This window comes from Oncorhynchus kisutch, linkage group LG25, assembly GCF_002021735.2.
Source record: "Oncorhynchus kisutch isolate 150728-3 linkage group LG25, Okis_V2, whole genome shotgun sequence".
In the NCBI taxonomy this organism is placed as follows: domain Eukaryota; kingdom Metazoa; phylum Chordata; class Actinopteri; order Salmoniformes; family Salmonidae; genus Oncorhynchus; species Oncorhynchus kisutch.
Genome location: NC_034198.2, coordinates 5,761,633 through 5,824,765, shown reverse-complemented (window position 1 = coordinate 5,824,765; position 63,133 = coordinate 5,761,633). Strand labels below are relative to the sequence as shown.

General features: G+C 43.6%; 2 protein-coding genes and 2 long non-coding RNA genes across 7 annotated transcripts; 2 read left to right on the top strand and 2 right to left on the bottom strand.

Moving 5' to 3' along the window:
- Positions 1 to 3,255: 3,255 nt before the first annotated feature.
- Positions 3,256 to 18,740, top strand: LOC109875685 (epidermal growth factor receptor kinase substrate 8-like protein 1). Of its 3 annotated transcripts, none has more exons than XM_031804614.1 (16): positions 3,256 to 3,388; positions 8,018 to 8,154; positions 8,484 to 8,548; positions 8,653 to 8,782; positions 8,976 to 9,064; positions 9,140 to 9,214; positions 13,204 to 13,352; positions 14,178 to 14,262; positions 14,376 to 14,435; positions 14,596 to 14,648; positions 14,760 to 14,859; positions 15,726 to 15,851; positions 15,968 to 16,121; positions 16,341 to 16,506; positions 17,072 to 17,204; positions 18,096 to 18,740. In XM_031804614.1, exons 2-16 carry the CDS (start codon positions 8,064 to 8,066, stop codon positions 18,180 to 18,182), a joined length of 1,563 nt encoding a protein of 520 aa, XP_031660474.1. In that variant the 5' UTR covers positions 3,256 to 3,388; positions 8,018 to 8,063; the 3' UTR covers positions 18,183 to 18,740. The 3 variants fall into 3 exon arrangements, with proteins under 3 accessions (XP_031660474.1, XP_031660473.1, XP_031660472.1); XM_031804613.1 differs by having other exon boundaries at positions 14,757 to 14,859; XM_031804612.1 differs by having other exon boundaries at positions 14,751 to 14,859.
- A 5,023-nt stretch (positions 18,741 to 23,763) lies between these two features.
- Positions 23,764 to 48,069, bottom strand: LOC109875694 (putative RNA-binding protein Luc7-like 1). The gene is made up of 10 exons (XM_020468116.2): positions 47,854 to 48,069; positions 45,269 to 45,363; positions 27,490 to 27,588; positions 27,230 to 27,340; positions 26,964 to 27,107; positions 26,156 to 26,332; positions 25,788 to 25,876; positions 25,604 to 25,645; positions 25,336 to 25,500; positions 23,764 to 25,195 (listed from the first exon to the last, which is right to left on the bottom strand). The coding sequence occupies exons 1-10, from the start codon at positions 47,912 to 47,914 to the stop codon at positions 25,048 to 25,050; spliced, it is 1,131 nt and encodes a 376-aa protein (XP_020323705.1). The 5' UTR covers positions 47,915 to 48,069; the 3' UTR covers positions 23,764 to 25,047.
- Positions 48,070 to 48,546: 477 nt separating this feature from the next.
- Positions 48,547 to 58,313, top strand: LOC116357417 (uncharacterized). The gene is made up of 4 exons (XR_004205393.1): positions 48,547 to 48,859; positions 54,469 to 55,088; positions 57,843 to 57,911; positions 58,003 to 58,313. It is a non-coding gene; the product is annotated as an uncharacterized LOC116357417 (long non-coding RNA).
- Positions 54,616 to 60,510, bottom strand: LOC116357418 (uncharacterized). Of its 2 annotated transcripts, none has more exons than XR_004205394.1 (3): positions 60,113 to 60,510; positions 59,781 to 59,888; positions 54,616 to 54,724 (listed from the first exon to the last, which is right to left on the bottom strand). It is a non-coding gene; the product is annotated as an uncharacterized LOC116357418 (long non-coding RNA). The 2 variants fall into 2 exon arrangements; XR_004205395.1 differs by lacking the exon at positions 54,616 to 54,724 and adding an exon at positions 56,140 to 56,190.
- Between the last annotated feature and the right edge of the window lie 2,623 nt (positions 60,511 to 63,133).

Here is a 63,133-nt window from a genome sequence, read left to right as displayed (position 1 = left end):
GGTGTACTCCTCAATGCCAACGGAAAAAATCCCGAAACATATTCCAGTCTGTGCTAGCAAAACAGTCCTGTAGTTTAGCATCTGCTTCGTCTGACCACTTTCTCATTGACCAAGTCACTGGTGCTTCCTGCTTTAGTTTTTGCTTGTAAGCAGGAATCAGGAGGATAGAATTATGGTCAGATTTGCCAAATGGAGGGCGAGGGATAGCTTTGTACGCTTCTGTGTGTGTGGAGAAAAGGTGGTCTAGAGTTTTTTCCCTCTGGTTGAACATTTAACATGCTGGTGGAAATGAGGTAAAAACTGATTTAAGTTTCCCTGCATCAAAGTCCCCAGCCAAAAGGAGATGAGCGTTTTCCTGTTTGCTTATGGCCCGTATACAGCTCATTGAGTGTGGTCTTAGTGCCAGCATCGGTTTGTGTGGCGTGAACAATTCGACAATGCCTTATTAACAAACACAAATTATATTTCGGTTAAGGGGCTTGTACATATGACCTTTATGATTCTACTGATTTAAAAGCACTTTAGTCTTCAGATTTGGTTTTCTAATTGACATTATAAACTGGGTGGTTCGAGCCCTGAATGCTGATTGGCTGACATCCATGGTATATCAGACCATATATCACGGGTATGACAAAACATTTATTTTTACTGCCCTAACCCCGTTGGTAACCAGTTTATAATAGCAATAAGGCGCCTCAGGAGTTTGTGATATATGGCCAATATACCACAGCTAAGGGCTGTATCCAGGCTCTCCGCGTTGTGTTGTGCTTAAGAACAGCCTGTAGCCATGGTATATTGGCCATATACCACACCTCCAGGTCATTGTTGCTTAATTAGCTATGGTTACATGGGAGGCGTTGTAGTTCTGGCCATTTGAAATGTTGAATGTAGGCAAACACTGTACACTTAGAAAGAATTAGATATATTCTGATCAATAAATGATCAACATTTGATCAAATCTGGCAGCCTTTCCTCTCCTATCTGGACGAGTCGGCGCCGTGAATTTGTACTTATTAACGCACTCTCAATTGTAATATTTTAATCTACCTTTGGGCAGCATGTGCTGGCCCTGCCACCTGGGCAGTTGGAGGGGGAGGGGGGGGGGTGACATATACCCTCTTTCTTTCTACATGTCCTTTTTTTGTATGTCGTGTTTTGTATTATTTGTTTTGCACCCACCCAACTCTGGGTCTTGTTGTTCCTGTATGCTCTTTTATGTTTAGATAAGAATTGTATACCTGTCTTGTATACCTTGTTGGGGAATAATCAGAATTGGTTGGTAACATAGGTAAGATGTTTTATATTCATCATATGTTTGTAAGTTACTTCTCATCAGAATGTGTTTGTATAATACTGTGGCGGGGTTACAGTATCTGTTCTATGTCAAGACTAAGTTGCTTGGGCCGGAGAGAGGGGAGAGGTCAAGCGTGTATCTCTTGGTTCCACAATGTCTGTGTGCCAGTCAGTGTATCTCTGTGATCTTGTCAAGATAGGATGGATTTGATATATGCCTGTTGATATGGAGGATTGGTTTATGGTTCTGAGTTTGAGAAAATAACAGTTTAGGAGACAAAGCTGAATGATTTATTATGTCTATGCTGTCTGACTGTGTGTTTGCTATTAAAGGATCTCAGTTGCAATGTGGAAGGGACTCTCAGAGAATTCATTGATAGACACTGAATTGATCTGAGAGTCACAAGGTTGTGATAGAGCTCATATAATTAAAGATGGACTTTGATAACTCTGACTAGTGTGTGGTTTGCTCTCATGATTTGGTAAATAGAGGACATTTCCACAACAACCTATACACCATTCTTGTGTGTGTTCAATAAAACACATCTGAAACGAAATGTTGAATGTATTGTTTTAATGCAGGATGAGTTGGAAAGGTATCCTGTTTCATCTATCCATCGTTGTGACGCTATCCTCACTGAGAAACTATTTCCATCCCTTCTTTTACTCAATATCTGTTGGAAAAAAAGTCTGGTTATTACCACACAAATACTTGCTTGTTAACAAGGTCGAATGATCCATAAGAATTACCCTGTGAATCATTACCTGAAGAAACTCCAAAAAGACATTAACATTGATTGTACTTTTTGTGTTGAGCATCCAGAAACAGTTTCACATCTATTTTGGCATTGTCTACATGTAAAACAATTATGGAAAGATATTCACAATTTTATAATTGTTGATATTCTTGATGACTTTTTTTTTATGGGAGGATGTGCTGCTAGGTTTCCTTAACCATAATAAATATAAAGAAAAAACTATTTTACCTCAAATCTAATTGTGCTAATGACAGAATTTCATATTCATAAATGTAAACCACTCTTCCGTGTTTTCTATAAGGAATCCGAGTAGTACATTCTTCTAATCAGAAAGCTGTTAAAACAATCAATGTGTGTTTATTTTAAGGTCTTTGTATAATCTGTAATTTGTTGTATCCCCTAGCACATGTTATCATTGTCTATTATGTAATTATTGTATGTATGTATACAGACTTTTCTACATTGGCAATAAAAATTGTTTTTAAATGCAAATAAAAAAATCCCTTATTTTACTCGTCTGCCAGAATGCACCTGCAGACAGACACATACACAGAGAGATGTAAAAGATAGATACTTTTAAGGAAGTAGAAATGCCCCACAGCCGTGGATTACTTTTACATTCTTTACCTCTGTGCATCACGGTCATCCCACAGCCGTGGATTACTTTTACGTTCTTTACCTCTGTGCATCACGGTCATCCCACAGCCGTGGATTACTTTTACGTTCTTTACCTCTGTGCATCACGGTCATCCCACAGCCGTGGATTACTTTTACGTTCTTTACCTCTGTGCATCACGGTCATCCCACAGCCGTGGATTACTTTTACGTTCTTTACCTCTGTGCATCACGGTCATCCCACAGCCGTGGATTACTTTTACGTGCTTTACCTCTGTGCATCACGGTCATCCCACAGCCGTGGATTACTTTTACGTGCTTTACCTCTGTGCATCACGGTCATCCCACAGCCGTGGATTACTTTTACGTGCTTTACCTCTGTGCATCACGGTCATCCCACAGCCGTGGATTACTTTTACGTTCTTTACCTCTGTGCATCACGGTCATCCATTCTCAGTTCCTATATGGATGTATGCACATGTCTGACTGAAAGCGAGTGAGAGAGAGAGAGAGATGGATGGGAGTGAGTGAGCAGCTGAGAACCATTAGGACAGACTCGTTTGACCGGTTTTACATAACTTAAGGTGTGACTGAGAGAACAATGCCATGGTGGTAGGGAGGAGAGGAGAGAGAATGGTGGCAGTTCACTGACGCAGGCTTGATACTCAGAATTACTTTGAAACCCACAGTTAAAAGGACATTTAAAAGGACACACAGAAAAGGTAAGATCATTTAGATGCTATCTGGTATATATTTCGAAAATGATATACTGCATTGGAATGCATATTGTTGAGTAGGTAGTACTTTGTGTACAGTACAATCCTAGAAATAAAGGTGCTATCTAGAACCTTGCAGGGTTCTTTGGCTGTCCCCATATGATTTTTGAAGGAAGACCCTGTTACAGAGTGTAGTGTAAATGGCTTATTTTAGGCTGGATCATGTTGTTGTATTGTATTGGTGTATGTTTTAATTCTGTAATGTAATGATTGTTGCTGCCTTCTTGTCCAGGTCTCCCTTGAAAAGGAGACTCTGGGTCTCAATGGGCTTTTCCTGGTTAAATAAAGGTTAAATAAATAAAAATAGGAAAACCCTTTAAAGAACCCTTTTTTGTTCCCAGGTAGAACCATTTTGGGTTCCATGTACAACCCTCTGTGGAAAAGGTTCTGCCCAGAGAGGACGTTGTTTTTATGGGCATTGGCAACTCATTCCAGTCTGAGGCTCCAGTATACAAGAAAGTACCTTTCCCAGCATTAATACCGAACCTGTATAAGCACACATCAGCAACACCTGATCTGGTGCTGTGATTGTGTGCATCCCTAACACAAGGAAAGTAATCACTTAGATATCTGGGCGCAGGTCCATAAATACTCCTGTAAACCAAACCTAGTCTAATCTGGGACACCCTAGGCTCAACAGGCAGCCAATTTAGTTCCTGAAAGCAACTCCTGCCTATGTGAGTACGTGGACTCACCTTCAATACTACCCTGATCAGCCTATTCAGGGCTATGTGCAGCTTCCCCTTCATAAGTTTAGATAAACCCCCAAACCAGGAAGTACATCGTCAAAATGGCATTGAATGAGGGCAGTAGCTAGCACTTTCATGGAGTCCTTATCAAGCAGCTTGGACTTTCTAGCCAAAAACTTAGTCCTGGTTTTAACCATCCTTAGCACTTTAATGGCCATGCTCACACCTCCCAAGCTTCCATCAAGGATACATCCCAAGTAGCTAACAGAGGTTTTAGGAGTCAGCACCTCGCCCCCTAATTCCACACTAATTTCAGAGGACCTACTCAATTTAGGTCTGGATCCAAAAATAATTGCTTCAGTTTTCCCTAAGTGCAGAGATAACAAATTACTTGGAGATAATAAGCTAATGTTAGTAAGCTCTGTGCTAAGTATGCTCTCCAACATAGTTTTACTTTTGTGAGACACCAGAAGTGGAGAGTCATCCGCATAAAGAAAAAGGCAGCAAGAACAAGCATCTTTCATATCGTTAATATACAGTAAAAACAGCAGAGGCCCAAGCACGCTCCCCTGCGGAACGCCACAACTCATTGGTTTTGCCTGAGACAGTGATCCATTAACCTCTACTACTAGCTCCCTTCCTGATAAATAGGACTTTACCCAGCCTAGAGGGATACTGCTTAACCTCAGTGCCTTCAGTTTGGAGATTAGGCGACAGTGGTTAACTGTAGGTCAAGCAGTACCATTCCACACAGATTTCCCTCATCAATCTCTTTCCTGATGAAGTCCGTCAAGTAAAGTAGACATGAATCAGTGGAGTATGTTTTTCTAAAACCTTAATGAAAATCATTCATTAAACCCTGTTTGTTAACATATTCATTCATTTGCTCATGTACAACTCTCTCCAGGATTTTTGCTGTTACACAGAGGATAGATACAGGCCTATAATTCCCAGGGTCAAACTTGATCCCCTTCTTATACAGAGGTATAACTTTAGCTTGTTTCAAGTACCAGGGAAAGGTACCTTGTTCAAGAGAGAGATTAACGATATGCGTAATACAAGAGCCAATTTTCTCAGCAGAATCTATGAGAAACCGTGCAGGAATATTATCCAGGCCTGTGGCTTTGCACCATTTAAGCTCTGGCAGCATATGGACTATTTTGGCTGTTGCTGCCTTTGCAAAAGAAAAAGAGTTTGGCTGAACCTCTAACTCTACATAATACTTACTGACTTGGTTTCTTCCAAACAAACCAGAACTGGTGGGCAGCTTGCTAACCAGCTTGCTGGCAACCGAAGTAAAAAAAAAAAAGAAAAAAAAAAGAGTTGAATTCATTGGCAACCTCTGCTTTTTCATATACCATCTCCCCCTGATGTTCAGTCCAATACTGTTGAGTTTGTTTTTGGTAGTATTACTACAGCCTAGTTCCTTAAATGATCTCCAAAGCTTTTTAGGGTCATTTTTTGTTCTCAGTTATTTTCTCAGCGAAGTAACCACTCTTAGCTTCATCCATCCTGCTCTGTGCTTCACTTCTGTGACATTTATATAGGACAAAATCATGCTGCTCTTGAGAGTTCTTAACATTTTTAAAGGCCTTATTCCTTGCCTGGATAGATTCTAGAATCTCATGATTAAACCAAGGGCTAGATGTCTGCTTTACCCTGACCCGTCTAATGGGAGCCATCACATTAAGGAATCTACATTTAAAGACTTCCCAGGCACTGTCTACCCCTACACTATCTAGCACAGGTGACCAGTCAATTTTACCCACTTCCTCCCTAAACTTTTCAACACAGTATTTTTTGAGTCCTCTGATTCTAACGGTTTTGGGACACTTAAATAGATCTTTAAAAATCCCCCTTGTGCAAAATGTAATAAAATGATCACTGATTCCATAGACTATTACTCCACTCTGCGATATTTTAGATTATCAGACACCAATATTAAGTCAATCGTACATTGCACTGTTTCACATATCCTGGTGGGATCTTGTATCATTTGGGTCAGAGCAAGTGATCTACAAAAGTGCATAACTACATTATGGGTTGGGCTATTATTTTTGCAGACATCAGTATTGAAATCCCCTAACAAAATTATTTCTTTCAACAGGGAATCATTACAGTTTGACAACACAATTTCAAGACCTTCATGGAATGCATTCTGCTTGGGCGGCCTATAACACACCCCCAACAAAAATCGTCTTGGTTTTGGGAAGGCATATATCCAGCCAGACAATCTCCAGATTAGAGCTTAAATCCGATCTGACGTTAAAAGCAATGTCTGATCTTACAAACGCACATATCCCCCCACCTTTCCGATTCCGATCCTTCCTGACAACAGAGTAATTACATATCTCAATTTCTGATTCACAAACAGATGAATCCAACCATGTCTCAGTAAAACATAAGGCACCCCCACCTCTGATTTGCTAACCAACAGGCGTATCTCATCGATCTTCGGTAGTAGGCTTCGGACGTTTAAGTGCACAAAATATAAGCCCTTCTTCCCAAAGGCCTCATTGAATTCCCGATCCACTTGTAACTCGCCTCCCTCTGCGCTGCCATCTTCCCACTGCACTGCCTCCGGTGGCCTCTCTGTCACCATGGAGCACCCCTCCCCAGGTGCTACTCCATCGTCCTCAACACATGTCCCCCGTCACTCGCCTCTGGTGGCCTCCGCTCCGCTGTGGACCCCCCCCCCCTCCTCCGGTGCACTCTCCACCCTCAGTAAGTCCTCTGATCCCACTCCACCTTCAATGCTCACACACCCCGCGGGTACAGCACGCAGCCAGCAACAGTAAGCTTAATTGACCCCATGACCAAAGCTAGAATCGCTGCATTTTAGATGAATCCACTGCGCGCATTCCAAGCATACCAAAGCTTTGCTGTTACTCTTATCCACCGTTCACAAGAGGAGCCTGGGTACATAGGCCGTTTGATGGGGTTCGTGATAAAGTGAGGTCCAGGGCATTGATGGATATCACCTGATAAGAGAAGGCATAGCGTTATTATAAGATCTCCATCATTCATTTGAGATTTCAGACTGGATTTCAGTGATCGTTTTGGTTTGTGCCAAGGTACTATGAAAGTTTGGTATATAACATTCCTTCCAAATCCGAAGTACTGGATGCCATCAAAAGTGTTGGCATGACTGAAAAGTTGCTGAGAATTTACTATTCTTTCATCTTCGGGAAACCGAAAACCCTTTTGGAACCCTTTTTTTCCCCAAGAGTATGTCTGTCTTCGAGGGTTAGCAAACAGACTAATGTCTGTTTGCTATAAAACGTGACACAACTATTTATCTGTCGAAATCTGTTGTTCCAATTCTGTCTAAAGTTGTTGAGGAATACATTTGCTTTGTCATGTTAGTTTTATATGTGAGTTAACGTGTATTAGTCACACTCCCCTACGTCAATATTGATATTTGTACCTCTGCTTGTTAAATCTTGAATTCAATTGTTTTACAGTACATTTTTTTACTAGATTGTCACTGATCAAGATTGTTTGTGCTATCATTTCAAGACCTCCTTTTGTAACACTATTGTGCACATTTGAGAGGGAGGTGGTGGGTGCCGTTGACGCTATATGTCAATCATTATTTACCAAGGAGATGAAATATGCCACAGTTCCATATGCATTTACTGAAGGGAGTTACCCATGGTGTTGAATCAAGGGTTGCTATTAGCAACAGTCATGACCTAAGTCTTCCTGAACAGCATTTTTTGCATGAATCATATTCAAGTAGCTTAATTTGTGTTTTATCCGCTGGATTCCAACCATATAATCAAATTACAAAGTTGCTTTACAAAAACTATCACTTGAAAGTAGAAAGGTGCATGAAACAGTGTGAGTGCCCTGGTTAAAAATAATCTCTCTCCTTTTCCTCCAGACTTCCTCCGATAGACCCTGTTCTTCCCCAAAATACCAAAGCAGCAATGATGGACCCCTACGGAATTCCGAGCCCCCCCATCCCACATGCTCCCAACGCCCCGCCTTCCAACCCTCCACCTTACCCAGGAATCAGAGGTACGTAGATGGGAACCATCCTTTTTGTTTGAGAGCCAATGTTTGTGAATGCTCTGGCAATTGATATATTTGCCATGTCAATGAAATGCTTTGAACCAAATTGCCTAAAAGGAGGAGAGAGAGGAAGAGAGAGAGAGGGGGAGGGTAGAAATTAGGCACTGGCAGAGGTATTTAAGGTAAAAGATTCTCAGGAATACAGAGATTACATTGTGTGTGTTGGGGGAAGGTGTGTGGGAAGTTAGAGTGGGCAGGAATTCTGAATGCAGGAAATTCCAATTACGCAATGAATGGAAATGGGTGCGAGTCATATTCTCTTCTGTCCTCAACAGCGAATGGTGTAAACGGCGGCCAACCTCAGCCTGATATTTCTTTTCTACGAGCTGAGAGAGAAGTGGTATGTAATAATATTATCATACACTTTACAATTTCAATATTATGTTTTAATCACAATTCTACTGTAGGGTTAACATGTGTCTTTTTCATGCGTCTCAATTTCAGGGGATCCTTAATCATTGTTTCGATGACATTGAGGTCTTCATGGCAAAGCTACAACAGACTGCAGTGGCTGCCACAGTTTTAAGCCAGAGGAAGAAGACAAATAAGAAAAGTCGCAAGCAAACAGCAGAGGGTAAGAGGGATAAGGAATTTGTTTTTGTTTTGTCCTAAAGCTACTCACAAACCCTATAGGGCTCAGGATTCACATGGGCAACAATGTGTATGCTAGCCAAGTGACCTCCTGAACTGGTTCAACTCAGGATGCCATTCAAAGTTCAAATCACTGATCATTTATTTTTTTCCCCTGCCTTTTCTCTTGAATATAGAGGACTTGCTTACTGCAAAAGCTTGCCCTCCACCTGTAGAAGAATTCATGGATATCTTCCAAAAATTTAAATACTGCTTCAGTCTTCTGGTGAGTCAAGGAAACATTGTCACTACTATGTCAACAAAACAGTTCAGATAGTGTACTCATCATATTTCTTCCCAGGCTCGTCTCAAGTCTTCCATCTCCAACCCATCCTCAAAAGAGCTGCTCCACCATGTGTTCAAACCTCTGGATATGGTGAGTCAACAATGATAACCTTTATATCCATTGCTCATGCTCTGGCTAGGAAAGGCCTACAGAGGGAGAGAGCTATGGGGACAACACCTGTTGCTATTGTTGTCAACACAGGATTAGATCTTTAGAACTAGAAGGAGGGAACCAAAAGTAGTATCTTTAAAAATATTTTTTAAATTTTCATTAGTATCCTTGCTATGTCATCTCAATTGTGAAATTAGATAGGTGAGTGATTCTCATATTTAACAGTTAAATTTGTATGTTGTATGTATGTTTAGAAATGATGTCATGTTGATTTGACTCCTTGTTACATACTTACTAGGCTATTGTACATAGGCTATGTGTATGCTCTATCTAGTATTTGCCCATGTCTGTCCATATATAGTTTGTGTATTGATACACATGTGCAGTGCCTTCAGGAAGTATTCATACCCCTTGACTTATTCCACATTTTGTTTTGTTACAGTTTTTTCTCTCACCTATCTACACACAATAGCCCATAATGACAAAGTGAAAACATGCTTTAAGAAATTTCTGCAACTTAATTGAAAATGAAATACATATCTCATTTGCACCCATGAGTCAATATCACTTTTGGGAACAATTACAGATGTGAGTCTCTAAGAGCTTTCCATAGATTTAAGTATAAACTGTACCTCAGGATCATTCACTGTCTTCTTGGTAAATAACTCCAGTGTAGATTTGGCCATGGGCTTTAGGTTATTGTCCTACTGAAAGGTGAATTCATCCTCTAGGATGTTGTCTGTGCGTAGCTCCATTCTGTTTATTTTTTATCCTGGAAAAACCTCCCTGGTCTTTGTGGTTGAATCTGTGTTTGAAATTGACTACTCAACTGAGGGACCTTACATACAGTGGGGCAAAAAAGTATTTAGTCAGCCACCAATTGTGCAAGTTCTCCCACTTAAAAAGATGAGAGAGGCCTGTAATTTTCATCATAGGTACACTTCAACTATGACGGACAAAATGAGAAAGAAAAATCCAGAAAATCACATTGTAGGATTTTTAATGAATTTATTTGCAAATTATGGTGGAAAATAAGTATTTGGTCACCTACAAACAAGCAAGATTTCTGGCTCTCACAGACCTGTAACTTCTTTAAGAGGCTTCTCTGTCCTCCACTCGTTACCTGTATTAATGGTACCTGTTTGAACTTGTTATCAGTATAAAAGACACCTGTCCACAACCTCAAACAGTCACACTCCACTATGCCCAAGACCAAAGAGCTGTCAAAGGACACCAGAAACAAAATTGTAGACCTGCACCAGGCTGGGAAGACTGAATCTGCAATAGGTAAGCAGCTCGGTTTGAAGAAATCAACTGTGGGAGCAATTATTAGGAAATGGAAGACATACAAGACCACTGATAATCTCCCTCGATCTGGGGCTCCACGCAAGATCTCACCCCGTGGGGTCAAAATGATCACAAGAATGGTGAGCAAAAATCCCAGAACCACACGGGGGGACCTAGTGAATGACCTGCAGAGAGCTGGGACCAAAGTAACAAAGCCTACCATCAGTAACACACTACGCCGCCAGGGACTCAAATCCTGCAGTGCCAGACGTGTCCCCCTGCTTAAGCCAGTACATGTCCAGGCCCGTCTGAAGTTTGCTAGAGAGCATTTGGATGATCCAGAAGAAGATTGGGAGAATGTCATATGGTCAGGTAAAACCAAAATATAACTTTTTGGTAAAAACTCAACTCGTCGTGTTTGGAGGACAAAGAATGCTGAGTTGCATCCAAAGAACACCATACCTACTGTGAAGCATGGGGGTGGAAACATCATGCTTTGGGGCTGTTTTTCTGCAAAGGGACCAGGACAACTGATCCGTGTAAAGGAAAGAATGGGGCCATGTATCGTGAGATTTTGAGTGAAAACGTCCTTCCATCAGCAAGGGTATTGAAGATGAAACGTGGCTGGGTCTTTCAGCATGACAATGATCTCAAACACACCGCCCGGGCAACGAAGGAGTGGCTTTGTAAGAAGCATTTCAAGGTCCTGGAGTGGCTTAGCCAGTCTCCAGATCTCAACCCCATAGAAAATCTTTGGAGGGAGTTGAAAGTCTGTGTTGCCCAGCAACATCCCCAGAACATCACTGCTCTAGAGGAGATCTGCATGGAGGAATGGGCCAAAATACCAGCAACAATGTGTGTGAACCTTGTGAAGACTTACAGAAAACATTTGACCGCTGTCATTGCCAACAAAGGGTATATAACAAAGTATTGAGATAAACTTTTGTTATTGACCAAATACTTATTTTCCACCATCATTTGCAAATAAATTCATTAAAAAATCCTACAATGTGATTTTCTGGATTTTTTTTCTCATTTCTCAAAACGTGGAAAAAGTCAATGGGTGTGAATACTTTCTGAAGTCACTGTATGTTTGCCTACAGGCAAGTATGCATTTTGTAGAAAAATTTATGGTTTTCAACACGGGGGAAAACATTACCGGAAAAATATTTTGCTATTTTGAGGGCTGTTCAATATTTGCACAAGGCAGTGCACCCAGTGTGTTATCACAGATTGAAACTTTGGTCACATTTTGTTGGCATAAACATTATAAACAGACTCATAAGAAAAAGACATGTTGACCCAAATTAGATATAAGACTGCTAAGTATGAGAGTTTAGACTAATGAAAGATGGTAAATATACGTATAGGAAATAACCTTGTTCAGGTGTGCCAGTTTACACAGACTTGGTTGGCACACTGTAAGAACTTCCTGCCTATAAAACTATGAATCTCTCCATGATGGAATAGAGGGAGGAGCTGGAAAAATGGGCAACCTGGCACACCTGCATGGAAACAGGGAGAAACCGAGAGAGAGGTGTGACGGCTTGCTTATCTGTAGCATTGTGTCTGCTGAGAGGGCTAAGAAGGGTAAAACCTCACATGACCTTCTTGAACCTGGCTATCATGGTCAGCTCACTCAAACATTTGGTTGTTTTCTCTATGCTGATACTCTGTTTATTAGGTACACCACCCATTCACAAAAATGGTTCGCTCATATAAACAAGGAGCCACGTGCCCATGGCTTTCTATATAAAGCTGACAGAAAGGCATTGAGGCATTCAGTTAATGTTCAATTGAACGTTAGAATGGGAAAGACTAGTGAATGAATCGATTTTGAGCGTGGCATGATCTTTGATGCCAGGCGCGTCGGTTCCAGTATTTCAGAAACGGCCAGCCTCTTGGGCTTTTCACGCACAACAGTGTCTAGGGTTTACAGAGAATGGTGCGGAAAAAAAACCCAGAGTCAGCGGCAGTCCTGTGGGCGAAAACAGCTCGTTGATGAGAGGTCGAAGGAGAATGGATAGAATCTTGCAAGCTAACAGGCGGGCCACAAACAGTGTTGTGCAGAATGGCATCTCGGAACGCACAACTCGTTGTCACGGATGGGCTTATTGTAGCAGATGACCACACTGGGCTCCACGCGAAGGCAGCATGAGTCCATGGCCCCATCCTACCTGGTGTCCACGGTACAGACTGGTGGCTTTGGTGTAATGGTGTGGGGTAGTGGGCTAATGGCGGTGGTGTAATGTTTCTTGGCACACGTTAGATCCCTTGATACCAATTGAGCAACATTTTCATGCCCTGAAGAATTCAGGCTGTTCTGGAGGCAAAGGGGGATCTGACCCATTACTAGGTGTACATAATAAACTGGCCAGACATGTAATGACAGTCATAGTGGGTTATACCAGTCAGTGATTGACAATATACTACAGGTTCAGTTTTTCAGACACAGATTAAGCCTACTCCTGAATTGAAAAGCACGTTCAATGGAGAATCTCCATTGAGAATTATTATTAGTCCAGGACTAGGCTTAATCTGTGTCCGTGAAAACCGGACCATAGAGTTCATTAGGCCTAGCTTGCCCGTCATAATGAATCTACTGTTGCAAATTCTCCAGTCAACCCATTCTTTCCAATGATCCTGATCTAAACTGTGATCTCTTTCCTGTGTGACCCCAGCTGGTGAGGACTATTGGGGGCCCAGCTTTAGGAGCCTCAGTGATCAGCCCTGCCCTGACCAACTCAGCCATATCCCTGCTTCAAGACAACCTGACCGAAGAGGAGAGGCAGATATGGACGGCCCTTGGGCCCCACTGGACACTACCACAGTAGGTACTAAGTGCTTTGTGCCTCACGGACCCCTATGAACCCTTATGATGAATGAACTTTTGGCTATTTTTATCCCTTATTTTTTTTAATCCCTTATTTTACCAGGTAAGTAAAATAACACTCATTTTCAGCAACGACCTGGGAAATAGTTTCAGGGGAGATGAATGAGTCAATTGTAAGCTGGGGATGATTAGGTGACCATGATGGTATGAAAGCCAGATTGGGAATTTAGCCAGGCCCCCGGGGTTAATACCCTTATGACCATAGAGAGTCAGGACACCTGTTTAACGTCCCATCCGAAATACGGGTAATGGGATATTTTTTAGACCTGAAGAAAAGTTGCCCCGCCCTCCAACACCTTTTCCAGCAGCATCTGGTCTCCCATCCAGGGACCGACCAGGACCAACCCTGCTTAGCTTTAGAAAAAGGCCAGCAGTGGGATGCAGGGTGGTATGCTGCTGGGAAATATTGAGTGTCGCAGTCTCATGTGATAGAAAAGCCATACAGGTCTGACACTGCGGCAGGCTGTGACATGATGAGACAGCATGACCTGACGATGTCAATATTTAGTCAGCCAGTAACATGTGCCACTGAAATAGTACAGTACTGTGGAGAGAGATAGTACAGTACTGTGGAGAGAGATAGTACAGTACTGTGGAGAGAGATAGTACAGTACTGTGGAGAGAGATAGTACAGTACTGTGGAGAGAGATAGTACAGTACTGTGGAGAGAGATAGTACAGTACTGTGGAGAGAGATGACCTAATTCCTTTGGCTCTCAGTCAAGTTCTGCACTGGTTATATTCTTACTCTCTCTCCTCTAAGTTCCCAGCTTAGAGGGCCCGTGGCCCCGTACACACCTGTGTTCCTGGACGGATGGAAGCCAGAGCCCTCCAGGGCAGATGGGCAGGTTATATTCTTAATCTCTCTCCTCTAAGTTCCCAGCTTAGAGGGCCCGTGGCCCCGTACACACCTGTGTTCCTGGACGGATGGAAGCCAGAGCCCTCCAGGGCAGATGGGCAGGTTTGGGAGGATCCGGTCGAGTCACAACACAAACATGAAGCCTTGCGGGAAAAGCAAAAGGTATGGAATATGAGATGTACATCCATCTACATCATGTATATTGAGTTCACAAAGTGAGTAACATATGAATTTGCTCCTGACATCATCCTCTCCCTCTCCATGCCCCCCTCTCTCCCCGCTTTCTCTCCTCACGCCCACCTCGCTCTCTTTGCTAATTCAGCTGCAGCCTACTCAGCCAGTTGGACCTCCAGTCGCCCCTATGAGCGATGAACTGTACGTTTATAAGTCAGTTCGTTTTTTAAAATCCAAAAGGTATTTTCCCATTGTTTACTTTTATTTTGTAGTAATATCAATCATCCACGGTTTCCCTCTGAGGTATAGCAGTGTCCTACCCCCTGAGGGAGAGAGGATGTACAGCTGCAGCTATGACTTTGTGGCCCGCAACAACAGTGAGCTGTCAGTACAACAGGGAGATACACTGGAGGTAAACATCTGAAAAGTCATTAAGTGACATTACATCAAACAGAACTATTCAGGAACATTCTTGAAAAACACACGCCTGGTAGCTAGTCTCTGTGCCACGTTTCCAGGGCTCTCTTTTAATGGTAAGACACAAGACAAAGACCAAATCTGGTGCAAAATCCAGTGATGTTGGTGATACTGTAAAAAATCCATCGCTAGAATCAATCATATTCATTTATAAAGCCCTTTTTACATCAGCCGATGTCACAAAGTGTTATACAGAAACCCAGCCTGAAACCCCAAACAGCAAGCAATGCAGGTGTAGAAGCACGGTGGCTATGAAAAACTCCCTAGAAAGGCCAGAACCTAGGAAGAAACCTAGAGAGGAACCAGGCTCTGAGGGGTGCCCAGTCCTCTTCTGGCTGTGCCCGGAGGGATTTTATAACAGTACATGGCCAAGATGTTCAAACGTTCATAGATGACCAGCAGGGTCAGATAATAATAATCACAGTGGTGTGTAGAGGGTGCAACAGGTCAGCACCTCAGGAGTGAATGCCAGTTGGCTTTTCATAGCCCATCATTCAGAGTTAGAGACAGCGGGTGTGGTAGAGAGTGAGTCCAATCAAGCATTATTGCTTAATCAGGGTGTAAATGCCAGAATAAAAAAACCCATAGTAAACAAATATTGGTGCACAAGTACTGAACACTTTGTCCTTGCCAGATTCGGGGCATACTGTACATACTGGCTCTTACCTTGGCAACAACTTTCACTGCTAGAAATAGAAAATTGTGAGTTGCCAATAGCACACGATTAATTCTATCACTCATTTCAATCTTCCTTAAATTGTTCTCTGTATAAACATTGGCTCCTCTCCTTTTCTGTGCCAGGTGGTGGAGTCGTCCAAACGCTGGTGGAAGTGTCGTAATCGCTTCAACGAGGTCGGCTTTGTCCCCTTCAACATCCTGGAGCCAGTGTCTCACACAGAAAGCCCTGTCACCATGAGACCACCAAAGGTAACACACCAATCCATGCCCATTCCTTTACTCACTCCCACATACTGGTATTCCTTTCATTGAGTCAATATCAATGTTGTTCACTCCTCTTTCCTTTCCCCTCTGCTCCGGGCCAGCCTCCAGTCTCGCCTGCACTGACCAAGACTCACACTCCTCCAAGCACGCCAGCCTTGAACCCTAGCTCCTTGACCCCAAGCCCCTCACCCCACCACCGCCCTCCCCCACCATCATACAACCAATACATTCCAGCCGGAGATGACACAGACAAAGGTATCCCACTATACTGCAGGGCGTTCTATTTCTGCACGTCTGTACACGCAAGTGTGTGTGAGGGAGGCTCCAGAGAGGGGGAAAGTGGTCGTCCGTTCCCTCTGTGTGTGAAAGACAAAAACAGGAGAGAACGAGAAACAGTGCTTTCAGCTCTTATGTCTGCTGTTTTAACAAGATCAACCATAGACAACATACAGTAAAAACTCTCCCTCTCCTCAGTCATGATGGTGAACGACGAGCTCCTCCAGAGACTGACCAACGGGAAGGCCAGCCTAAACAGGCCCCTGGTCATCGCTCGCTCCTCGGACACCTCGGTCCCCCTGGACTACCGCTCACCCCCCGAGGAGGTGGAGGAGTGGCTCAGGGGGAAGGGCTTCAGTGAGACGTGAGTTAGATGTGGCCCCCACAAACCCTAAACTCTTCCTACTCCAATCAGGGACCTATTCTGGTCAAATCAAACTTTATCAAACTTTGCACCGAATACAAGTATAGACTTTACCGTGAAATACCTACTTTCTTACAAGCCCTTAACCAACAGCGGTTGAGAAAATATTTACCAAATAAACGAAAGTAAAAAATTATAAAATCAACAATAACGAGGCTATATACAGGGGTACCGGTACCGAGTCAGTGTGCGGGTGTACAGGTTAGTTAAGGTAATTTGGGATCTCCCTGTGTATCACTAACTTTGTGGACTTATAGTAACTCCAGGATTTCGTTACATGTATTGTTTACTGATCAGTTCATAGACATGTCGCCATATACCAACATTCATTTACTTTCTACCGACTCAATTGTTGAACCTGGAATCGTCCTCAAGGCCTGGAATTAGTACTCAATGGATCTTTCTAGTTCTTACACAGAGATGACTCAGTTGTTCACAGATGATTGAATAGGACAGATAAAGACTGAGGCAAGTGACCGACTACCTGTGTGCATCTCCCCCTCAGGACGGTGACGTTACTGGGAAAGCTGACAGGAGCCCTGCTCTTCTCTCTGAACAAGGAGGACCTACGAGAAGTTCTACCAGACGAGGGTGCCAGAGTGTACAGCCAGCTCACTGTGCAGAAAGCACTGTTGGAGGTACTGATCAGCCTATAATGAACATTATACATTACACGACCAAAAGTATGTTAATGGGCATTAATATGGAGTTGGTCCCCCTTTGCTGCTACAACAGCCTCCACTCTTCTGGGAGGGCTTTCTACTAGATGTAGGAACATACAGAAACCCAGCCTAAAACCCCAAACAGCAAGCAATGCAGATGTAGAAGCACGGTGGCTTGGAAAACTCCCTAGAAAGGCAGGAACCTGGGAAGAAACCTAGAGAGAAAGCAGGCTATGAGCGGTGGCAAGTCCTCTTCTGGCTGTGTCGGGTTGAGATAACAGTACATGGCCAAGATGTTTAAACGTTCATAGATAGAGGGTGCCACAGGTCAGCAATTCAGGAGTAAATGTGTTGGCTTTTCATAACCGAGCATTCAGAGTTAGAGACAGCAGGTCCGGGACAAGGTAGCACGTCCGGTGAACAGGTCAGGGTTCCATAGCCGCAGGCAGAACAGTTGAAACTGGAGCAGCAGCACGACCAAGTGGACTGGGGACAGCAAGGAGTCATCAGGCCAGGTAGTCCTGAGGCATGGTCCCTCCCGGTCGTCCGGGAGCATATTTAAATTCACACAGGATAAGACAGGAGAAATACTCCAGATATAACAGACTGACCCTAAGCCCCCCTGACAAACTACTCAACCCACTCAATTGGAGCTATATGGCAATCTGATGACTGGCATATAGATCCTATACAATTACTAATTATATGATTGCAGTGTGCCTCAGCATCATCTTACATCTAAAACGAATACATTTTCCAAATGTTACTCCGGCTGCAAAGTTTTAAATCCACAATGTCCCTGCCGTGTTACCTTTCCATGGTTTCACTTACCATAACATCTACCTGATTGAAATGCTGTTCTTCCAGGATGCCAAGAAGGCCACAGAGCTGGAGGCAGTGATGGAAAAGCAGAAGATGAAGGTGGATTTGAAACTGGAGAGTAGCACACTGTAAGACCCAAGTACCACTCTCCTAAAAATGAAAAGACTCATGCTGAAAGAGAACAATCCCTGCACACACACAATCACAAAGACAGTCTTGATTCTAACAAAAGTTATATTCACTGTCGGATGTAATATTATGCCGATATGAATTGTATGTAATTGGTGGCTCTTCAAGTCAGACTGTGGAGTCTTGAATCAAGGCTTTGCCTTTTGCTGTAAATGGTTGCCTTTAAATTCAACTTTAAGGGCAATTGTCCTCTGTTAAGTAGTGTCCTCTGTTAAGTAGTGTCCTCTGTTAAGTAGTGTCCTCTGTTAAGTAGTGTCCTCTGTTAAGTAGTGTCCTCTGTTAAGTAGTGTCCTCTGTTAAGTAGTGTCCTCTGTTAAGTAGTGTCCTCTGTTAAGTAGTGTCCTCTGTTAAGTAGTGTCCTCTGTTAAGTAGTGTCCTCTGTTAAGTAGTGTCCTCTGAGGTATTCTTGAATGTTCTCGCCTGTCTATGTTGACTTGATTGAATCAATTGTACCATTTCCCCCTGCTATTTGCAGACCAACTTAAATGAATGTATACTTGTCTTGTTTATGTCCATTATTTGTACACTCACGATATATTAGACAACAAAGCCTTTTCTTCGATTAGAACTTCAGTTTTACACTTAGGCCCTGAGCAAAGATCTTAGGTAAGTACATTAATACAATAAAAAATGGGATTTTTATTCAGGCTTCAAGACAAAAATCATCTTCCAGTAAGTAATACAAACAGACCTGACAAAGTCCACAGACGGCACACATTAGGAAAAGCAATGCATTCATTTATATATGTGTGCATCTAACTTCAAGTGACTGACATACATGAACAAAAAAAAGAACATTTACAAACTGCTGAATCAGCATCAACATATTGGAAAGTGAAATGGACATAAGCAGGTGCTGTGCTTAAGATATTTGTTCCCAGCACCAAGTGTCATAGGCCAAAAACAGGGTAACGTAGCGGACTACCAGGGCCACGCAGCAATGTAGCGAACTACCAGGGCCACGTAGCAATGTAGCGAACTACCAGGGCCACGTAGCAATGTAGCGAACTACCAGGGCCACGTAGCAATGTAGCGAACTACCAGGGCCACGTAGCAATGTAGCAGACTACCAGGGCCACGTAGCAATGTAGCAGACTACCAGGGCCACGTAGCAATGTAGCAGACTACCAGGGCCACGTAGCAATGTAGCGAACTACCAGGGCCACGTAGCAATGTAGCAGACTACCAGGGCCACGTAGCAATGTAGCAGACTACCAGGGCCACGCAGCAATGTAGCGAACTACCAGGGCCACGTAGCAATGTAGTGAACTACCAGGGCCACGTAGCAATGTAGCAGACTACCAGGGCCACGTAGCAATGTAGCGAACTACCAGGGCCACGTAGCAATGTAGCGAACTACCAGGGACACGCAGCAGACTACCAGGGCCACGTAGCAGACTACCAGGGCCACGTAGCAATGTAGCGAACTACCAGGGCCACGTAGCAATGTAGCGAACTACCAGGGCCACGTAGCAATGTAGCGAACTACCAGGGCCACGTAGCAATGTAGCGAACTACCAGGGCCACGTAGCAATGTAGCGAACTACCAGGGCCACGTAGCAATGTAGCGAACTACCAGGGCCACGTAGCGAACTACCAGGGCCACGTAGCGAACTACCAGGGCCACGTAGCAATGCAGCGAACTACCAGGGCCACGTAGCAATGCAGCAGACTACCAGGGCCACGTAGCAATGTAGCGAACTACCAGGGCCACGTAGCAATGTAGCGAACTACCAGGGCCACGTAGCAATGTAGCGAACTACCAGGGCCACGTAGCAATGTAGCGAACTACCAGGGCCACGTAGCAATGTAGCGAACTACCAGGGCCACGTAGCAATGTAGCGAACTACCAGGGCCACGCAGCAATGTAGCGAACTACCAGGGCCACGCAGCAATGTAGCGAACTACCAGGGCCACGCAGCAATGTAGCGAACTACCAGGGCCACGCAGCAATGTAGCGAACTACCAGGGCCACGCAGCAATGTAGCGAACTACCAGGGCCACGTAGCAATGTAGCGAACTACCAGGGCCACGTAGCAATGTAGCGAACTACCAGGGCCACGTAGCAATGTAGCGAACTACCAGGGCCACGTAGCAATGTAGCGAACTACCAGGGCCACGTAGCAATGTAGCGAACTACCAGGGCCACGTAGCAATGTAGCGAACTACCAGGGCCACGTAGCAATGCAGCAGACTACCAGGGCCACGTAGCAATGTAGCGAACTACCAGGGCCACGTAGCAATGTAGCGAACTACCAGGGCCACGTAGCAATGTAGCGAACTACCAGGGCCACGTAGCAATGTAGCGAACTACCAGGGCCACGTAGCAATGTAGCGAACTACCAGGGCCACGTAGCAATGTAGCGAACTACCAGGGCCACGTAGCGAACTACCAGGGCCACGTAGCGAACTACCAGGGCCACGTAGCGAACTACCAGGGCCACGTAGCAATGTAGCGAACTACCAGGGCCACGTAGCAATGTAGCGAACTACCAGGGCCACGTAGCAATGTAGCGAACTACCAGGGCCACGTAGCAATGTAGCGAACTACCAGGGCCACGTAGCAATGTAGCGAACTACCAGGGCCACGTAGCAATGTAGCGAACTACCAGGGCCACGTAGCAATGCAGCAGACTACCAGGGCCACGTAGCAATGTAGCGAACTACCAGGGCCACGTAGCAATGTAGCGAACTACCAGGGCCACGTAGCAATGTAGCGAACTACCAGGGCCACGTAGCAATGTAGCGAACTACCAGGGCCACGTAGCAATGTAGCGAACTACCAGGGCCACGTAGCAATGTAGCGAACTACCAGGGCCACGTAGCAATGTAGCGAACTACCAGGGCCACGTAGCGAACTACCAGGGCCACGTAGCAATGTAGCGAACTACCAGGGCCACGTAGCGAACTACCAGGGCCACGTAGCAATGTAGCGAACTACCAGGGACACGCAGCAGACTACCAGGGCCATGTAGCAATGTAGCGGACTACCAGGGCCATGTAGCGGACTACCAGGGACACGCAGCAGACTACCAGGGCCATGTAGCAATGTAGCAGACTACCAGGGCCATGTAGCAATGTAGCGGACTACCAGGGCCATGTAGCAATGTAGCGGACTACCAGGGACACGCAGCAGACTACCAGGGCCACGTAGCAATGTAGCGGACTACCAGGGCCACGCAGCAGACTACCAGGGCCACGTAGCAATGTAGCGAACTACCAGGGACACGCAGCAGACTACCAGGGCCACGTAGCAATGTAGCGAACTACCAGGGACACGCAGCAGACTACCAGGGCCACGTAGCAATGTAGCGGACTACCAGGGCCACGCAGCAATGTAGCGAACTACCAGGGCCACGTAGCAATGTAGCGAACTACCAGGGCCACGCAGCAATGTAGCGAACTACCAGGGCCACGTAGCAATGTAGCGAACTACCAGGGCCACGTAGCAATGTAGCGAACTACCAGGGCCACGTAGCAATGTAGCGAACTACCAGGGCCACGTAGCAATGTAGCGGACTACCAGGGCCACGTAGCAATGTAGCGGACTACCAGGGCCACGCAGCAATGTAGCGAACTACCAGGGCCACGTAGCAATGTAGCGAACTACCAGGGCCACGTAGCAATGTAGCGAACTACCAGGGCCACGTAGCAATGTAGCGAACTACCAGGGCCACGTAGCAATGTAGCGAACTACCAGGGCCACGTAGCAATGTAGCGAACTACCAGGGCCACGTAGCAATGTAGCGAACTACCAGGGCCACGTAGCAATGTAGCGGACTACCAGGGCCACGCAGCAATGTAGCGAACTACCAGGGCCACGTAGCAATGTAGCGAACTACCAGGGCCACGTAGCAATGTAGCGAACTACCAGGGCCACGTAGCAATGTAGCGAACTACCAGGGCCACGTAGCAATGTAGCGAACTACCAGGGCCACGTAGCACACTACCAGGGCCATGTAGCAATGTAGCGAACTACCAGGGCCACGTAGCAATGTAGCGAACTACCAGGGCCACGCAGCAATGTAGCGAACTACCAGGGACACGCAGCAGATTACCAGGGCCATGTAGCAATGTAGCGAACTACCAGGGCCACGCAGCAATGTAGCGAACTACCAGGGCCACGCAGCAATGTAGCGAACTACCAGGGCCACGCAGCAATGTAGCGAACTACCAGGGCCACGTAGCAATGTAGCGAACTACCAGGGCCACGTAGCAATGTAGCGAACTACCAGGGCCACGTAGCAATGTAGCGAACTACCAGGGCCACGTAGCAATGTAGCGGACTACCAGGGCCACGTAGCAATGTAGCGAACTACCAGGGCCACGTAGCAATGTAGCGAACTACCAGGGCCACGCAGCAATGTAGCGAACTACCAGGGCCACGTAGCAATGTAGCGAACTACCAGGGACACGCAGCAATGTAGCGAACTACCAGGGACACGCAGCAGACTACCAGGGCCACGCAGCAATGTAGCGGACTACCAGGGACACGCAGCAGACTACCAGGGCCATGTAGCAATGTAGCGAACTACCAGGGACACGCAGCAGACTACCAGGGCCATGTAGCAATGTAGCGGACTACTAGGGACACGCAGCAGACTACCAGGGCCATGTAGCAATGTAGCGAACTACCAGGGACACGCAGCAGACTACCAGGGCCATGTAGCAATGTAGCGAACTACCAGGGACACGCAGCAGACTACCAGGGCCATGTAGCAATGTAGCGAACTACCAGGGACACGCAGCAGACTACCAGGGCCATGTAGCAATGTAGCGAACTACCAGGGACACGCAGCAGACTACCAGGGCCACGTAGCAATGTAGCGGACTACCAGGGCCACGCAGCAGACTACCAGGGCCACGTAGCAATGTAGCGAACTACCAGGGCCACGCAGCAGACTACCAGGGCCATGTAACGAACTACCAGGGCCACGCAGCAGACTACCAGGGCCACGCAGCAGACTACCACGGTAACGTAGGCAACGTCTAGGGTCACATACAGTAAGAAGCCTGGAACAGTTATTCTCAATCCAAAACAGCATTACTCAAAACTGAAGCATGCAAAGTCCATCATGTCTACACACATACGCAGACTTCACCGCTCGCATGCCAAGACTATGATAATAAGGGTTAATATTTGTATTCATAACATGAAAACTTGTAAAACTCTATGGAGAGAAAAAAAACTAGCAACCGTTTGTGAACAAAGGACAATAAATTCTAAAACTTAAGAAAACCTTGTCCGTATTAGTTATGACATTAAATTGAACTGCTACAATCTCTCCAGCGATAAACATCCTCAGTTAGTATAAACCACAGATATAGAAGCAGAGGGTATTTCACAAGCTGACAGAAACGAGCTTGCTGATGTTCACAACTGACCAAATTCCCTTAGATTTCCTAATGTCCTGATCCAGTCAAACAAGAACAATATGGCTTAGTTTATCAATCTTAGGCCAGATATATGCAGAAGACATTCTATAATTACTGGTATGTTAAATATTTAGTGCAACATCAAATGGCAAATTGATGCAACCAGCATTGTGAAATAGCCTCTAGGAAGGGAAGAAAGCCTTGCACGGAGAAGCCAATCCAGTATGCTGGGTCGTGTTTATTAGGGCAATAACTGAAAACATTTAGCAACGTTTTTACAGGAAAACAAACATGTAGGTTTCTAAGTCCAGGTGACCCCCCCCCCCCCCCGTTTCAGTCCAGTATCTTCCATTTGGTGCCTAATGAACACCACCCAGGACAGTATGCTGGAGGTATATTTATGCAAAGTATCTCAATCACACATAGCAATTCTGACAGTTTAAAAATAACAGTATCATAAAACACGGCAATATGGAAATGCTCTATTCTTTAAGTTTATGGCCAACGGTCATTCATTTATCCTTTCTCTAGTTTCAGCTACTGATTCCCCCAGGAAATTAATATTCAGGACAGTTTTATAGAATATAGAATCATATGCATGTCATCAACAGCCATCACATCTAACATACACTGTCAGGACTTTATGTACTCCCACGCCCAATGTTCAACAACCCCCCACAACTTTATCCCAGGATATATTTAAACGCTTGAAACTAAAATATATATGCATGTACAATATACAGGTGACAAAATAAAGGAAACACCAAAATAACGAGTTTTAGTAGGGCGTTGGGCCACCATGAGCCGGCATAGATTCTACAAGTGTCTGAGACACCATTCTTCCATGAGAAACAGTGGTGGAACACGCAGTCTCGGGCACCGCTCCAGAATCTCCCATAAGTGTTCAATTGGGTTGAGACCTGGTATATGGTTTACATCATTTTCATGCTCATCAAACCATTCAGTGACCACTCATGCCCTGTGGATGGGTGCATTGTCATCCTATAGGGGTATAGCCATGGTAGCCAAAATAATGGCCGGCCCAGCATTTTTATACATGACCCTAATTATGATGGGATGTTCATTTCTTAATTAACTCATGAACCACACGTGTGGAGGCACCTGCTTCCAGTATACTTTGTTTTACTGAAGTGTTTCCATTATTTTGGCAGTTACCTGTATATACTTCTGCGGTCATATAAGCGCTATGTATTTGGGACAGTGGATTGGCTGGAATATCGGTCAACGCAAAACATCTCTGGATCATTTTGATAAGGGAACGGAGGGAGAATTCATACAAGGAGAGAGTTCAAATAGATGTAATGGACAGATATGAAAGAGAGACAGACAAAAGGAGGTTGTGTGTTGAGGATGGAGACAGCGAGAGAGAGAGAGAGAGAGAGAGAGAGAGAGAGAGAGAGAGATAGAGTCCTCAAAGGTCTCTATCCCTGACCTCCGCCCGGCGGGATTCTGTTCTCCCGTTCTGATCCCTGCTGTCCTGCCGCCGCTCCGAGGATCCCCTCTTCTTGCTTCGCTCCCGTGAACGTTCTCTGGAGGAGCGATCGCGATCCCTGGACGACCTGGAACCGTAAACACTGTCTCGTTACACACAAATCTGTGTGTGTGTTTGTCGTGTGTATATATTATAAGAAGATTTATTATTATGCGTGCACTTGTTTAAGTAATAAGATGGAACGTGCGTGCGTGTGTACACTCCTACTTGTGTCGGGAGCTGGGCTCGTGGCTGTGGCGGGCGCCCTTGCTGCGGGATCGGCTGCGGTGGCGTCGCCTCCTCTCACGGTCCCTGGAGCGCGAGCGGGAGGAACGCCGCTTCTCCCGAGACGAGGAACGCGAACGGCGTCTCCTACGGTCGCGAGAGCTGGACCTGCAGCACGGACCCAGAGAAGTGTTTTATACAGCAATAAACTAGGAGATAGTGTTTTGAATAGAGTTCATGTGGCAGTAGATGGCTGGTGGCCCATACTAACCTTCTATGTTCCCTGCTCCGTTCCCTGCTCCGTGATTTGGTCCTATAAAAGTGACAGAAATCAATTGATGAGATACCACAGGGAAAATATCTGCATTTGTCTCCACATACAGTACATGGATTTTCCAAGAAGTGCTGCCATCTGCCTACATCAATTTCATGATTTTTGCCAAGTTAAGACCCACCTCTTCTTCATCCTCTCCTCCTTCTCTCTCTCTTCTCTCCTCTTCAGGCGATCCTGGTTCCTCTTCTCCTGCTTTTCCAGGACGGTTTTCTGATAGAAAATGTTCAGCAATGACATTCGCCTCAGTGTTTACATTAAAATGTCTTATGTGAATACATTCTAATGTCAAAAAGAATGTTCTTGCGGCAAAATTTAAATTAATCCCAAAAGGGAGATGTTTCCTGTACTTTGTTTTTGATTAAAGTCCCTGTGGAATGCTCAAAAGGGGAAAGCAGTCAACAACAAAAAATCCCCCTTTGAGGATTATACTTCCACATCTCGCTAGGTGTATTCAGTAACCTATTTGGTCTGAGGTGGTTCAGAGCATACCTTCAGGGCTTCCAGTTTCTCCCTGATCTGGATGAAGCCCAGATGCAGCTTCCCGCCAAAGTGGTCGGCCAGGCGACGGTCGTTGTCGTGGAGACCCAGGTAGGCCGAGCACACTTCACAGACACGAAGCTTCTGCTGCTGGAAACTGGAGGCAGGCATGGAGTTTCTGTACTCCTCCTGAGAAGGACAAAACCGAAGAGATGGAGAAAGATAATGAATCAGGATAGGAAAGAAGGGGTTTCGAGTTCAGTATGGCAAAAACTAAGTGAAACAGGATGGTTCCACCTTGTCCAATAAGAAAATATTTAAATTTTCCATTCCAAAATGTTTTTGCTACATTGTGCCCTACTGAACACGACCCAGGTCTACATTCAAAATCAAATCAAATTGTATTGGTCACATACACATGGTTAGCAGATGTTAAAGCGAGTAGAGAAATGCTTGTGCTTCTAGTTCCGACAGTGCAGTAATATCTAACAATTCTGCTACAACCACCTAATACACATAAATTTAACTAAAGGGATGGAATAAGAATATGTACATATAAATATATGGATGAGCGATGACCGAACGGCATAGGCAATAGATAGTATATAATACAGTATATACACATACGAGATGAGTAAGACAAGATATGTAAACATTATTAAAGTGGCATTATTAAAGTGACTAGCGATCCATTTATTAAAGTGACGCATTCAGTAACCCATTTGGTCTGAGTTCTGTATTCAGTAACCCATTTGGTCTGAGGCGTGCTAGTTTGATGGAAAATAAGCATGCTGTGAGTAAAACAACCCCTCCTCCTCACCTCAGCATCCCTCTTCCTGCTGCGAACTTTCTCCACTTCCTGTAGGACCTTCTGGGCCTCATCCACATTCCCCTCGGCACCCAGCTGCTCTGCCTTGGCCAGGAGCTTCCCAATCTCCTCGTTCAGCTCGTGAACCGTCTCTGCCTGGAGAATAACAAACAAGTCAACAACAGCATAAAATGAGTCAAAATAAGAAAGTTTTCAACAACATGTCATCCTTACACTCCAAAATAAGATTCAGTGAACAAGGTTCATCTTGCCCTCACCTTTTCAGCCACCTCAGCACTGATCTCGTCTTGGGTCTCAACCAGTCGTTTCTTGGCCAACTCTGTTCTCCGGTCGCAGTCGGCAATGAAAGACTCCAGGTGATCCACAGCCTATTGCCGACAATAGAAGAGTAAACTCCATATAAGTCAATGGAACACAGACTTCTGCACTGGTAAAATGAACTGGGAGAAGTACAACTTACTTGCGAGGAAATAAATTAAGTTGTTTTTAAATCAAGCCAACTGTGGATATCACTTACGTCAAGCTCAAAGAAGAGGTCTCTCTCCTTGGAGGCAATTTCATAGTCGGCCCGGAGTGCCAGGTCGTGGGTCTTCGCACATTCTCCCAGATCCATACGCTGTTGATGAAGTCAACGTTAGCCAGTCAAGACACAGCCATAGATCCAGTCTGCAATGAACTACTTTAGAAGTCACAAAATATTCAGAATAGATTAACCACTATTACCGACTACACTTCGACTGCTGATTCAATAATTACACACAGGTAACAGAAATTAAATTAAATGTTACACGGAAGAATGAAGGTGTAAACTGCAATAAAATGTACATATTTTCAGAGTAGGGTTGTAACGATACCAAAATTGTACTAACGATGTGATACCAGGCCAAAAACCTACCTGTGATTGGGTCCCAAGGAATGTAGTAAGGAATATACAGTACCAGTCAGTTTGGACACACTCATTCTAGGGTTAGTCTTTATTTGTACAATTTTCTACATTGTATAATAATAGTGAAGACACCAAAACTATGAAATAACACATATGGAATCTTGTAGTAACCCAACAAAAATGTACAACATATCAAAATATATTTTATATAAACTCAGCAAAAAAAAGAAACGTCCTCTCACTGTCAACTGCGTTTACTTTCAGCAAACTTAACGTGTAAATATTTGTATGAACATAAGATTCAACTACTGAGATAAACTGAACAAGTTCCACAGACATGTAACTAACAGAAATTGAATAATGTCCAAATCAAAAGTAACAGTCAGTATCTGGTCACCAGCTGCATCTCCTCCTCATGGACTGCACCAGATTTGCCAGTTCTTGCTGTGAGATGTTACCTCACTCTTCCACCAAGGCACCTGCAAGTTCCCGGACATTTCTGGGGGGGGGGAAATGGCCCTAGCCCTCACCCTACGATGCAACAGGTCCCAGACGTGCTCGATGAGACTGAGATCCGGGCTCTTCGCTGGCCATGGCAGAACACAGACATTCCTGTCCTGCAGGAAATCACGCACAGAACGAGCAGTATGCTGGAGGGGCATGTCAGGATGAGCCAACAGGAAGGGTACCACATGAGGATGTATTCCCTGTAACGCACAGCATTGAGATTGCAGGCAATGACAACAAGCTCAGTTCGATAATGCTGTGACACACCGCCCCAGACCATGACGGACCCTCCACCTCCAAATCGATCCCGCTCCAGAGTACAGGCCTCGGGGGTAACGCTCATTCCTTCGATGATAAATGTGAATCCGACCATCAACCCTGGTGAGACAAAACTGCCACTCGTCAGCGAAGATCACTTCTTGCAAGTTCTGTCTGATCCAGCGACGTTGGGTTTATGCCCATAAACCGGTGATTGTTGCCGGTGATGTCTGGTGAGAATCTTCCTTAAAACAGGCCTACAAGCCCTCAGTTCAACCTCTTTCAGCCTACTGCGCACAGTCTGAGAACTGGAGGGAGGGATTGTGCGTTCCTGGTGTAACTCAGGCAGTTGTTGCCATCCTTTACCTGTCCCGCAGGTGTGATGTTCGGATGTACCAATCCGGTGCAGGTGGCGTTATGCGTTACGTGGTCTACCACTGCGAGGACGATTAGCTGTCTGTCCTGTCTCCCTGTAGCGTCGTCTTAGGCGTCTCACAGTACAGACATGGCAATTTATTGCCCTGGCCACATCTGCAGTCCTCATGCCTCCTTGCAGCATGCCTAAGGCAAGTTAACGCAAATGAGCAGGGACCCTGGGCATCTTTCTTTTGGTGTTTTTCCAGTAGAAATGCCTCTTTAGTGTCCTAAGTTTTCATAACTGTGACCTAATTGCCTATTGTCGGTAAGCCGTTAGTGTCTTAACGGCCGTTCCACAGGTGCATGTTCATTAATTGTTTATGGTTCATTGAACAAGCATGGGAAACAGTGTTTAAACCCTTTTACAATGAAGATCTGAGAAGTTATTTGGATTTTTACAAATTATCTTTGGAAGACAGGGTCCTGAAAAGGGGAAGTTAATTTATTTTAATTTTATATATCTTCAAAGTAGCCACCTTTTGCTTTGACATCCTCTCAACCAGCTTCATGGGGTAGTCACCTGGAATGAATTTCAATTAACAGGTGTGCCTTGTTAGAAGTTACTTTGTGGAATTTCTTTCCTTCTTAATACGTTTGAGCCAATCAATTGTGTTGTGACAAGGTATGGGTGGATACAGAAGATAGCCCAATTTGGTAAAAGACCAAGTCCATAAAGGGTGGCTACTTTGAAGAATCTCAAATATATTTTGATTTGCCTAACACCTTTTGGATTCCATATGTGTTATTTCATAGTTTTGATGTCTTCACTATTATTCTACAATGTACAAAATAGTCAAAATAAAGGAAAGCCCCTGAAATGAGTAGGTGTCCAAACTTTTGACTGGTATTGTAAATGCATAATAGTCTGCATTTTCATTGTGACAGTAAGGTGACAGCCCACTAGTCCTATACGAATCCATCTTTAGCCTACTCTTCAGACAACTTTACACACAGCCTACACACTCTTCCCAAAAGTTAGGCACCAAACATAATTTAAGAAATCAGAAAAATACTGACTTGATTCAGATTTATCTTACATTACATTGATATGGCATATGAATCGTACCTTTAGAGCATCTGAGTAGACCATCTATGCATTTCCTTTTTTCCTGTGCCATCCATATCTGTGCATATCTAAGGTATCATGTTAGCTAGCTAACATGACCGTTATCAAACCAAAAACTTGCAGCCAGCGACAAGGTTTATAAATATAAAACGTGCGCCAATTCGCAGTAGAAAGGGGAGACGGTAGCTCTGGCAATATGGGGGAATACCTTTTGAGTTTGGGCTAGATACTCATGGATTTCAGTGATGTAAAGGCACAAGCATGGCTGTCACTGTGCTCTACTTTTCCCTCTATGGCAGTGGCACTAGAGGCTATGTGACAACGAAGCCTAGTCAGACTGGCCTGCTTGTTCTACAGGCAAAACTAAAAGATACGTATCCACTTTGCTCGCACTGCAAGCTGCACTAAAATTTTAAACAAATGTAACAGAAACCCCATCCCAGCTCACCGTCGCGACTAAATAACATTTTAAAACTGACGGAGAGGCGCAGAAGGAACCGATGGAGAGAAGCAGCAAAGGAGGCTAATGGCTGGTTAGGGGATGCTAGAAGTCCTTTGGGTAGTGGACTTTTGTTGATAGACACAGGAAACTGTTAAGTGTGAAAAACTCAGTAGTGTTTAAGTTCTTGACACAAACCGAAGCACCTGGCACCTACTACCATACCCTGTTCAAAGGCACTTAAATCTTTTGTCTTGCCCATTCACTCTTAATGGTACACATACACAATCCATGTCTCAATTGTCTTCAGGCTTAAAAAGCCTTCATATCTTTCACCTGGTCAATCTATGTCAGGAAAGAGCAGGTGTTCAAAATGGTTTTGTACACTCACTGTAGTAATTGGTAGCAGTAGAAGATGTATTGTTGGCCACTAGTTTACTCCAGTGGGGGGGGGGGGGGGGGGGGGGGGGGGGGGGGGGGGAATGACAAATGATGCAAACAATTATTTTGGGTTCAATCTGCAATATTGAAGCAGATCTACACCCCCCACAAATATAAAAAAGATTTGTCCTTCATTCATTGCTATGATCATCTCCTAAAGAAAAAATATAATTCTAAGAAGTTATCCCTTTCTCTATGTGCCCCCAAATGTTTAGCTAGCTAACGAGTTAACATGATTGATCAAGGCGCTTTATAAATGGTTAACGGCCCCGTAAGTGGTTTCAGAATGGCTGTGACATGATATAGGCCCCTAGAATGGAGAATTTAAATACATTTTTTTTTACTTCAAAAGAAGTTTGGGCTAGCAAAGCCTAATCATTACAATTATTGTCTGGGTGTTTTTTTTCCTTGGAGCTTCCATATAAAAAGTGTAGGAGCATAGAAGACTAACATGATCACACTTTAGAGCCCTGGAGGCAGAGACAGCAAAAGTAGGTAGGGGTGCAGAGACAGCGAAAGTAGGTAGGGGTGCAGAGACAGCGAAAGTAGGTAGGGGTGCAGAGACAGCGAAAGTAGGTAGGGGTGCAGAGACAGCGAAAGTAGGTAGGGGTGCAGAGACAGCGAAAGTAGGTAGGGGTGCAGAGACAGCGAAAGTAGGTAGGGGTGCAGAGACAGTGAAAGTAGGTAGGGGTGCAGAGACAGCGAAAGTAGGTAGGGGTGCAGAGACAGCGAAAGTAAGTAGGGGTGCAGAGACAGCGAAAGTAAGTAGGGGTGCAGAGACAGCGAAAGTAAGTAGGGGTGCAGAGACAGCGAAAGTAGGGGTGCAGCAGCACCCCCTGGTTTGCGCAACCTTGAAGTTCAGATGGGAACAGTAATAACTGAAGTCTGGACACTGACTGTAGGCTCATATGTAGACCATTAACTCCTGCATAATTAAGTTTATTGCAGTAAAAGGACGCACCAATTATTAATTTGTCTCACCCCAGACCTGACTGCCCTCGACCAGCACAAAAACATCCTGTGGCGGACTGCAATAGCATCGAATAGTCCCCGTGATATGCAACTGTTCAGGGAAGTCCGGAACCAATACACGCAGTCAGTCAGGAAAGCTAAGGCCAGCTTCTTCAGGCAGAAGTTTGCATCCTGTAGCTCCAACTCCAAAAAGTTCTGGGACACTGTGAAGTCCATGGAGAACAAGAGCACCTCCTCCCAGCTGCCCACTGCACTGAGGCTAGGTAACACGGTCACCACTGATAAATCCATGATTATCGAAAACTTCAATAAGCATTTCTCAACGGCTGGCCATGCCTTCCGCCTGGCTACTTCAACCTCGGCCAACAGCTCCGCCCCCCCCGCAGCTCCTCGCCCAAGCCTCTCCAGGTTCTCCTTTACCCAAATCCAGATAGCAGATGTTCTGAAAGAGCTGCAAAACCTGGACCCGTACAAATCAGCTGGGCTTGACAATCTGGACCCTCTATTTCTGAAACTATCTGCCACCATTGTCGCAACCCCTATTACCAGCCTGTTCAACCTCTCTTTCATCTCGTCTGAGATCCCCAAGGATTGGAAAGCTGCCGCAGTCATCCCCCTCTTCAAAGGGGGAGACACCCTGGACCCAAACTGTTACAGACCTATATCCATCCTGCCCTGCCTATCTAAGGTCTTCGAAAGCAAAGTCAACAAACAGGTCACTGACCATCTCGAATCCCACCGTACCTTCTCCGCTGTGCAATCTGGTTTCCGAGCCGGTCATGGGTGCACCTCAGCCACACTCAAGGTACTAAACGACATCATAACCGCCATCGATAAAAGACAGTACTGTGCAGCCGTCTTCATCGACCTCGCCAAGGCTTTCGACTCTGTCAATCACCATATTCTTATCGGCAGACTCAGTAGCCTCGGTTTTTCGGATGACTGCCTTGCCTGGTTCACCAATTACTTTGCAGACAGAGTTCAGTGTGTCAAATCGGAGGGCATGCTGTCCGGTCCTCTGGCAGTCTCTATGGGGGTGCCACAGGGTTCAATTCTCGGGCCGACTCTTTTCTCTGTGTATATCAATGATGTTGCTCTTGCTGCGGGCGATTCCCTGATCCACCTCTACGCAGACGACACCATTCTATATACTTTCGGCCCGTCTTTGGACACTGTGCTATCTAACCTCCAAACAAGCTTCAATGCCATACAACACTCCTTCCGTGGCCTCCAACTGCTCTTAAACGCTAGTAAAACCAAATGCATGCTTTTCAACCGGTCGCTGCCTGCACCTGCATGCCCGACTAGCATCACCACCCTGGATGGTTCCGACCTAGAATATGTGGACGTCTATAAGTACCTAGGTGTCTGGCTAGACTGCAAACTCTCCTTCCAGACTCGTATCAAACATCTCCAATCGAAAATCAAATCAAGAGTCGGCTTTCTATTCCGCAACAAAGCCCCCTTCACTCAAGCCGCCAAGCTTACCCTAGTAAAACTGACTATCCTACCGATCATTTCGACTTCGGCGATGTCATCTACAAAATGGCTTCCAACACTCTACTCAGCAAACTGGATGCAGTCTATCACAGTGCCATCCGTTTTGTCACTAAAGCACCTTATACCACCCACCACTGCGACTTGTATGCTCTAGTCGGCTGGCCCTCGCTACATATTCATCGCCAGACCCACTGGCTCCAGGTCATCTACAAGTCTATGCTAGGTAAAGCTCCACCTTATCTCAGCTCACTGGTCACGATGGCAACACCCATCCGTAGCACGCGCTCCAGCAGGTGTATCTCACTGATCATCCCTAAAGCCAACACCTCATTCGGCCGCCTTTCGTTCCAGTACTCTGCTGCCTGTGACTGGAACGAATTGCAAAAAAAAAAAATCGCTGAAGTTGGAGACTTATCTCCCTCACCAACTTCAAACATCAGCTATCTGAGCAGCTAACCGATCGCTGCAGCTGTACATAGTCTATTGGTAAATAGCCCACCCTTTTCACCTACCTCATCCCCATACTGTTTTTATTTATTTACTTTTCTGCTCACCAATATCTCTACCTGTACATGACCATCTGATCATTTATCACTCCAGTGTTAATCTGCAAAATTGTAATTATTTGCCTACCTCCTCATGCCTTTTGCACACATTGTATATAGACCCCCCCTTTGTTTTCTACTGTGTTATTGACTTGTTAATTGTTTACTCCATGTGTAACTCTTTGTTGTATGCTCACACTGCTATGCTTTATCTTGGCCAGGTCGCAGTTGCAAATGAGAACTTGTTCTCAACTAGCCTACCTGGTTAAATAAAGGTGAAATAAATAAATAAAAAAAAGGAACAAGAGTAGAGAAATATGACTTCTTTCTTTCAGCATCTTGAGAGAATGTGAATGTATGGATAAGGACTTGTGTAGCCTAAACGTGATAATTTTTCAGCCACATAAATCATGTATCCAAGATCAACTTAAATACTATCAGAAACATGGTGGATCGTTTTCACAGCTTTTCATTTCTTTAAAACTGGTCAAACTGTTGACATTCAATCATTTTGTATGTACAATGCCTTCAGAAACTATTCATACCCCTCGACTTTATCCATATTTTGTGTTACAGATGGAATTCAAAAACCTCACCAATCTACACACAAAACCCCATCGCAAAGTGAAAACATGTTTTTCAAATTCAAAACTCTAACTAGGCCACCCAATGTGGTCTTGATAAGCAACTCCAGTGCACATTTGGCGTCATTTTAGGTTATTGTCCTGGTGAAAGGTGAATGTCTCCCAGTGTCTGTTGGAAAGCAGACAACCAGGTTTTCCTTTAGGATTTTGCCTATGCTTAGCTCTTCCATTTCTTTTCATCTTAAAAACTCCCTAGGACCTTGACAATGACAAGCATAACATGATGCAGCCAATGTGTATTTTTCCAAACACAGTGCATTTGGAAAGTATTCAGACCATTACTTTTTCCACATTTTGTTATGTGAAATATTACATTCACTTAAGTATTCAGACCCTTTCCCCTCAAATCTACACACAATACCCCATAATGACAAAGCGAAAACAGGTTGACATTTTTGCAAATGTATTAAAAATAAACAAATACCTTACATGGGTACTCAGTACTGCTATGAGACTCAAAATAGCACTAGATGTTTACAGCTTGGAGTAAAGCATCGGAATACCTAAAAAAATAAACTGAACTTTGTTGAAAACCTGTTTTTGCTTTGTTATTAAGGGGAGGGAAAAAAACTATTGAATCAATTTTAGAATAAAGCATTAACGTACCAAAATGTGGAAAAAGTCACGGGTCTGAATACTTTCCGAATGTACTATATGTAATGGGGAAGTGTGTATAGATGTGCGTATAGAGATACATATATTTGATACTGCTTGACAAAAATAACAATATTGGTCGACCAACAGCCTATCGACCAGTTGACTAATTGGGGTCAGCCATAATTTCTTAGCCAATTTCTTTTGCAGTTTTACTTTAGTGCCTTACTGCAAAGAGGATGCATGCTTTGGAATATTTGTATTCTGTACAGACTTCCTTTTCACTCTGTCATTTAGGTTAGTATTGTGGAGTATCTACAATGTTGATCCATCCTATCACAGCCATTAAACTCTGTTTTAAAGTCACAATTGGTCCCATGGTGAAATCCCTGAGCAGTTTCCTTCCTGTATCTATTTAGTGACTGGGTGTATTGAGACACCATCCAAAGTGTAATTAATAACTTAACCTAGGGCTGGGCGATATGGCAAATCAATTACCACAATATTAATCAAATAATGTATAAAAAGGTGCATGTCTGCGCCAGACTCAAGCATGCCTGAACAAACCTAAGGATTAATGTTTCTTATTTATTGTCAGAAGTAGAACTCACAAATAATATTAACTCCACTTTTTGTTGTTGTAAAGCTATAAAGCCTTACAAGTTATGAACAAGAAATAAAAAACTAATTGTGCAAGTCAATATGCATTATAACTGTTAGCCTAATGGCACATCACAGTTGAAGTTGGGGTAGTTGCTGTCTTACAAGCAAGAAAGACAAGTCTGTCTACGGTCTCTGGCTTTAAAGCTGCCCTATGGCAGGTCACCATGTTGTCACCTGTGCTAAAAACACTGAAGGGGAGCTGGTCGCAGGAATGAACAGGTAGCGCTTTGCCAGGTGGCTGACTTTGGAAAGTTTTTGGGGTGGATTGTCCACCAGTCCAGAGGATTGGTTTCACGGTCAGCATCAGTAGACTGAAGTTTGCAGCTGAGTTAGCTGAGGTCCTTTTCCACCAACTGGATTTCAGTAAGACCTGTGGTAGTGGAGCATGGCTTTTTGAAAAAAAAAATGCCCAGAGACTCTTTTTAGCTGGCAGTTGTGGTGAAGCAGCAGCAACATCTCCCTGTGCTGGGCTTAGGTTTTCATGTCCCTCATTGACTATCTGTGTGACAGTTCTTGCTCGTGTTGATTTAAACAGAGGGTCGACTAACAAGGTTATGTCCAGGAGGTCATCTGTGGCTAGGTATTCATATTTCTCATTCAGATAGTCCATGACTATTGTTTTGATGATTTGGGTGAGCTCTGTTTCATGACGTCTGTACTGAACAGGTGTAGTTCCAGCTTCAGGTAAGACACACTGACATAAAGACTCATCAGACAGAGCATTTGTGAATTCTAGGAATGGGGTCAATGCCTGGTTGATGATGGACTCAAGATCATCTGTACCTGTATAGGTGGGAGTTAAGTGCCTGGTCACTGGACAAGACCTGTGAAATGGCTTTCTCCTGCTCCAGTACCCTTTGCACCATCTTTTGACGTGATCCCCACCTGATAGGTGACTGTCACCAACTTTTGCTGGGGTAGGTTGCGTTCCTTTGAGCAACTGCCAGGTCTCTGTTCTTTTTCCACAAATAGGAAAAGGCACCTACCACTTTCTTACACACTCCAATTGCTCGATCTACCCGTTTGTCTCTAACCACTCTCTAAGAGAAATCAAAAGATTTTAATAAAAATGTTTAAAAAAAATCACAATTCTCTCTTTAGTTATGTACAAATGTAATATTTGACTTAATCAGTTGATGAAAAAAAAATTCATTTAGTTTCATCTTACCAACCACTTCAAATATACACAATTGACAAGGTTACTTACCATTGGCCAAGTGCAGACAACGTCCAAAACATTGCATTCGGGTCCATTTGTTGATTTGAGCGGCCTTCACCACGTTCACACCCCTATTTGTTGTAATGCAGACCTGTCTGTCTTGACTGAGTCCCCAGGAGGTGAGAGCGTGCGTCAGTGCTATAGCTTAAGCCGTTTGGTTGTCGGGAAAGTATGATGTTTGATGGCATTTATTTTGAAGACTCCACTCTTTGTTAAAATAGCAGATAGTGAGGCTAATATAAGGCTCTAGGAGTAGAAAAACGTAAAATCTGTCGAGCTGTTCCTCAACTCTTTCCCTACACTCGGCGTAGAGTTTAGGCAGTGCAGTGTGAGAGAAATGTTTGCGGCCAGGGACCACGTACCTGGGGTAAATTAAATTGATAAGCCTCTTGAAACCGTCATTTTCGACTGTGCTAATTGGTAGCATGTCCTTAGCAATGCAATGCATAATAGCATTTGTGAGGTCTGTCTTTTCAATGTTTGCTTGTAGGGCATAAACGATGTCAGTGTTGACTGAGTCGGGCAAACATCACTAGATTGGCTGGTGCTTGAGGGGCGTTGATCAATACCGTGACACAAACTCAAACTTCCTGCATGTTCCAAAGAGTGATTTTGCTTCAGACGGTGAAAAATTTGCATCGAACATTGCTCTGCTCTTTGTCGGACTTCAAAAAGCAAAAACAAAATTACTGAAACATTTTAACCCTTTATCAATAATTTATTCGTTGGAAGCTGCTCCTCCATGGCTATTACTGCCACTGTTTTCACCTACATCACTCATTTTTCAAGGTTAATAGTGGCTACTCTATCCCTCGAGGTGCTAAGTTTTTTTAGTGGGCGTGTACCTCTCCACGTGCATAGTGTCACTTCTCCACACGTTCCTAGCTGTGTCACAGAGGTGAAATGGACTGCTGTACCTAATTATTCTATATCGACATGATCTAAAATGAATCTAAACCTTTTTATTTAGTTAGAGGGAATTCATTACCTCGATAATTATTGATATATCACCCAGCCCTATGTTGTTTTTTATTACCCATCTACCAATAGATTACATTTTTACCTTTATTTAACCAGGTAAGCCAGTTAAGAACAAGTTCTCATTTACAACTGCGACGTGGCCAAGATAATGCAAAGCAGTGTGAAACAGAGTTACACATGGAATAAACAAAAATACAGTCAATAACACAATAGAAAAGTCTATATAAAGTGTGTGCAAATGAAGTAAGATTAGGGAGGCAAGGCAATAAATAGGCCTTAGTGGCGAAATAATTACAACTCAGCAAATAAACACTGGAGTGATAGATGTGCAGAAGATGGATGTGCAAGTAGAGATACTGGGGTGCAAAGGAGAAGAAAACATTTATTAATAAAATAAAATAATTACAGATGGGCAATGTACAGGTGCAATGATCTGTAAGCTGCTCTGATAGCTGATGCTTAAAGTTAGTGAGGGAGATATGAGTCTCCAGCTTCAGTGATTTCTGCAGTTCGTGCCAGTCATTGGCAGCAGAGAACTGGAAGGAAAGGCGGCCGAAGGAGGAATTGGCTTTGGGGATGACCAGTGAAATATACCTGCTGGAGCGCGTGCTACAGGTGGGTGCTGCTGATATGGTGAACAGAGAGCTGAGATAAGGCGGGGCTTTACCTAGCAAAGACTTATGATGAATTGGAGCCAGTGGGTTTCGCGACGAATATGAAGCGAGGGCCAGCCAACAAGAGCATAAAGGTCGCAGTGGTGGGTAGTATATGGGGCTTTGGTGACGAAACGGATGGCACTGTGATAGCAAACTGGATGCAGTCTGAGTAGAGCGTTGGAGGCTATTTTGTAAATGACGTCGCCGAAGTCGAGGATTGTTAGGATAGTCAGTTTTACGAGGGTATGTTTGGCAGCATGAGTGAAGGATGCTTTGTTGAGAAATAGGAAGCCGATTCTAGACTTAATTTGGATTGGAGATGCTCAGTGTGAGTCTGGAAGGAGAGTTTACAGTTTAACCAGACACTTAGGTAGTGGGGCAAAAAAGTATTTAGTCAGCCACCAATTGTGCAAGTTCTCCCACTTAAAAAGATGAGGCCTGTAATTTTCATCATAGGTACATTTCAACTATGACAAAGAAAATGATAAGAAAAAAATCCATAAAATCACATTGTAGGATTTTTTATGAATTTATTTGCAAATTATGGTTGAAAATAAGTATTTGGTCAATAGCAAAAGTTTCTCAATACTTTGTTATATACCCTTAGTTGGCAATGACAGAGGTCAAACGTTTTCTGTAAGTCTTTACAAGGTTCACACACATTGTTGCTGGTATTTTGGCCCATTCCTCCATGCAGATCTCCTCTAGAGCAGTGATGTTTTGGGGCTGTTGCTGGCCAACACGGACTTTCAACTCCCTCCAAATATTTGCTATGGGGTTGAGATCTGGAGACTGGCTAGGCCACTCCAGGACCTTGAAATGCTTCTTACGAAACCACTCCTTCATTGCCCGGGCGGTGTGTTTGGGATCATTGTCGTGCTGAAAGACCCGGCCACGTTTCATCTTCAATGCCCTTGTTGATGGAAGGAGGTTTTCAATCAAAATCTCACGATACATGGTCCCATTCATTCTTTCCTTTACACGGACCAGTCGTCCTGGTCCCTTTGCAGAAAAACAGCCCCAAAGCATGATGTTTCCACCCCCATGCTTCACAGTAGGTATGGTGTTCTTTGGATGCAACTCAGCATTCTTTGTCCTCCAAACATGACGAGTTGAGTTTTTACCAAAAAGTTATATTTTGGTTTCATCTGACCATATGACATTCTCCCAATCTTCTTCTGGATCATCCAAATGCTCTCTAGCAAACTTCAGACGGGCCTGGACATGTACTGGCTTAAGCAGGGGGACACGTCTGGCACTGCAGGATTTGAGTCCCTGGCGGCGTAGTGTGTTACTGATGGTAGGCTTTGTTACTTTGGTCCCAGCTCTCTACAGGTCATTCACTAGGTCCCCCCGTGTGGTTCTGGGATTTTTGCTCACCGTTCTTGTGATCATTTTGACCCCACGGGGTGAGATCTTGCGTAGAGCCCCAGATCGAGGGAGATTATCAGTGGTCTTGTATGTCTTCCATTTCCTAATAATTTCTCCCACAGTTGATTTCTTCAAACCAAGCTGCTTACTTATTGCAGCCTGGTGCAGGTCTACAATTTTGTTTCTGGTGTCCTTTGACAGCTCTTTGGTCTTGGCCATAGTGCAGTTTGGAGTGTGACTGTTTGAGGTTGTGGACAAGTGTCTTTTATACTGATAACATGTTCAAACAGGTACCATTAATACAGGTAACGAGTGGAGGACAGAGGAGCCTCTTAAAGAAGCAGTTACAGGTCTGTGAGAGCCAGAAATCTTGCTTGTTTGTAGGTGACCAAATACTTATTCTCCACCATAATTTGCAAATAAATTCATAAAAAATCCTACAATGTGTTTTCTGGATTTTTCCCCCTCATTTTGTCTGTCATAGTTGAAGTGTACCTACGAAAATTACAGGCCTCTCATCTTTTTAAGTGGGAGAACTTGCACACTTGGTGACTGATTAAATACTTTTTTGCCCCACTATTTGCAGTTGTCCACATATTCTAAGTCAGAACCATCCAGAGTAGTGATGGTAGGCGGGCGGGTGCGGGCAGCGATCGGTTGAAGAGCATGCATTTAGTTTTACTTGCGTTTAAGAGCAGTTGGAGGCCACGGAAGGACTGTTGTATGGCATTGAAGCCCGTTGGGAAGTTTGTAAACAGTGCCCAAAGAAGGGCCAGAAGTTTACAGAATGGTGTCATCTGCTTAGAGGTGGAGCAGAGAAAAAACAGCCGCAAGAGCGACATCATTGATGTATACAGCGAAGAGAGTCGGCCCGAGAATTGAACCCTGTGACACCTCCATAGAGACTGCCAGAGGTCTCGACAACAGGTCCCTCCGATTTGACATACTGAACTATCTGAGAAGTAGTTGGTGAACCAGACGAGGAAGACATTTGAGAAACCAAGGCTGTTGAGTCTGCCGATAAGAATGTGGTGATTGACAGAATCGAAAGCCTTGGCCAGGTCAATGAATACGGCTACACCGTATTGTCTTTTGTCGATGGCTGTTATGATATCGTTTAGGACCTTGAGCGTGGCTGAGGTGCACCCATGTCCAGCTTGGAAACCAGATTGCATAGCGGAGAAGGTACGTGGGATTCGAAATGGTAGGTGATCTGTTTGTTAACTTGGCTTTCAAAGACCTTAGAAAGGCAGGGTAGGATATATATAAGTCTGTAACAGTTTGGGTCTAGAGTGCCTCCCCCATTGAAGAGGGGGATGACCGCAGCAGCTTTCCAATCTTTGGGGATCTCAGACAATACGAAAAGAGGTTGAACAGGCTAGTAATAGGGGTTGCAACAATTGTGGCGGATTATTTTAGAAAGAGGGTCCAGATTGTCTAGCTCTGTTGATTTGTAGGGGTCCAGATTTGGCAGCTCTTTCAGAACATCAGCAATCTGGATTTGGGTGAAGGAGAAATGGGGAAGGCTTGGGCAAGTTACTGTGAGGAGTGCAGAGCTGTTGACCGGGTTAGGGGTAGCCAGGTGGAAAGCATGGCCAGCCGTAGAAAAATGCTTATTGAAATTCTCGATTATCGTAGATTTCAGTGGTGACAGTGTTTCCAAGCCTCAGTGCAGAGGGCAGCTGGGAGGAGGTGCTCTTATTCTCCATGGACTTTACAGTGTCCCAGAACTTTTTGGAGTTTGTGCTATAGGAAGCAAATTTCTGTTTGAAAAAGCTAGCCTTTGTTTTCCTAACTGCCTGTGTATATTGGTTCCTAACTTACCTGAAAAGTTAAATATCGTGGGGGCTATTTGATGCCAATGCAGTGCGCCACAGGATGTTTTTGTGCTGGTCAAGGGCAGTCAGGTCTGGAGTGAACCAAGGGCTATATCTGTTCCTGGTTCTAATTTTTTTTAATGGGGCATGCTTATTTAAGATGGTGAGGAAAGCACTTTAAGAATAACCAGGCATCCTCTACTGACGGAATGATGTCAATATCCTTCCAGGATACCCAGGCCAGGTCGATTAGAAAGGCCTGCTCGTTGAAGTGTTTTAGGGATCATTTGACTGTGATGAGGGGTGATCGTTTGACCGCGGACCCATTACGGATGCAGGCAATGTGGCAGTGATTGCTGAGATCCTGGTTGAAGACAGCAGAGGTGTATTTAGAGGGCAGGTTGGTCAGGATGATCTTTGAGGGTGCCCATGGTTACGGATTTGTACCTGATAGGTTCCTTGATAATTTGGGTTAGATTGAGAGCATCTAGCTTAGATTGTAGGATGGCCGGGGTGTTAAGGATATCCCAGTTTAGGTCACCTAACAGTACGAACTCTGAAGATAGATGGGGGGCAATCAATTCACATATGGTGTCCAGGGCGCAGCCGGGGGGGTCTATAACAAGCGGCAACAGTGGGAGACTTATTTCTGGAAAGGTGTATTTTTAAAAGTGTAACCTCAAATGATTTGGGCACAGACCTGGATAGCATGACAGAACTCCGCAGGCTTACTCCATCCCCTTTGGCAGTTCTATCTTGGTTGAAATTGTTATAGATGGGGATGGAAATTTCTGAATTGTTGGTGGCCTTCCTAGGCCAGGATTCAGACACGGCTAGGACATCAGGGTTTTGGCAGAGTGTGCAAAAGCAGTGAAAATAATTAACTTAGGGAGGAGACTTCTAATGTTAACATACATGAAACCAAGGTTTTTACAGTTACAGAAGTCAACAAATGACAGTGCCTAGGGTATAGGAGTGGAACTGGGGGCTACAGGGCTTGGGTTAACCTCTACATCACCAGAGGAACAGAGGAGGAGTAGAATAGGGAAACGGCTAAAGGCTATAAGAACTGGTTGTCTAGTGCGTTGGGGACAGAATAAAAGGAGACGATTTCTGGGTGTGGTGGAATAGATTCAAGGCATAATGTATAGACAAGGAAATGGTAGGATGTGAGTACAGTGGAGGTAAACCTATACGTTGCGTGATGAGGTTTTGCCTCCGGAGGCATCAATTAACGTAGATGAGGTCCCCGCATGTGTGTGGGGTGTGACGAAAGAGCATCTAAGGAAATTTGGGTGGGACCGAGGGCGCTACAGTGAAATAAAGCAATAAAAACTAGCCAAGACAGCAGTAGACAAGGCATATTGACATTAGAGGCATAAAGCAATCACAGGTGTTGATCAGGAGAGCTAAGACAACAACAGATAAATGGCAAAGAAAGGGCAGAGCGGGTCGGTTAGATACATACAGGACCTGAGTTCGGGGGTTGGGGCCAACAGGTAAATAAAATGAGTTACCGTGTTATTGAAACAGTCCAGGGGGAATCAGCTGTGTACCCGAGTGATCATAGGGTCAAGAATAGCAATAGGTGAGACAGGGTGCTGTACAGTGTATTCACAACTACACTGGGCGAGCCGGAGACACAGCATTCAGAAAAAGCTGACAGGCCGGGGCACGTAGATGGTTCTGCAGCGATATCGTAACAGAATAGCCTGTTGAGACCACATCGGGCAATCTCGTCGGCATGGAGTCGTGATGGATCAGCAGGCCTCCGTGTCGACAATAAAGGGTCCAGGACAATTGGCAAAGAAGGTAATTGTAGACCTAGAATAAGTTGGTCTACGGGCCTCGCTCGAGGCTAGCTGGTGCTTGCTTAGGGACAGATGCGTTAGCTAACAGTAGCCACTCGTTTTCAGCTAGCTAGGAGTATTGATCTAGTGTAATAAACCAGAGCAGCAGGAATCCAGTGATATGGTAGAGAGAAGCAGTCCGATATGCTCTGGGTTGATATCGCGCTGTGCAGACTGGCAGGTGATTGTCCGAGCTAAGGCTGGCTGATTCCAGGGAAAAGAGGCGAGGACAGCTAGCCGTGGCTAACGAAGATTAGTAGCTAGTTAGCTCCTGATGGAAGTTCCAGTTATAAGGAACAAAAATAGCAGAGCCGAACCGCATTGGGTGAGGCGGGTTGCAGGAAAATATATTTAGTTTGTAGATAGAAGTGAGATTAAGATATATACAAAAAAAGACTGGCTATTTACACAGGATAAGACAAAGACAGATACACGTACTACTGCGCCGCAATCTTAGATTAAAATTGTTGCCCTTCTTTGAGAGGCATTGTAAAACCTCCCTGATCTTTATGGTTGAATCTGTGTTTGACATTCACTGCTTGACTGAGGGACGTTACATATAAATTGTATGTGTGGAGTACTGAGATGAGGTAGTCATTCAAAAGTCATGTTAAACACTATTATTGAACACAGAGTCGATGCAACTTATTGTATCACTTGTTAAGCACATGTTTACTCCTTAACTTACTTAGGCTTGCCATAACAAAGGGATTGAATATTTATTCGACTTTAGACATATCCGCTTGTCATTTTTAAATCATTTGTAAAATATTCTAAAAACATAAATCCACTTTGACATTATGGAGTATTGTGTGTAGGCCAGTGACACAAAATCTAAATTTAATTCATTAAATTCAGACTGCAACACAACAAAATGTGGAAAAAGTAGAGGGGCGTGAATACTTTCTGATGGCACCTAAATCTTCCGGGCCCTAAATGTCCCCGCTTCCACAAGAGAAGGGGCGGCAGGGTAGCCTAGTGGTTAGAGCGTTGGACTAGTAACCGGAAGGTTGTAAGTTCAAACCCCCGAGCTGACAAGGTACAAATCTGTCGTTCTGCCCCTGAACAGGCAGTTAAGTTAACCCACTGTTCCTAGGCCGTCATTGAAAATAAGAATTTGTTCTTAACTGACTTGCCTGGTTAAATAAAGGGGGAAAAAAATAAAAAATCATTAAAAGAAGCAGAAATGCATGAGAAAACTTGATTGAAAACTAGATTATTGATGATGCATTCTTTCATTCTATCGATGTAGGACATTATTCTGGTTAGCAAGGCTTTATTTAGTATACTAGCGCAACAAGACAAGTTCACTAACAAATAGCCTACCAAATGTAAGAAATTATAAGCAGAAAAATAGCTAAACAAGGCTTTAAAAGAAATAGTTATTCCCTGCACCCCTTGTCAAAACGTATTCCGCCGACCCTGTCTGGAGGAGACACAATGGAAGAAGAGTGCGCTTAGTCTACTTACAGTTCCGGAGAGGATGTCGTGGGGACAGCAGTTCAGGAGATGGCTTTTGCAGACCCTCTCATCAGTGAATTTGACCCTCTGCCGCGTCTCATCCCCTGAAACAGTACAAAACCAACAGTTAGAAAGACCTCACATACTCATCCACTAGAGCGAGGTATCCAATGCTTTAGCATAACTATGTGTGCCCATATTAGGGTAAAGGGGCATAGACTTGACAATTTTTACAATTGTATCTTGGGATTCTCCTTATTGGGGTGATATGAACAGATACATTGAGCTACAATGTATCATACTGACAGAATGTGTGCCTTTGGACAGTATTCACAACATCCACTTGGGGCCTGCGTGGCGTGTCCCTAATGGCTTGATGTATTTTCTGCTGTGAATTGGAGGCTTACCTTACCAGAGCCTCGAAACTACATGAATAATGTAATAATATAGGCCTACGTTTGGCTAAGACTCAGAATGACTTTCCACTCTCCTGTCTTTCTGAAAGCACTTGTTCAACTAAAGAATGTTGGCCTATAGAAAAACAACATGATAGTAAGCTTACTGTATGGGTGTTATGATTGACATGGACAGGTTCATCAGGCTACCTTGGTCTCATGGCATTGTCATTCAGCTTAAATGGGCTGCCTGTGTCACTGTAACAGCTGTTACTGTGTCAGCTAGATCTTCTAACTTCAACAAAACAAAAGGCCCCTAAAAAAAAGATTTTGGCTTAGCCTATAGTTGGCGCCAACCAAGTCCTTGGCACAAATGCAACATAGTAAATAATAAAACCAAGAAGGGAAAAAAATTGTAGTTTTATACACACTGCGAGCTGCAACATATACTGTACCCATCTGCATCTTCAAGACCTCAGCTGCAGAATTTTAAACCCACGGTAGAAAAGTATAAAATGGGAACTGTTTTCTTGCCCATACCTGTAGTAAGGAAGTTGATATGAATGACACACAAGTCAGATTGTATTGCTTGATAATAGATGTCTTGCTTGACAATAGACGTCTAAAGCTCCTTGGCCTTCAGTGCAACCAGACAATGTCTTAGTTCAGGCTGCATGTACTACTTCCAAATTGTAATTCAAAGAGTCATTGAAGAATTTTATATCCTTGTTGTGATGCTAAAAAAAAAAGTACAACAACTTCCGGAAAGCAAACAATTGTTTGGATTACTATTGTTCATAACAGCTTTAAAAATCATGTGACTCACGGCTCGATGAACATGAGGCTTTTCTGCAACTCCTTTGCAGATTGAAGTTGGCTGGCAAAGATACACTGAACCTTTATGAATAAAATAAAGGGGCCACAATTGTTCAATTTGTATGCAACATATGTCGGGAAAAATTTGAATTCATCTCAACACTCACACACAACCCCACTCGACAAACTCACTTTGTTAGTCTGATTAAGCCCAAAGAAGAACCATGGATTGAAGTCAGTTTATCCGACTTTACGTTACCATTGTAGACATGACATCCTTACTAAATGGCGGCTGTTATGTTTTTAATGTTTGTATCCTTGTAGCCAGATACGTCATTTACTATGGAAGTGGTGCTTCTACAAATGCTACACAATATAGTAGATACCGTGCAAGGTATGACTGTTTTAAGCTCCTGTCAATGAACACAAATATTGTGGTAGTTCTACTTTCAAAAAATGAGTTTACTATTTGCATCAGCTTTTTTTGTATTTCCAACATGATGTATTCTTATTTATAATATAATTAATATAGTGTGTTTGTAAAACACCAAAGGTTAAAGTCCAGCATCTAAAACATCTCTTAGATCACACTCATACTTCATATTTACTTCTAGTGATCATGTCTTGTTAAACATTGTTTTATGCTTTAGATTATTTGCCATTTTAACCCACATTCACAGGCATTGTGGTGGAGCTAGAGCTGCAAGCACTGTAGGATGTTGCATTTGCTTCTGTCATTAAGGGTTGTGTGTATAACCTTGTTGATGGGGGTATTAGGTGGTCTCATCTTCAAACGTCAATTTTCCCAACAGTTTTGATATCCATTTATCATGATCCATTACACCATAGCACAACAAACTGCTTAATACTAACGTAGAAATATACTTTTTTTCACACATGCATATAACATTGTGTAATAGTCCCATAGTGTAAAAATGTTTAACTACCCATAATATTCTAAAAACCAGAGTTACATGGCAAGTTCTAATAACTTAAAATTCTTAAGTTAATAGAAAATATTATGAAAATGTAGCTATAACATGAGTTTTATCCCCGATTTTTCAGGGACCCCTTAAACTCTGAGGCCCACAGTAGTTGAGAATCACTGATCTAGACGGCTGGTCTATCAACGATTAATGGCGAAGTGGACGTCATTAGCTATGGATACAAACATTAAATCGTGAAACAACAACTAGGCCGGGGTCAAATCATGAATGAGCTCCTTTTGTGTCACACAAACGTCCTCTTGTACGCCATTCATTAAAGGTATGCCCATCTGACACACGACACAAAAACTAGTTTGCTAGGCTAACTGCAAGCCACACTGGCTCCATCTTTTAGCTAGCACGCTAACAAGCTAGCCACCGCCTTTTTGCTACTCACCGTCCCTCGCAGTCCCCATTAGTTGATCGAGCAAAGCTCTCATTTGAGCTTGGGCCGACATTGTTGTGGGTAAATTGTTTAAAGCTTCTCCACACAACACAGACGATAACCCAGTCTATGGAGGTGTATCCTATATTATTGAGGAAATATGTTTACTCTTTGGACAGGCTTCTTCAACGATCTCGCCAGGCCCCTCTTTCGCAGTTGAGGAAATGACGACACCTTGTATTATTGAAAACACGCCCATATGCTAGAATTTGCCAATTGGAGTGTCGGTTGGTAAGAGAACTAACCAATCATAACTACTTGAACGCAAGTAAGCTCATTTCACCTACATAACCAGAGAGGAAGAGGTGAAACGAGAGGTATCACTCTCGCCTAAATGTGTCCAAAATAAAACCAATGCATTTCTATGGGCTTGTTTTAGACCTAAACTTGTCGTCTTCCTTCCCGCAAGGGAAGAACGACAGCCTCCCATAGTATAGCTCAGTGCTGCCCCCTCTCATTGAGTCCACGGAAGTTCAAGGCCGACCGCGGTACTGCAGGCGTTGTTAGCAGAAAACAGGATCTGAATGTAAAAATTGCACTCTTCGCGTGAATAAAACAATGTTTCGAAGACAATCTTGGTACCAATAATTGCTTATAATACACCAGATGTATTGTCCTTTAACAGCCTGCAGTATCCCAGTCGGCCTTCAACTTGAGTTACTCAATGAGAGGGCGCAGCACTCATCACACACTCATCACTCATCACAGTCAAGGAGGGAAATGGTCCCAATCGTTTATCCACCATTCATTTTTCCACATAGGACATTTTAGAAACACTTAAAATAAGAGCTGTGTTTCGTGTAGGCTTTCCCTGGCATGACGTTTAGATAACAATGTAAATCTCTCTTGGACAAGGTGACTTTTATTAATATATGTGGCTCTATTTACTCTCAGACTCAAGACAACACATCCCTGCAAGCTCCAGCACGTAATCTCCAGTTGACACCTTTGCTAACAGGTATTATGTCAATTTAAAACTTGCACCTTTTTACAGAATTGTCAATTTAATGAAATTGGCACCATTTCCTTGTTTGACCTCTAGGTTTTATGGGTATTATGAGTCATACTGTGGTTCTCTGTTCGAAACTGCTGCGAACTCAGAAATCTCTAATTTCTGATTTCAGTGCATTCCATAAAATATTAATCCCAGTCGGAGCTGTTTTGAACGTCGGATTTCTGACCTGAAGATCACTTGTCATCATGATTTGACCTAGTTTTGTTCAGATTTCCCAGCTGCCTTGAATTCTCCATTATCATCACAGATGATCCATTATATCACAGTCTCTAAACCCAGAGGCACAACATCGCAAGACTTCCGTGAACGCTTGCGAAACAGACCAGGTCGGGCTTTGAAAAGTGAATGAGAATTAAAATGTATCATCTAAAAAAGGAACAACCTACATTTGAGCCCATGTTTTAAGTAGTTGAACATGTTATTACTCAAACCTTGTGAAAGTGACAAACTGAAAGGTATTCATTTTTGTCAAAAACAACTTTATATCAAAGGTGTGCCTTTGATTTGACAGCCTACACATACACAGCTTGGCACGAGACGACTGTTCGAGCCGATGGCATGAGCTTTGCTAGCCAACGTCGGCATGACATCGCCTACAAGTGTGATCGGTGATTTCTAATGGAGAAGCAATTTTAGCCTCATAATGTACTTTCTTTGATTATATTGACCAGACACCAAGGGGCCGCTCTAAAAATGGAAGGCCGTCAGGAGGAGGCAACATCAAGTGGGATCATTCTAGCCAATGAGAGGGCAGATAAGAGTTTGACCCTTTCAGCCCTAGCAATAGCCACTTTCATTTGGGGAAATCCCAGTCGAAACCGAAACCGTCCAATTCACGAACGTTGCCCCATCGGTCCTCGATTTAGCTTGAAGGAGCGAGTGAAGAACTTTGATCACTTGTGGGGTTGATGTGACCCACAATTGTGTCACAATCAACACAGCTTAATTTTTGGCACATTAGACAAATTTATGATGCTAGTTTGCTAAAATATATATATATATATCTACAGTTGAAGTCGGAAGTTTACATACGCCTTAGCCAAATACATTTAAACTCAGTTTTTCAACATTCCTGACGTTTAATCAGAGTAAAAATTCCCTGTGGAAGGTCAGTTAGGACCACCACTTTATTTTAAGAATGTGAAATGTCAGAATAATAGTAGAGAGTGATTTATTTCAGCTTTTATTTCTTTCATCACATTCCCAGTGGGTCAGAAGTTTACATACACTCAATTAGTATTTGGTAGCATTGCCTTTAAATTCTATAACTTAGGTCCAATGTTACGGGTAGCCTTCCACAAGCTTCTCACAATAATTTGGGTGAATTTTGGCCCATTCCTCCTGACAGAGCTGGTGTAATTGGGTCAGGTTTGTAGGCCTCCTTGCTCACACACGCTTTTTCGGTTCTGCCCACAAGTTTTCTATAGGATTGAGGTCAGGGCTTTGTGATGGCCACTCCAATACCTTGACTTTGTTTTCCTTAAGCCATTTTGCCACAACTTTGGAAGTATGCTTGGGGTCATTGCTCATTTGGAAGACCCATTTGCGACCAAGCTTTAACTTGACTGATGTCTTGAGATGTTGCTTCAATATATCTACATAATTTTCTTGCCTCATGATGCCATCTATTTTGTGAAGTGCACAAGTCCCTCCTGCAGCAAGCACCCCCACAACATGATGCTGCCACACCCGTGCTTCACAGTTAGGATGGTGTTCTACTGCTTGCAAGCCTCCCCCTTTTTCCTCCAAACATAACGATGGCCATTATGGCCAAACAGTTCTATTTTTGTTTTATTTACCAGAGGACATTTCTCCAAAAAGTACGAGCTTTGTCCCCATGTGCAGTTGAAAACCGTAATCTGGCTTTTTTTATGTCGCTTTTGGAGCAGTGGCTTCTTCCTTGCTGAGCGACCTTTCAGGTTTTGTCGATATAGGACTCGTTTTACTGTGGATATAGATACTTTTGTACCAGTTTCCACCAGCATCTTCACAAGGTCCTTTGCTGTTGTTCTGGGATTGATTTGCACTTTTCGTATAAAAGTACGTTAATCTCTAGGAGACCGGACGCGTCTCCCTCCTGAGCTGTATGACGGTTGCGTGGTCCCATGGTGTTTATACCTGCGTACTATTGTTTGTACAGATGAACGTGGTACCTTCAGGTGTTTGGAAATTGCTCCCAAGGATGAACCAGACTTGTGGAGGTCTACAATTTTTTTTCAGAGGTCTTGCCTGATTTCTTTTAATTTTCCCATGATGTCAAGCAAAGATGGACTGAGTTTGAAGGTAGGCCTTGAAATACATCCACAGGTACACCTCAAATTGACTCAAATGATGTCAATTAGTCTATCAGAAGCTTCTAAAGCCATGACATCATTTTCTGAAAATTTCCAAGCAGTTTAAAGGCACAGTCAACTTAGTGTATGTAAACTTCTGACTCATTGAAACTGTGATACAGTGAATTATAAGTGAAATAATCTGTCTGTAAACAATTGTTGGAAAAATTACTTGTGTCATGCACAAAGTAGATGTCCTAACTGTTTTGCCAAAACTATAGTTTGTTAAAAATAATTTTTTGTTGTTGTTTTGTTGAGTTGTTGAAAAACTAGCTTTAATGACTCCAACCTAAGTGGATGTAAACTTCCGACTTCAACTGTATGTATGGCATTGATTTTAGAGTTGGAAAATTGGCTTAGTCTCGGAGCTAGCTTCATAAACATTTTTTTACTTTTTATTATGAAATTGATTGGAATAAATTACCAAAATATAAAACTAGCTAGCCAGCTAGTATGTGTAACTGTTGCTAGCTTGCTACATTAGCTTGCTAGGTATATTAATAGCTTTAGGTTGGTTGTTTCTAATTTCAACTTTAAGATTTCCACCAAGAACGTTGCCTCTCCGATCATCACTCCCCCTTGCTTGGGCAAGGACATTAACATTGACTTTGAGTTTCCCCGTGCAAGAATTTTTCCACAACAACCAATCCCAAGAAAGGATAAGCGGGACCTAAACAGACCGTAGTGACAAGGACTCCCATTGTTAGGGCAGAGAGACATGTAGGCTATTTTATCAGTATTGTTGCGTTCAAAACAACTGGGAATTCTGAAAAATAAAGGTCAAATCATGAAATCAGTGATCTTCAGGTCGGAAAGTCGGACCTCTAGAAAGAGGCCCGAGTTCCCGAGTTGGAATTCTGAGTTGGACGGCCTTTCAAATCGATTTTTCCCAACCCAAGCAAATTGCTTTTAGAGTTCCCAGTTGTTTTGAACACGACATAGGCTATATCCATAATCTTTGGCACAGTTCACCTTTAAGCCAGTCAAAAGATACGCTGTGTGTTAAAAAGGTGGATTTTGTGGCGTTCATTGCCACAGTTAGAAACTGTACGGCACAAGTCTCAAAGAAATCTAAGAAACTGGACAGCAGAAAAGTTTTTGTGACTCAAGGATTTTACAGCTGAAGACTTACAAGGGGTACTGGCATTGGAAGACCGACCCTAACAGGTTCCCCTTGAGCCTGTGTAGGGATCAGATCTGTTTAATTTTGTTTTATACAGAAAAGGTGTTTGATTTTGTTTTGTTTATTAATTTATTTATTGGTAGTTCTTACGTCTCAGGATCTGCCTCTTTTTTTCAATTTTTGCCCAAAGTGACATACCCAAATCTAGCTGCCTGTAGCTCAGGCCCTGAAGCATTTTTTTGTATTTTTTTTGTATCAGACACACCTGCAGTAAGCTAGCTAATCAGACAGGTAGCTGGGGATTGGCTGTATTTTCCTTTAAAAGCCCTGTGTTTTGTGGTGTTCGGTGCTGATTCCTGTAAATCCACCATGGCTACTCCCGCCTCCAGTAGTTGATCCAGAAGTGTTGGAGAGACTACAGTAAGATACGGAGGGTGTTGATCCATCTGATTGGTTTAAGAGATGTCTGGATACTGTGTATCAGGAATTTATGGCCTTTTACACAGATGATTCAAAAGATCCAAGGACAGGATGTACTGGGTCAGTATTTCAAGTGGAGGAACGTGGGTTCGCAATCAGGAAACGTATTACAGATCATCTGGCTGTATATAGGGCAGAAATGATGTCCATACTGTTGGAAGTTAAGCCAGAAAGAGTAGTTATTTGTTCTGATTCATGTGCAGTGTTAAGGAGTCTCCAGTCCTTTATATCACGTAGCAGACAAGACCTGCTTTATGAGGTGCTACAAACCCATGGCAGGAGTAAACAAATGGGTATACAGATAATATTTACATGGGTCCCAGCTCATGTGGGAGTGGAGGGGAACGAGGCAGTTGATGTACTGGCTAAACAAGCACTTAGTAGTGGGGATGTGGTAGTTTTGATGAGCAAGGCAGAGGCAAAAAGCATGATATGGACAGTGATGGGGGAGAAATGGTAGGAGCAACTGGAATAGAGATACTAAGGGCAGGCATTTATTTCAAGTTCAGAGGAAAGTTGGGGAGGGGAGAACAACGGGAAGGGACAGAAGAGAGGTTATTTTTTTACAAGATTAAGGGTGTGACACAGCCAGTTGAACAAGACCTTAAATGTGATAGGAAAGCATCCAACAGGAAACAGAGACCGTGGAACATGTGTTGACACAGTGTGAGCAATATCAGAGGGAAAGAGAGAGGCTGAGATCTAGTATGCGGGAGAAGGGGATACAGGAAATTAGTTTAAAGATGATGTTGAGTACAACGTCATTAGATGTAGTCTAAAATATTCATTACATTAGGTGGCGGTAACACACCATACCGTTGAATGCCAACCGCCGATAAACCACACGAAGAAGACAGGCTCTCTTTCCATTTCCCCTGAGAACCGGGTGCAGCTGGTTGCCATTGCCCCCCACAGGGTGCATTTCACGATATGGCCTGTCAAATGTGGTTTTGATGTTGAAGGATGTTGTATTGACACTTCTTGATTAAACACACACACGGACAGAAGTAGCATCTAAAGTAGAATAAATAATTAATTCAACCCGCTAATTGAAATAAATGAGACAATTCTTTATTTATGAGCTGGAATAGGAATGGTGACAGCTGACACTAGCTAGCTAATACTGTCTGAGAGAATGCCAATGAATACATGTTGTAGCCAGTAACGTTACCTAGCTAACGTACTATGGCTAGATTAGCTATGCCAATGTTAATTTTTAGCAGGTAGCTAGCTAGCTAGGAGTTTTGGTAGCTTGACCAATGCATAGGCGTTCAATGGATCGTCTCACGAAAATAACTCGCTATATTGACATGGATTAGTAATTTAGTCAAATATAGTAGTTCATTGTTTACAGATTGAATCCAGAGCCATATGGAGTCAGGGTGAATAGCTAGAATGAAATACTGGAATTCTGCCACAGGATATAAACAGTGCGTGTTAGGTCATGGGTTAAGCATATTATTGTTCTGTTAAGAATTTTCTGGAGGAAAACTTGAAAAGGTTTGGAGTGAGATGGCTGGCAGCCCTGAATAGCTTTGGTACTGTGTCAAAAATAAGGGCAGTGCAGGTTTGTGTCCTTTTCTCTAACCCCTAGACCACATTTGCTCTATGTTTAGGTCTGTTGGAGCAGTGATGCATTGCTGAGGAGATGATGGAGCCAACAGAAGCCGACCCTCTGAAGAGGGAGGCGGTTGAGGGTGGTGGGGCGGCACCATCAGCTCCGACCAAGAAGAGTTTGGGTCTTAGCAGTTGACCCACTGGAGGACGGCTGTCTTCTTCCTCTCCCTCTGCCTCATCATCGTCTTCACCTTCTCTTTCATCATCCCCTGTCCAGTCCGGCCGCAATATCTCACCTTCTGAACCAGCACCTTCCTTCAAGCAGGTGAAGAAGAGATACAGTAACACATTATACTTGAGAAGGCAAGTTAATAGGTGTCTTAACGCTGAACCTTTTTTTTCACTATGGGACGGTTTCCCAGACACTGATTAAGCTTTGTCCTGAAGTAAAAAGTCTCTAAAGAGTTAAATTGAAATAGCTTTTTAGTATAGGACCAGGCTTAACCTGTGTCTGGGAAAACAGCCCAAGATGTAATGTTTGTAGATGTAAAATGTACTTCCTTTCTCTCCATCACAGCCACTTATGATTTCTTGGCTATAGAGGATACAAGCAAAGACAAAGTGATGGATGTGCTGTTTGTCCTGAAGGGCAGTCAGAACATCAGCTGTTTTGACGCAGGTACTAGGAAGCAGGTCTTACAGCAAAAGCTTCACGCTTTACCTTGTTAAAAGCATAATAATGAAGTGTATGTACAGTGCCTTCAGAAAGTATTCACACTGTTTGATTTTTCCACATATTGTTGTTACAGCCTGAATTTAAAATAGGACTAAACTGGCCTTAACACAATACCCCATAATGTCAGTGGAAATGAAAAGCTGAAATCTAATTGAGTCAATAAGTTTAAAAAAACTTTGTTATGCCTAATTAAGTTCAGGAGTAAAAATGTGCTTAACAAGTCACGTAAGTTGAATGAACTCTGTGTGCAGTAATAGTGCTTAACATGGTTTTTGAATGACTACCTCATCTCTGTACCCCACACATACAATTATCTGTAAGATCCCTAAGATGAGCAGTGAATTTCAAGCACAGATACAACCACAAAGACCAGGGAGGTTTTCCAATACCTGTACAGAATAAAAATATTCCGAAAACACGTATCCTGTTTGCAATAAGGCACTAAAGTCAAACTGCCAAAAATGTTGCAAAGAAATGAACTTTATGTCCTGAATACAAAGTGTTGTTTGGGGTTAAGCACATCACTGAGTACCACTCTTCATATTTTCAAGCATGGTGGTGGCTGCATCATGTTATGGCTTGTAGTCGGCAAGGACTAGGGAGTTTTTTAGGATAAAAATACATGGAATAAAGCTAAGCACAGGCAAAATGCATAGAGGTAAACCTGCTTCAGTCTGGTTTCCAACAGACACTGGGAGACAAATTCACCTTCCAGCAGGACAATAACTTAAAACACAAGACCAAACATACTCTGGAGTTGCAAGGGGTTGTACCCCCCCCCCCCCCCCCCCCGACGCGCGGCTCCTCTCAAGACCCTCGAGAGGGAAGGATCTCGAATGACCCCCCCCCCCCAGCCCCCCCCGGTACCCTGCACCTCCCCTCCGGACCGTACCCCTCCCAGTCCACGAGGTACTGCAGGCCCCTCACCCGGCGTCTCGAGTCCAGAATAGCTCATACTGTGTACGCCGGGGACCCTGCCATGTCCAGATCGGGCGGAGGGACCTCCGGCACCTCACCTTCTTGAAGGGGACCAGCTACCACAGGCCTGAGGGGAGATACATGAAACGAGGGGTTATTGCGATAGTAAGAGGGAAGTTGCCAATCTATAACACACCTCGTTTAAACGACCAGAATGACCAGAATGGTAGTGTTCCCCTGAGATGGGGGAAGATCAGTAAGAAAGTCCACCGATAGATGAGACCAGGGCCGTTCTGGAACCGGGAGGGGCTGTAACTTCCCTCTAGGCAGGTGCCTAGGAGCCTTACTCTGGGCGCATACCGAACAGGAGGAGACATAGAGCTTTACGTCCTTGGCTGAGGTGGGCCACCAGTATTTCCCTCTAAGACCCCGCACTGTCCTCGCAATCCCCGGATGACCTGAAGAAGGTAGTGTGTGAGCCCACCGAATCAATTGATCACGGACACCAAGCGGCACGTACCTGAGACCGGTCGGCTCCGCAGGTTCCAACCTCGGAGCCACCAGCCTAGAGGCTGGAAGGATGGGAGTAGGATCGATGGACCGGTCCTCAGTGTCATAGAGACGGGACAGCGCGTCGGCCTTAGTGTTAAGGGAACCTGGTCTATAAGAGATCGTAAATCTAAATCGTGTAATGAACATGGCCCACCTAGCCTGACGCGGATTCAGTCTCCTCGCCACCCGGATATACTCCAGATTGCGGTGGTCAGTCCAGATGAGGAAAGGGTGCTTAGCCCCCTCAAGCCAGTGTCTCCACACCTTCAGGGCTTTTACCATAGCTAGCAACTCTCGGTCCCCCACATCATAGTTCCGCTCCGCGGGACCCAGCTTCTTAGAAAAGAAAGCGCAGGGACGGAGCTTCGGTGGCGTGCCCGAGCGCTGTGACAGCACAGCTCCAACCCCCTTCAGCAGTGAGGGAATAGGCGCCGCCAATTGGCAAAAACTCCGGATAAACCTCAGGTAGTAATTGGCAAACCCTAAAAACCGCTGCACCTCCTTTACCGTGGTCGGAGTCGGCCAATTACGCACGGCGTTAACACTGTCACGAATCTCGCCGAAGATGGTGCCTCTTCCTGTTCGGGCGGCGCTCGGCGGTCGTCGTCCCAGGCCTAGTAGCTGCCACTGACCCCCTTTTCTGTTTCATTTAGTTATGTCTGATTAGTTGCACCTGTTTTGTGTTTAAGTTGTGATTGTGGGCTATTTAAACCCAGTAAGCCCGCCGGCTTTGGTGCGGGCTTTTGTTAAGACTTCTAGACGTAGTGGGTGCGGAGTCAGGCGCAGAGGGTAAAGGACAACTGTATTTATTCCGGACGAAAGTAGGTCACGCCAAAACACCAGGCGCATACAATGACCGGCCCAAAAACAGGATACAAACAGTCCGGAGAAATACAGAAAATATCACATCCACAAAACGAACAGAGAAACAAGCCCGCACAAAAGCCGGCGGGCTTACTCTTGCCAAGAAGTAGGGTAGGGGGAGAATTGTATTGTTACGGATGAATGTTTTCAGTTGATGCCAGACAAGTTAGATCAGGTTTAAATCAGGAGACCTACATGTAGACATGAAACACATATTTGTAGATATACTGTAGGCCTACCGTAGGTGTCTTAAGTATATATATATTTTTTTAACTTTTATTTTACTACATAAAAGGTCTACTTACTCTGCTGGTGGCTTGACCCAGTTTATTCTGTCATTTGCCATGCAAACCCGGGTGGCAGCGTGTTAGGATGGTAACCACCTGAGGACTTGAAAATGAGCCAGAGCTGAGAGGATCACCAAAACTAAAGGTATTTTGGTTTCCGTGCATTATCAATGTGTAGGCATACTGTGTAATAAATTGGATAATTGTGTACTAAAAACGAGAATGTGTTTTTGCAGAGCATAGAACCACGCCGGCAACCATCCGTGGAGATCAGTGGACAAAGGGCTGGACAACAGGCCGCACCGGAAAAACGCATCGATCCACACAATACCAACTGGGATTGGTATTCATCAACATCTTTATGCTTTCGTTAATAAAATGATAAAGAATACTCTCGCCAGCTTTTATCCATGCCTGGGCCTGCAGGACGCAAAGTAAATGTTTGACAGACGAATCATTGGGTCGAAACTACAGAACATTACAAAACAAGAGAACACACATAGTTAATGTTCTGGGGAAGAAAATAATATATATACAGTATACAGTGGGGCAAAAATGTATTCAGTCAGCCACCAAAGTTCTCCCACTTAAAAAGATGAGGCCTGTAATTTTCATCATAGGTACACAACTATGACAGACAAAATGAGAGAAAAAAATCCAGAAAATCACATTGTAGGATTTTTTAATGAATTTATTTGCAAATTATAGTGGAAAATAAGTATTTGGTCACCTACAAACAAGCAAGATTTCTGGCTCTCACAGACCTGTAACTTCTTCTTTAAGAGGCTCCATTCTAATATTCTATATGTGAGGGTATCCCTTTAAGATATCTTGTCGCTGGGCTGTACTAATGAAATCCCCTCAAACCCAAACGTTTACTACAAACAAAACCTAATAATTATATTGTACTCTCTCAAATCATTCGTTTTAAATTTCCTTAATGGTTATATCTAAAACCCATTCAGTCTCTCTTCAAACAGTCTCCCCAAAATGCTTGATAGGAATACCCTGCCATTAGACACACACAACTGCGATAAACGTGCACTGTCCCTTTAACATAAAATAAACTCAGCCTGCAATCCACTCTGCGGGCCTTTCATTGTTACCAATAATGAAAACAGATCCTAATGTTAGTATACCTTAACCTCCTGTTTAATTTCACTGGTGTTATCTGAACAATCAAACCAAAATCAATAACCGGGAACTATTACAAAACTTTTACGATACAACTATTCAGGCCTCCCTCTCTTATAGCCAAATATAGCCCAGTGTACGCCACCAATCAGTGATGGCCACTTAGCAATTTTGTTGCTAGATTTAACATATTTTCAGACTACCCTGACGATATTCAACTACTTTTAAAAATGTATTAGGAACTTTAAGCAACTTTTGAAAAGTGACTCAAAGCTATAATGCACGCATTTTCCCTCTAAATGACACAAACAATTTTCTCGGAACAGGTCTTTTCCATTTTTCATTCCAGCATTTCTAATATTCTACCGGGCTCCCCGTCGACTGGGAGTCTGTTGGGTGCAGTAATACTACCTTCCTCTATCCACTCCCTATACCACTTCTTTCCTCTCTTCCTCCATTCCTTTCTGTCTTTACCTTCATTAGTTTCTAGTGTTGATTTCAATGTTTTCAACACCTTCTCAGCCTTCTGACTAGTCATTTCTACTGCGTTCTATTTTATTTTATTTAAACAAAATTAGGGTTAAATTGTAATGTGAATTTAGCGTAAATTCCTATTTAAAATCGTCACTCTAATCTATGTTAATAGTCCCTGACTTATTAACTTCAAACAAACTTGATAACCAGTATTTAGTACATTACATTTACCGTCATATCACAAATGATCTGATCAGTTTCAAAATTGCATTCATCATCGTATACTTCACACGTGTTGTCTGTATTCCAAACTTTAAATCAACATAATTTGGTAACTTGCATTAAACAGGTGTCTCACAAAACTACATTTGGATAATGCCAATATTCACAATAGGTGTCTGCTTACCTTTTTTAGTTGACCGGTCAGGATTTGTGAGGCACACCGTCCGACGACAAGCAATGGCCAAACGGCCAGACAATTTTTCACCAATTGTTAGCGTTGCGTCAATCGAATCTGGCATCAGGACAGAAGGTGACACGGAGTTACCGAGAATCTTCTATGTTTTTATTATTAGTCAAGCAATAAATGGTAAATGCAATTTTCGTATATACGGGTTCACTGTAACACCACGCAGGGCAGAACAGAGAACTGACTAGTTCCTGACAAAGTTCTTCTAATGTACTCTGACAGAAGTAGTTCCCGCTTCTGAGCAGAGGCTGAGCGTGGTTTAGACTCACTCAGCCTATCGTTGGCGCACAGGCTGGTCCCAGCCCCAGGCGCTCCCGTTAGCAGGTGTAGTTGTTGCTGTGCAGAATATCTAAGCGCTCATACCCTAGATACAGTTATCACACATCTGGCTCCTGCTATTGTCTAACAAAATACAGTTTGTTTTCGCAACACTATGCTCTGTATGTGTCCCCCACAACTCATGATAACTGCCTACACCCAAGGTTAGCCATAGCCTTCCCGCTAGTCACACCATATGTTGCAAAATGTTACTTCCAGCACACACAGACACCCTCATGATAGGCCAAGCATATTTTCAACCCTCACATCACTCACTACTGTTTGACAATTGTGACGACCCTCCCACTCTGTCTGCCATATTTTCTCTTTGTTCTTGTTTCCTTATTAGGATGCCTGTGGGCGGAGTTGGGAGGGTCGTCAGCTACATGGGAAACACCTGGGCCAGGTGTGTCCCAGGATAAATAGACCTCTTCCACATTCATGGAGGAGACTCTCCATGCAGACACTTTTCTAGATTTTGTTGTGTATCTTGGTGGCCTTTTGGTTGTTTGCTTTGGCATCTTTCAACACCCTGCATTATCACATTCATGCATGCAAAACACTCACTTACACTACTGATTACTGATTACACACACCATTGTATATTGTACTTAGTTTACTATATTTAATAAATATATGTTTTGTTACTCCTTATCTCCACGTTGTCTCCCTTTTGTTACGGGCTTTGAGCTGGTTCGTGACACAATGTAGAGAAAAATGTGGCAATTCAAGAGGGTGCTACAAAATTTATGTCAAAACGTAGATTTCGCTGCCCTACAGTATGTCATAAATGACATAATTAATCATTATCTGGATTGTTCTCTACAATAATATGACCTTGATATTCTTGCCTAACACTGTAAGGTCATATTTTATAACTTAGCTAGCAGTGGAGGCTGCTGAGAGGAGAACGGTTCATAACAATGGCCGGAATGCCCACCCAACTGTGGGTAGATTTAGGTATTGGCATATAAGAATGTCTATTTCACCAGGTGGTCAATTTACAGGGCTCTACAGTGTGAGCATTACATTCGCATTTGCAAATAAAAGTAGAGTATCAGCACATGTGCTAGTTTTTATTTATAGCAGAGTATTTCTGCCATTTTGTTTCATGTCTGCTAATCGCACAAAGAAATACAAATAATTTTTTCCCTTTTATTTTACAGTGCCTTGCAAATGTATTCATCCCACTTTGCGTTTTTCCTATTTTGTTGCATTACAGCATTTCATGTAATGGACATACACAAAATAGTCCAAATTGGTGAAGTGAAATGAAAAAAATTACTTTATTCAAAAAACGATTTAAAAAAAACTGAAAAGTGTGTGCATATGTATTCACCCCCTTTGCTATGAAGCCCCTAAATAAGATCAGGTGCAACCGATTGCCTTCAGAAGTCACATAATTAGTTAGATTGCACACAGGTGGACTTTATTTAAGTGTCACATGATCTCAGTATATATACATCTGTTCTGAAAGGCTCCAGAATCTGCAACACCACTAAGCAAGTGGCCAGAAAAAAGGCATTGTTTAAAGAAAAAAAATAAGCAAACGCGTTTGGTGTCCGCCAAAAGGCATGTGGGAGACTCCCCAAAAATATGGAAGAAGGTGCTCTGGTCAGACGAGACTAAAATATAGCTTTTTTGCCATCAAGGAAAACACTATGCAAAAACCCAACACCTCTCTTCCATGGTGGTGGCAGAATCATGCTGTGGGGATGTTTTTCATTGGCAGGGACTGGGAAACTGGTCAGAATTGAAGGAATGATGGGCTGCGCTAAATACAGGGATATTCTTGAGAGAAACCTGTTTCAGTCTTCCAGAGATTTGAGACTGGGACGGGGGTTCACCTTCCAGCAGGACAATGACCCAAAGCGTTCTGCTAAAGCAACAATCAAGTGGTTTAATGGGAAACATTTAAATGTCTTTCAATGGCCTACTCAAAGCCCAGAACTCAATCCATTTGAGAATCTGTGGTATGACTTAAAGATTGCTGTACATCAGCAGAACCCATCCAACTTGAAGGAGCTGGAGCAGTTTTGCCTTGCAGAATGGGCAAATATCCCAGTGGCTAGATGTGCCAAGCTTATAGAGACATACCCCAAGAGACTTGCAGCTGTAATTGCTGCAGAATGTGGCTCTACAAAGTATTGACTTTGGGGGGGATGAATAGTTATGCATGCTCAAGTTTTCAGTTTTTTTAGTGTCTTATTTCTTGTTTGTTTCACAATAAAAAATATTTAGCATTTTCAAAGTGGTAGGCGTGTTGTGTAAATGAAATCATACAAATCCCCCCCAAAACTATTTTAATACTTTCGCAAGCCACTACCTCTAGAATGAAGCATCGATATGCAGTGGTGGAAACAGAATTTGAAGGAGTGAAATAACCGCAAAAAAACAAACTGTGAACGACCTGACAAGAAATGGAAAATGCAACGGGACAGAATTCTGGAGACCACAGGTAAAGTGAATACGTTTTGAGAGGGATAGTAGTATACAGTACATTTGGAAAGTATTCAGACCCCTGACTTGATCCACATTTTGTTACGTCACAGCCTTATTCTAAAATGGATTAAATATCCCCCCCCCCCTCAATCTACACACAATAACCCATAACGACAAAGCAAAAACAGGTTTTTAGACATTTTAGCAAATTTACCAAAAACAAAAAACTGATATCACATTTACATAAGTTTCAGACCCTTTACTCAGTACTTTGTTGAAGCACCTTTGGCAGCGATTACAGCCTCGAGTCTTAGATATGACGCTACAAGCTTGGCACACCTGTATTTGGGGAGTTTCTCCCGTTCTTCTCTGTAGATCCTCTCAGGCTCTGTCAAGTTGGATGGGTAGTCGCTGCACAGCTATTTTCAAGTCTCTCCAACGATGTTCGGGTTCAAGTCCGGGCTGTGGCTGGGCCACTTAAGGACATTAAAGAGGCTTGTCCCGAAGCCACTCCTGTGTTGTCTTGGCTG

Coding starts and splice junctions, on each gene's coding strand:
- LOC109875694 (XM_020468116.2), bottom strand. CDS start 47,914: ATGTCGGCCCAAGCTCAAATGAGAGCTTTGCTCGATCAACTAATGGGG. Junction 45,364..47,853: donor AATGGGGACTGCGAGGGACG/GTGAGTAGCAAA, acceptor GTACTGTTTCAG/GGGATGAGACGCGGCAGAGG. Junction 27,589..45,268: donor ACGACATCCTCTCCGGAACT/GTAAGTAGACTA, acceptor CTTCATCAACAG/CGTATGGATCTGGGAGAATG.
- LOC109875685 (XM_031804612.1), top strand. CDS start 8,064: ATGATGGACCCCTACGGAATTCCGAGCCCCCCCATCCCACATGCTCCC. Junction 13,353..14,177: donor CCCCACTGGACACTACCACA/GTAGGTACTAAG, acceptor CTCTCCTCTAAG/TTCCCAGCTTAGAGGGCCCG. Junction 14,436..14,595: donor CCTTGCGGGAAAAGCAAAAG/GTATGGAATATG, acceptor TTGCTAATTCAG/CTGCAGCCTACTCAGCCAGT.